The sequence below is a fragment of the Hippocampus zosterae genome, chromosome 11, assembly GCF_025434085.1.
Source record: "Hippocampus zosterae strain Florida chromosome 11, ASM2543408v3, whole genome shotgun sequence".
Classification (NCBI taxonomy): Eukaryota; Metazoa; Chordata; class Actinopteri; order Syngnathiformes; family Syngnathidae; genus Hippocampus; species Hippocampus zosterae.
The window spans coordinates 17367970-17439432 of NC_067461.1; positions in this window are offsets into that span (position 1 = coordinate 17367970).

Below are 71463 nucleotides of genomic sequence, written 5' to 3' on the forward strand. Positions count from 1 at the left end.
CAGCGCCTCATCCTCTGTTGCCCATTGTCTGAGACATTCTCTGAGTACGTCATCCGTTGGAGCCTTCTCCTTGATGTATTCATGGAGCTTGGATGTTTCATCCTGGACAGTGACTCTCACACTCACTAGTCCCCAGCCGCTTTCCTTGTTGCCAGTTCAAGGTTGCCATTGGCTTGTGGTACACCGAGGTACTTGTAGCTGTCCTCAATGTCTGCTATTGTTCCTTCGGGGAGTGAGACCCCTTCAGTCCGGACTACCGTTCCTCTCTTAGTCACCATCCGACTATCACATCCCGATGTCGCTGCTGTAGATCCTGGTTGTGTGGATCAGGGAGTCTATGTCCCTTTCACTCTTAGCATACAGCTTTATGTCATCCATGTAGAGGAGGTGACTGATCGTAGCTTCATTTCTGAGGCTGTATCCATAGCCTGTCTTGGTGATTACTTGGCTTGGGGAGTTCAGTCCTATGCAGAACAGCAATGGGGAGAGTGCATCACCTTGGTATATGCCACATTTGATGGACACTTGGGTAAGTGGCTTGCCATTGGCTTCAAGTGTGGTTTTCCACATCCTCATCAAGTTCGCAACGAAGGCTCTTAGGGTCCTGTTCACCTTATACACATCCAAGCATTCAGTGATCCATGTATGTGGCATCGAGTCATAGGCTTTCTTTTAATCAATCCAGGCTGTGCACAGGTTGGTACATCGGGACCTGCAGTCTTGTGCGACTGTTCTGTCAACCAGGAGCTGATGTTTGGCTCCCCTGGTATCTCTACCAATGCCCTTCCGTGCTTCGCTCATGTATTGATCCATGTGTGCACTTATCTTAGCCGCAACATGAGCTTCCAAAATTGTGGAGGGACAGGTTATTGGCCGATAGTTGGATGCGACTGCACCCTTTGAGGGATCTTTCATGATAAGGATCGTTCGCCCTTCGGTTAGCCATCCTGGGTGAGTCCCATCCCTAGGCAGCTGGTTCATTTGTGCTGCTGGGCGCTCATGGAGTGCTGTGAGTCTCTTTAGCCAGTAAGTGTGGACCATGTCCGGGCCTGGTGCTGTCCAGTTCTTCATATTTGAGACTATTTCCTTTATGTCTGCCACTGTTATGGTAATTGGGTTCTGTTCAGGGAGGTGTCTGTGCTCCTCTCTTTGGGTGACCAGCCATTGTGCACTGCTGTTATGTGCAACCTCCTTCTCCCATCTGCCTCCCCAGTACCTTTCAGTTTCCAGTCTTGGTGGATCAGCTCTGTTGTTAGGACCCTGCCACTGAGCGTACACTTTCGCAGGTTGTGTTGCAAACAGCCTGTTTATTCGTCTGGCCTCATTCTCTTTCGTGTACCGCTTTAGGCGGCTGGACAAGGCTTGGAGCCTTTGTTTCGAGTGCTTCATATATGGTCATCTGGATGTACCTCTCAGGATCGGCCTTTTCATCACACCTCTCTGGACCTCAGTCAATTGACTCACATCTTTCCGAGCCGCCTTGATCTTAGCCTCCAACCGTCTTTTCCATGGTCGGTAATGTATCTCATGGCTTCCATGGTTGCTCTTATAGCCAAGCATCTCAAGGATCACTGATGCTGAAGCGTATATCAGTTCATTTCCGTGATCGTTACGGTAAGGATCGCCCTCAGTGCTGAATTCACACTTTCCAAGAGACTTTCAGGTGGTACTTCACATAGCCGTTGTAATCGGATTCTAGGTTTCCCAGCTTTCATTCTTGCCATGATCTTAGCTTTCAGGTCAGTTGCTGCCTCGCTCAGCATTTCATTCATTGGGGCTGGCCTCCCAATCTCATCATCTGCATTCACTCTGGTATGAACTCCTCCTCTGATCTGGCAGCCTGGGGCCCCTCACCATGGAACCTGCGTTGTACCTCATCAATCTCAAGTTGTGACAGCAGTTGCCGTTTGTGGATGTTGGAACACTGAGTTACGAGTTGTTTCGTGGCCACCCGTGACTGTGGGTTTCGAAGTAACCATTTAGCCCACATTCTCTCCATGTAACCTCTCTGACTAGGCTTGCTTGAGTAGTAGTATTCCAACAGAGCCATGTTATTGCATCTTGCCCATCTCTGCTCCATTTTTCATCAAGGTGCTCTGGTTCCCCAGCACCTGACGCAGACCTTGTTTGGCCGGGCGACGTCTGAGCTGGCATGTCATTCATTTTATTGTCTCTCATCATTGTATGAGGTACGCATTAGCGTGAAGGCTCTTGCCCAAGGACCCACACTGGATGGTGTTATGTGCTCATTTTTTGCCCCAAGTGGGGAGCGGAGGGACGGGCGCTGGGGGGGGGACCATCGTGGTGGGGCGGGCCCCTACGCGGGATGTGCCACCGGACCGTGGCTGAGGTGGCTGATCTCAAGAAGTCCTATCGGTGGCTGGAGGGGACTGGCCTGGGGGACAGCGCAGGGGCGCTCATCCTGGCTGCTCAGGAGCGGGCCTTGGGCGCCGGAGCCGTCGAGGCCCGGATGTGCCGCGCCGGACAGGACCCGGGGTGTGGGTTGTGCGGGGAGGCGCCTGGGACGATCCGGCACGTGGCTGCGGGGTGTGGGATGCTGGCAGGGGGGGCCTGCGTGGAGCGCCATGGCCAGGTGGCTGGCGTGGTCTGCCGAGGCATCTGTGCGGAGTGTGGACTGGGGGCCCCGGGGTCGGAGTGGGGGGCACCTCCGAGGGTGGTGGAGGGTGGCGGAGCGGGGATCCTGTGGGACTTCCGGATCCAGACTGGCGGGATGGTGGTGGCGAGCCAGCCAGATGTCGTGGTCGTGGATGGGGGGCGGAGGAGGGCCGTTGTGGTGGATGTGGCGGTCCCAGGTGGTGGAGGCATCGGGAGGGGGGAGCATGGGGGGCTCGGGGGGTACCAGGGGCTCGGGGAGGGGCTGGGGAGGGCCTGGGGGGTGGGGGTGGCGGTCGTGCCTGTGGTGGTCGGGGCGCTCGGGGCAGTGACCCCCGGACTGGATGGGTGGTTGCGACAGATCCCGGGACCAGCGTCGGACATCTCGGTCCGGAGGTGTGCGGTGCTGGGAGCGGCGGGGGTACTGCGCGGGGCCCTCGGGCTTCCTGGCCTCTGGTGGAGGACCCGAGCTGAATGAGGGACGGACACCACCCGAGGACACCTCCTATTGGCTCCATGATAAGAGCTCCACCCAGCAAAGAATTAACCCTTTAAAACCTGATTCTGAGCTTTCACAATTATTTACCGCCATTTGCGTAATATCTACAGTATACAGAAGGAATCAAGCAATTTTTACCAATGTATCTGTAGGTGATGTTTATTTATTATGTACACAGAGATAAAGAGTAATGGCACAGCTCTGCAGTATCTTTCCACTTTTATATATGTATGCTATACTAAATAAAATGAATAGGGCACCATATAATGCAACAGTTATGCAACTCCCTAAATAATGATGTGAATTTTCAGTTGTTGCTAAATCAGTTAGGATGTTATAATTTGTGGTGTAGATGCGAATTTAGGAGAGCAGGACAATATATCGCATTGCAATTGGAGCAGCAGCTTGGTTGATGATGTCCCCAAACCGGCTCATCTATTATATTTGTCGTGCAATACAATGAAAATGAGCACAATTGCAAAACATAGGCTTCTTATATTTTAAAATAAAATAATCACATGTTTACCGTTCTGGGGTTTCTACAATCATGAATGGAGGCATTATTTACAGCAGGTTGATGTTGTTGTTGTTGTTGTCGACCCCACCCGTGCCCCGACATTGGGGGACCGGGCCCTCACTCCGTCTCCCGGATCCCCAGACCCCCCTCCGCCGCCCAGCGGGCGAGCAGGGCCGCCACTCCGCTTGGGTTTCGCCAGAGGTCCTCCGGAGTCAGTGTGGTGGGTATGTTTGTGCAGGTGAACAGGTGTTGTGTGTCGTGCACTTGCGTGCCGCATAGCGCACAGAGTGGTGTTGGGTGTGTGTCCGGTGTAATGTTGTGTAGGTAGGAGTGGAGGGCTGGTGATTTGTTGGTTCGGAGTTGTGCTAGGAGTTGTCTGGTTCTGTGTGGTAGGTCTTGCTCTGATGGGTCTATTTCTGGTGCTGGTGCATGTATTACTTTGTTGTGTTGTCTGGTGTCCAAGTGTGTTTGTACAAAGTGGGTGTGTATGTCTTTCATGTTCTGTTTTATGGTGTCGTTGTTGGTGTCCTGTGGTGCTGTGTCTTTGTTGTGTGTGTAGTTGTTGTTGTGGAAGATTGTTTGTTTCTTTTGTCTGGGTGGTGGTGGTTGTTGAGTGAGTGGGTGTAGTGGGTGGGTTGGGTGTTGGGCTTTTTGTCTGATTTGCGATGCGTGTAGTTTTAGATGGGTGTTCAGTGGGAGAGTTTTTGTTTCCTCATGCAAGTGTTGTATGTTTGTGTCTTGTGTGCATCCTGTTGCTATTCTGAGTGCTGTGTTCTGTGTGGTCTGGAGTTTTGTCTTGTTTGTGTCCGATAGTGTTGGTGACCATATAGTGTTTGCGTATTCGAGGCGTGTGAGTGTGGTTGCTTTGTATGTGGTGAGTATAGTTTCTTTGGATTTTCCCCAGTGAGTGGTTGTTAAGGCTTTAAGTATTTTGTTTGATTGCTTGGCGCGGGTTAGAGTGTGTTGTGTGTGTTTTGAGAAGGTGAGTTTGGGGTCCCATGTTAATCCCAGTATTTTGGGTTCACGGACTGTGGGTAGGGTGGTGTTATCTATTTGTAAAGTGAGCCTGTTGCTGTATTCTGCCGGATCCGGTGTGAACAGAGTGGTGGTGGTTTTGTCTGCGTTGAGTGTGAGTTGGTTCTGTTTTGTCCAGTTGTATATGTCGTGGAGATATTTTTGTACTTGTTGTTGTGCCTGTTGTGGTTTGACATGTGTGGATAGAATGGTGATGTCGTCTGCATATGTAACTGTGTGTACATTTGGAGGTGGTTGTGGTAAGTCTGCCATGTATATGTTGAATAGTGTTGGTGAAAGTACTCCCCCCTGTGGTACCCCCGTTTTCGTGTTTCTGTGTTCTGATGTTTCCCCCCGGTATTGAGTGTATTGTCTGCGTCCCCTTATGTAGTTGAAGATGTATTTGATGATGATGTTTGGGGTGTTAGTGTTGTTGAGTTTGTTTGTGAGTGTGTGTAGGTTTACCGTGTCAAAGGCTTTGGACATGTCTAGGGCTATGGCAACTGTTCGTTGTGGTGGTTTTTGTTGATTGAAACCTGTGGCTATGATGTTGTGTATGTGGTGTAGTGCTGTGGTTGTGGAGTGTTGTTTTCGGAAGCCGTGTTGGTGAGAGGGTAGTTGAGTGTTGTTGGTAATGAAGGGTAGTATTACCTTTTCCATTGTTTTGGCTATTGGGCTGAGTAGTGCTATTGGTCTGTAAGATGGGCCGAGTGCGTGGTTTTTGTTGGGTTTTGGTATTGGGATTATTTTTGCAGTCTTCCATATTGCGGGGATGGTGTTGGTGTTGAGTGATGTGTTGTAAGTGTGTGTGAGTAGTGTTATTGCTTTGGGGCCTAGGTGTTTCAGATGTCTGATGTTTATGTTGTCTGGGCCTGTGGAGTTGTTGCTTTTGGAGCGTTGTAGTGCTTGTTTGACTTGTTGTTCTGTGATGGTTATGGGCGTGGTGTTGAGTTTTCGTATTTTGCGTTGTAGTTGTCTGTATGTTCTGTTGGTTTTGTGTTGTATTATGTTGGTGAATTGTTTGTTGAATGCTCGTGCTTTCTGTTTGTTGGATATTGCCGTGTGTTGTCCGAACTGTATTGTGGTGTTTTCTGGTGCTTTTTGTTCTTTGTTTGATAGTCTTGTTACTGTGTTCCAGAGTATGTGTTGTTTGTGTCTGTGGTTCCATGCATCCGTTAAGTGTTCTTTCCATAGCTCTTGTTTGTGTTTTTGGATTTGTTTGTCTATTTCTTTGTTTAGGTCTGTGATGCGTGGGTCTTGGTGGTTTTGTTGTCTGATGTCGTTTCTTTGGCTGATGAGTGTTCTGATGTGTTGTGGTAGGAGAAGTGATTTGCTTTTTATTTTTCCGTGGGGTATGTGGTGTTTGTCTGCTGTAAGTATGAGGTTTGTGAGCATGGTGTTGGCTGTGTGGATGTTGTCAGGTATGGTTATGTTCTCCAGTGCTGATTCTATTTCAGAGGTGTATCCTTCCCAGTCTGCTTTCCTGTAATTTGTGTAAGTTTGAAGGTGTTGTTGTAGGCGGAAAGGAGCACGCGTGTTGTGTGTGATTTTGATAGGAAGGTGGTCTGAACTGAGTGCGTGTATTGTGGTCCATGTTGTTCTGTTTGTGATGCTGTTGCTGGCTGTTGTGATGTCCGGTGATGTTGGTTGTTGGTTGATGTTTGTAGGTTTTCTGGTAGGTGTGTTTGCGTTTAGAGTGATTTGTTGGGAGTTCTGTAGTATGTCTGCAATGAGGGTGCCTCTGTGGTCGTCGTAGGGAGAGTGCCATTGTGTTGAGTGAGCGTTGATGTCTGCGGTTAGAAAGGTGTTGTTCAGCGAGTTTATGTATTGGAAGGTGTTGGTGATGTCTGTGTCTTCTGTGGCGTGGTCTGGTCGGGTGGTATCTCTGTGGGGTATATACATGTTGCATATGTGTAGTCTTTTGTGGTTGGTTATGTGAATCTTTACGGTTTGAATTTCTGTAGTGTTGGTGTTAATGTTGTTGGGGATGTTCATGGCAGTGAATGTGACTGATTTGTGAATGTATGTGAGCAGTCCTCCTCCTCCCTTGTGTTCTCTGTCTTTCCTAATGCTGGTGTAGTTGGTGAGACGAGGTGTGTTGTGTTGTTTTTCTAGTTTGGTTTCTTGTATGGTGATGATGTCTGCGTGCTGTTGTGAGGCGAGTTCTTCTAGTTCTGTTTTCTTGTTTTGGATGCCGTTGATGTTTATTTGTAGTATGGTCAGTGTGTGTTTGTTGTTTTTGTTGGTGGGTGTTGTTCTTTGTGGGTTGTTCGGGGGTTGTGGTGTTGGGGTGTTTGTTGTTTGCGTGTGTGTTCTGCATGTCCACGTGTTTGTGTATTGGCGGGTGGTGATGCCGGAGCAATGTCTGTGTATCCAGTGTGGGTGTGTTGAGTTGCATCTGAGTGAGGTTTGTCTGCGTGTGATGATTCTATTGCAGCTATTGCAGGTCCAGGTTTGGGGGGGTGGTCTTGTGTTTGTTGTATCTCTGTTGGAGTTGTCTGTCCGTGTTGCGTTTGAGGGTAGTGTTGGTGAGGCGAGTGTGTTGTTTTGGTCTGTTTGTGCTCTGCTGCCTGTTGGTGTCCTACGATGTGTTGTTGTTCGTGGTGGTGTTTTGGGATGTAGTCTGCATTTCCATGTTATGTTGTATTGTCTAGTGTTTATGTTTGTGCAATGTTTGTGTACCCAGTGTGGTGTGTGGTGGTTGCATCTGAAGGATGTCTGTCTTCTTGTAATCTGTTGTGTGCAAATGTCGCATGTCCAGGTAGTTTGTTGTGTGTGTGTTTGTTGCGTGCGTGAGAGTGTCTGTGTGGGCCCCGGATTTGTCTCTATGTCCCCCGCCTGGAGCAAAAGGTCCGCCCGCCACCCTGCCAGGTTCAGGGGGCGGTTAGCCGAAAAAAAAAAAAAAAACGGCCGTAAGGGCACCCCGTTCGGGGTGCAGGGATTGGTTCCTTGATTTGTCCCCCCGTTCGGGGGGAACCCTCCAACCGCGAGTAAGCCAAGGAGTTTGGAGGTACAGCAGGTTGACAGCAGTGTGATCGAGCAGATTAGATAGAGTAGAATTTGAATGGGGCTTCACTGATTTATTTCATACAATTCATATCTAAAACACAGTTGAAAAATATTTGATTGTTAAAATATTTAAATACAAGAACTATATCAAGAAATTAACAAAACATAGTTTTTTTAGTTAGGAGAAAAGTCTAAAAACATATCACAAATGACAAACGTTGTGCCTCTCCTCCTCCTGTTCTTCAATGAAGCTGATCACCCTCCAGCTCCCGTTAGAAACATCGTGCTGCTGAAGGTGTGCCGGCAGAATGGTTGTGATACAGGAGGTGCTGTGGACTCTCCCAGAAACGAGGACCTAGTTTAGTTGTAGATCCAGTAAAACATAGTGCAAATGTGACATTATTTATAATGCACAGTTACAGTCTTGTGAATATTAAAAAATGTACTTCATGTAATGCAGGAAGCGAATATTTCAAACGAACTAAGGCAGCAAACAGTAAGAGCAAAATCGTGTTCCAAACATTAACTCTTTTTTTAAATGTCAATTAGCTTGTGAGTAATAAGACAAAATGTGACTGTCAGACAGAGAACTGTCAGAGCAAACGGCAGATTTTAGAAAGTCCTGCCGAAATAAATCTGCACCCGACTGCGACTGTCAGCGTTGAACTGCCGCCATTGCTGTCAAAGTCAGACACATCTCCAAAATTGTTGGAGCAAATTTTTAAGCAGGCTTCATCTTGATAAATTGACCACGTATTTGACATTTACACCATAACGTTACCGCCTAAAATAATCGTAAAACAAAATTTTGTGTAACAACAAGAGTAATATGTACCCCAAAAGCTTTCAAAGCGTCTGAAAGTTTTCTCCTCCGTTTTTGTTGGGGCTTGGCTCGAAATGCATCATGATTGGCCGCCCGAAGTCCACGTGTCTGTCGGACGTGCTCTCATTGGTCTACAATACCATCACGGATGAATAAATACTCAAAGGGCTTGCCAGGCAAGCCCTTTGAACCCTTTAAATACTCAATGGGCTTGCCTGGCAAGCCCTTTGAGTATTTATTCCATATTGCCCACTAGTTCACTAGTAAGGTCATTTTGACGCTTACTAGTGAACATGTAAGGCCATAAATGTGCCCACTAGTTCACTAGTAAGATCATTTTGAGGCTTACTAGTTGACATGTAAGCCACAAAACGCCCGCTAGTTCACTAGTAAGATAATTTTGAGGCTTCTAGTGAACATGTAAGCCACAGAACGCCCACTAGTTCACTAGTAAGATCATTTTGACGCTTACTAGTGAACATGTAAGCCACAAAACGCTCACTAGTTCACTAGTAAGGTCATTTTGACGCTTACTAGTGAACATGTAAGCCACAAAACGCTCACTGGTTCACTAGTAAGGTAATTTTGACGCTTACTAGTGAACATGTAAGCCACAAAACGCCCACTAGTTCCCTAGTAAGATCATTTTGACGCTTATTTATGAACATGTCAGCCACAAAACGCTCACTCGTTCACTAGTAAGATCATTTTGACACTTACTAGTGAACACGTAAGCCACAAAACGCCCACTAGTTCACTAGTAAGGTCATTTTGACGCTTACTAGTGAACATGTAAGCCACAAAACGCCCACTAGTTCACTAGTAAGATCATTTTGATGCTTACTAGTGAACATGTAAGGCCATAAATGTGCCCACTAGTTCACTAGTAAGTTCATTTTGAGGCTTACTAGTTGACATGTAAGCCACACATCGCCTACTAGTTCACTAGTAAGATCATTTTGAGGCTTACTAGTGAACATGTAAGCCACAAAACGCCCAATAGTTCACTAGTAAGATCATTTTGACGCTTACTAGTGAACATGTAAGCCACAAAACGCTCACTAGTTTACTAGTAAGGTCATTTTGACGCTTACTAGTGAACATGTAAGCCACAAAACGCTCACTAGTTCACTAGTAAGGTCATTTTGACGCTTACTAGTGAACATGTAAGCCGCAAAACGCCCACTAGTTCACTAATAAGATTATTTTGACGCTTACTACTGAACATTTAAGGCCATAAATGTGCCCACTAGTTCACTGGTAAGATGATTTTGACGCTTACTAGTGAACATGTAAGGCCATAAATGTGCCCACTTGTAGTGCTAGTGACATTACACTGTACTTGCATTAAATGCAAATAAATATGATTACGAAAACATGTAACGGTATCCTATTGGCTGTACGTTTCAAAATAGTGTCATCCCACCAGTCAGGGCTCATGATTTTGGAAATTCTGTGCCCACTTAGTTTTTTAAAACAACAATGGTGGACAGTGTCCTGAGACGTATTCGGCGAAGGTGCAGGGCAATAGAGAGTGCCTGTCATCAAGGGTCTGCCGGTGAAAGTGAAGCACGCGCGATAAACATTTCAATTGCTAATTTAAGAAGAGTTAGTGACCAGTTTAGCGCTGATACTATTCAAAGTTTGATTCAAAGTCCAATAGATCTCCGATCTGTCATCATTGCGGGACCCACTCCTAATGGTGGACGTGTTTGTTCCCATGTGGCACATCGTTTGCACACAGGTAAAATGGCTACCATTTTTTGTCATTGGTTTTTTGTATGTATTTTTATTCGAACTACACACGGGTTTTACTGACGACTTGCTGTGACTTACCTTCTATCACCCTGTCAAACGTCGTTTTATACCAGTGGTTTTCCTGCAAATCAGTAGACTATTAAGTAACGCGATGGCTGTACACTTTTAAGCAATAACTAGTGATCTTTTAGTTATTCAATTATAAGTTTGAATTATTTTTTTCTTGAGTAAAATGGTTAGAGAAAATAGCTGCTCGTGGTTTTGAAGCTGCATATACTTTTATGTACATCTGTGTCTATATGCCTTTACTGTATACAGTATATAAAAAACACGTAGTGATTCGTTTGCTTGAATTCCTTAATCCTTTTATTTCCATACTTTAGGTAGACGAGGAAGACCAGCACTTGACATTACAAGTGATCAAATTGAACTGCTCCCCACTCAGGGCTTTACAGTGAGAGCCATCACTGAGATGTTGTGTTGTTCCTCTTCATACCTGCATAAAAAAATGAAGTTTTTTTCAGATTTCAGCCAGAAATAGATTTACTCCCATTCATGATGTTGACCTGGAAGAGCATGTCAGAAGATTGCACAGCCAATTTCCCAGATCAGGCTCGGAAGCAAGTGTTCTGCTACATACTCTTGTCCCTTAATGTATATATCATTATATTCATTGTGAAAGTGTACTTTCTTTATTGTGTTGTTTTATGAACCTGTTGCAGATGATGAGGGCATACCTGCGTGCTGATGGTATTGTAGTACAAAGAAAAAGAGTTCGAGAAATCCTCAACCGTATTGAGCCAGCTGCTGCAGCCCAGAGATGGAGCCAGACTGTGGCTAGAAGAACATACTATGTGCCATTCCCCAATAGTTTATGGCACATAGATGGGCATATGCGTCTCATTCGGTAATAAGGGATCATCTTATATTTGTACTCGTGGGAGCATTAGAAAGCCATATTGTATGGACAGCACAGATTAAATTGAATTTTATCATTTGTATATCTAAGTTACACAAACTCCAAATTGCCTCCATGTAGTCTTAAGTGCACAGCAATACCTTCTCTACCGAGATGATATTTCAAACAAGATATGAAACTTGATTGTTTTCTTGTATTTAATCATTATTCTTTTCATGTTTGTTTTACAGGTGGGTGTTTGTGACACATGCCGGCATTGATGGGAATTCCAGGCTAATAACGTACCTTCAACTGGAGCACAGACAACACAGCTTTGACAGTGTTGAAATATTTTGTCCAAGCCACCTGCCTGTATGGGTTACCCTCCAGAGTAAGATCCGACCATGGTGGTGAAAACACTGGTTGCTCTTTTAATGAACCTACTGCAGGGACAAGACACCAAAATTATTTCTAGCTCCAGCCAACACCCCCTCACAATTTACTCACACCTCCCATGGCCTGATTATCCACCAACAGGGGCCCTTTTTGGATTATCATTTTGGCATAGGAACTTTCCTTTCCTATCCTAACCGAGTGAGATGAGCCGGTAGCACCTGGAGCAAAGATCGTCTAAATTTTAATAATGCTTAGGAAAGGTTCTGACCATCCTTTACGAAAGGAAAGGAGATATACAGTATTATGCAGCAGGAATATTTAAAGGGGAAGTCTTTTTTTATGTTGTTGTTGTTGTTGTTGTTGTCGACCCCACCCGTGCCCCGACATTGGGGGACCGGGCCCTCACTCCGTCTCCCGGATCCCCAGACCCCCCTCCTCCGCCCAGCGGGCGAGCAGGGCCGCCACTCCGCTTGGGTTTCGCCAGAGATCCTCCGGAGTCAGTGTGGTGGGTATGTTTGTGCAGGTGAACAGGTGTTGTGTGTCGTGCACTTGCGTGCCGCATAGCGCACAGAGTGGTGTTGGGTGTGTGTCCGGTGTAATGTTGTGTAGGTAGGAGTGGAGGGCTGGTGATTTGTTGGTTCGGAGTTGTGCTAGGAGTTGTCTGGTTCTGTGTGGTAGGTCTTGCTCTGATGGGTCTATTTCTGGTGCTGGTGCATGCATTACTTTGTTGTGTTGTCTGGTGTCCAAGTGTGTTTGTACAAAGTGGGTGTGTATGTCTTTCATGTTCTGTTTTATGGTGTCGTTGTTGGTGTCCTGTGGTGCTGTGTCTTTGTTGTGTGTGTAGTTGTTGTTGTGGAAGATTGTTTGTTTCTTTTGTCTGGGTGGTGGTGGTTGTTGAGTGAGTGGGTGTAGTGGGTGGGTTGGGTGTTGGGCTTTTTGTCTGATTTGCGATGCGTGTAGTTTTAGATGGGTGTTCAGTGGGAGAGTTTTTGTTTCCTCATGCAACTGTTGTATGTTTGTGTCTTGTGTGCATCCTGTTGCTATTCTGAGTGCTGTGTTATGTGTGGTCTGGGGTTTTGTTTTGTTTGTGTCCGATAGTGTTGGTGACCATATAGTGTTTGCGTATTCGAGGCGTATGAGTGTGGTTGCTTTGTATGTGGTGAGTATAGTTTCTTTGGATTTTCCCCAGTGAGTGGTTGTTAAGGCTTTAAGTATTTTGTTTGATTGCTTGGCGCGGGTTAGAGTGTGTTGTGTGTGTTTTGAGAAGGTGAGTTTGGGGTCCCATGTTAATCCCAGTATTTTGGGTTCGCGGACTGTGGGTAGGGTGGTGTTATCTATTTGTAAAGTGAGTCTGTTGCTGTATTCTGCCGGATCCGGTGTGAACAGAGTGGTGGTGGTTTTGTCTGCGTTGAGTGTGAGTTGGTTCTGTTTTGTCCAGTTGTATATGTCATGGAGATATTTTTGTACTTGTTGTTGTGCCTGTTGTGGTTTGACATGTGTGGATAGAATGGTGATGTCGTCTGCATATGTAACTGTGTGTACATTTGGAGGTGGTTGTGGTAAGTCTGCCATGTATATGTTGAATAGTGTTGGTGAAAGTACTCCCCCCTGTGGTACCCCCGTTTTCGTGTTTCTGTGTTCTGATGTTTCCCCCCGGTATTGAGTGTATTGTCTGCGTCCCCTTATGTAGTTGAAGATGTATTTGATGATGATGTTTGGGGTGTTAGTGTTGTTGAGTTTGTTTGTGAGTGTGTGTAGGTTTACCGTGTCAAAGGCTTTGGACATGTCTAGGGCTATGGCAACTGTTCGTTGTGGTGGTTTTTGTTGATTGAAACCTGTGGCTATGATGTTGTGTATGTGGTGTAGTGCTGTGGTTGTGGAGTGTTGTTTTCGGAAGCCGTGTTGGTGAGAGGGTAGTTGAGTGTTGTTGGTAATGAAGGGTAGTATTACCTTTTCCATTGTTTTGGCTATTGGGCTGAGTAGTGCTATTGGTCTGTAGGATGGGCCGAGTGCGTGGTTTTTGTTGGGTTTTGGTATTGGGATTATTTTTGCAGTCTTCCATATTGCGGGGATGGTGTTGGTGTTGAGTGATGTGTTGTAAGTGTGTGTGAGTAGTGTTATTGCTTTGGGGCCTAGGTGTTTCAGATGTCTGATGTTTATGTTGTCTGGGCCTGTGGAGTTGTTGCTTTTGGAGCGTTGTAGTGCTTGTTTGACTTGTTGTTCTGTGATGGTTATTGGCGTGGTGTTGAGTTTTCGTATTTTGCGTTGTAGTTGTCTGTATGTTCTGTTGGTTTTGTGTTGTATTATGTTGGTGAATTGTTTGTTGAATGCTCGTGCTTTCTGTTTGTTGGATATTGCCGTGTGTTGTCCGAACTGTATTGTGGTGTTTTCTGGTGCTTTTTGTTCTTTGTTAGATAGTCTTGTTACTGTGTTCCAGAGTATGTATTGTTTGTGTCTGTGGTTCCATGCATCCGTTAAGTGTTCTTTCCATAGCTCTTGTTTGTGTTTTTGGATTTGTTTGTCTATTTCTTTGTTTAGGTCTGTGATGCGTGGGTTTTGGTGGTTTTGTTGTCTGATGTCGTTTCTTTGGCTGATGAGTGTTCTGATGTGTTGTGGTAGGAGAAGTGATTTGCTTTTTATTTTTCCGTGGGGTATGTGGTGTTTGTCTGCTGTAAGTATGAGGTTTGTGAGCATGGTGTTGGCTGTGTGGATGTTGTCAGGTATGGTTAAGTTCTCCAGTGCTGATTCTATTTCAGAGGTGTATCCTTCCCAGTCTGCTTTCCTGTAATTTGTGTAAGTTTGAAGGTGTTGTTGTAGGCGGAAAGGAGCACGCGTGTTGTGTGTGATTTTGATAGGAAGGTGGTCTGAACTGAGTGCGTGTATTGTGGTCCATGTTGTTCTGTTTGTGATGCTGTTGCTGGCTGTTGTGATGTCCGGTGATGTTGGTTGTTGGTTGATGTTTGTAGGTTTTCTGGTAGGTGTGTTTGCGTTTAGAGTGATTTGTTGGGAGTTCTGTAGTATGTCTGCAATGAGGGTGCCTCTGTGGTCGTCGTAGGGAGAGTGCCATTGTGTTGAGTGAGCGTTGATGTCTGCGGTTAGAATGGTGTTGTTCAGCGAGTTTATGTATTGGAAGGTGTTGGTGATGTCTGTGTCTTCTGTGGCGTGGTCTGGTCGGGTGGTATCTCTGTGGGGTATATACATGTTGCATATGTGTAGTCTTTTGTGGTTGGTTATGTGAATCTTTACGGTTTGAATTTCTGTAGTGTTGGTGTTAATGTTGTTGGGGATGTTCATGGGAGTGAATGTGACTGATTTGTGAATGTATGTGAGCAGTCCTCCTCCTCCCTTGTGTTCTCTGTCTTTCCTAATGCTGGTGTAGTTGGTGAGACGAGGTGTGTTGTGTTGTTTTTCTAGTTTGGTTTCTTGTATGGTGATGATGTCTGCGTGCTGTTGTGAGGCGAGTTCTTCTAGTTCTGTTTTCTTGTTTTGGATGCCGTTGATGTTTATTTGTAGTATGGTCAGTGTGTGTTTGTTGTTTTTGTTGGTGGGTGTTGTTCTTTGTGGGTTGTTCGGGGGTTGTGGTGTTGGGGTGTTTGTTGTTTGCGTGTGTGTTCTGCATGTCCACGTGTTTGTGTATTGGCGGGTGGTGATGCCGGAGCAATGTCTGTGTATCCAGTGTGGGTGTGTTGAGTTGCATCTGAGTGAGGTTTGTCTGCGTGTGATGATTCTATTGCAGCTATTGCAGGTCCAGGTTTGGGGGGTATTTAAAATATTTAAATACAAGAACTATATCAAGAAATTAACAAAACATAGTTTTTTTAGTTAGGAGAAAAGTCTAAAAACATATCACAAATGACAAACGTTGTGCCTCTCCTCCTCCTGTTCTTCAATGAAGCTGATCACCCTCCAGCTCCCGTTAGAAACATCGTGCTGCTGAAGGTGTGCCGGCAGAATGGTTGTGATACAGGAGGTGCTGTGGACTCTCCCAGAAACGAGGACCTAGTTTAGTTGTAGATCCAGTAAAACATAGTGCAAATGTGACATTATTTATAATGCACAGTTACAGTCTTGTGAATATTAAAAAATGTACTTCATGTAATGCAGGAAGCGAATATTTCAAACGAACTAAGGCAGCAAACAGTAAGAGCAAAATCGTGTTCCAAACATTAACTCTTTTTTTAAATGTCAATTAGCTTGTGAGTAATAAGACAAAATGTGACTGTCAGACAGAGAACTGTCAGAGCAAACGGCAGATTTTAGAAAGTCCTGCCGAAATAAATCTGCACCCGACTGCGACTGTCAGCGTTGAACTGCCGCCATTGCTGTCAAAGTCAGACACATCTCCAAAATTGTTGGAGCAAATTTTTAAGCAGGCTTCATCTTGATAAATTGACCACGTATTTGACATTTACACCATAACGTTACCGCCTAAAATAATCGTAAAACAAAATTTTGTGTAACAACAAGAGTAATATGTACCCCAAAAGCTTTCAAAGCGTCTGAAAGTTTTCTCCTCCGTTTTTGTTGGGGCTTGGCTCGAAATGCATCATGATTGGCCGCCCGAAGTCCACGTGTCTGTCGGACGTGCTCTCATTGGTCTACAATACCATCACGGATGAATAAATACTCAAAGGGCTTGCCAGGCAAGCCCTTTGAACCCTTTAAATACTCAATGGGCTTGCCTGGCAAGCCCTTTGAGTATTTATTCCATATTGCCCACTAGTTCACTAGTAAGGTCATTTTGACGCTTACTAGTGAACATGTAAGGCCATAAATGTGCCCACTAGTTCACTAGTAAGATCATTTTGAGGCTTACTAGTTGACATGTAAGCCACAAAACGCCCGCTAGTTCACTAGTAAGATAATTTTGAGGCTTCTAGTGAACATGTAAGCCACAGAACGCCCACTAGTTCACTAGTAAGATCATTTTGACGCTTACTAGTGAACATGTAAGCCACAAAACGCTCACTAGTTCACTAGTAAGGTCATTTTGACGCTTACTAGTGAACATGTAAGCCACAAAACGCTCACTGGTTCACTAGTAAGGTAATTTTGACGCTTACTAGTGAACATGTAAGCCACAAAACGCCCACTAGTTCCCTAGTAAGATCATTTTGACGCTTATTTATGAACATGTCAGCCACAAAACGCTCACTCGTTCACTAGTAAGATCATTTTGACGCTTACTAGTGAACATGTAAGCCACAAAACGCCCACTAGTTCACTAGTAAGATCATTTTGACGCTTACTAGTGAACATGTAAGGCCATAAATGTGCCCACTAGTTCACTAGTAAGTTCATTTTGAGGCTTACTAGTTGACATGTAAGCCACACATCGCCTACTAGTTCACTAGTAAGATCATTTTGAGGCTTACTAGTGAACATGTAAGCCACAAAACGCCCAATAGTTCACTAGTAAGATCATTTTGACGCTTACTAGTGAACATGTAAGCCACAAAACGCTCAGTAGTTTACTAGTAAGGTCATTTTGACGCTTACTAGTGAACATGTAAGCCACAAAACGCTCACTAGTTCACTAGTAAGGTCATTTTGACGCTTACTAGTGAACATGTAAGCCGCAAAACGCCCACTAGTTCACTAATAAGATTATTTTGACGCTTACTACTGAACATTTAAGGCCATAAATGTGCCCACTAGTTCACTGGTAAGATGATTTTGACGCTTACTAGTGAACATGTAAGGCCATAAATGTGCCCACTTGTAGTGCTAGTGACATTACACTGTACTTGCATTAAATGCAAATAAGGATGATTACGAAAACATGTAACGGTATCCTATTGGCTGTACGTTTCAAAATAGTGTCATCCCACCAGTCAGGGCTCATGATTTTGGAAATTCTGTGCCCACTTAGTTTTTTAAAACAACAATGGCGGACAGTGTCCTGAGACGTATTCGGCGAAGGTGCAGGGCAATAGAGAGTGCCTGTCATCAAGGGTCTGCCGGTGAAAGTGAAGCACGCGCGATAAACATTTCAATTGCTAATTTAAGAAGAGTTAGTGACCAGTTTAGCGCTGATACTATTCAAAGTTTGATTCAAAGTCCAATAGATCTCCGATCTGTCATCATTGCGGGACCCACTCCTAATGGTGGACGTGTTTGTTCCCATGTGGCACATCGTTTGCACACAGGTAAAATGGCTACCATTTTTTGTCATTGGTTTTTCGTATGTATTTTTATTCAAACTACACACGGGTTTTACTGACGACTTGCTGTGACTTACCTTCTATCACCCTGTCAAACGTCGTTTTATACCAGTGGTTTTCCTGCAAATCAGTAGACTATTAAGTAACGCGATGGCTGTACACTTTTAAGCAATAACTAGTGATCTTTTAGTTATTCAATTATAAGTTTGAATTATTTTTTTCTTGAGTAAAATGGTTAGAGAAAATAGCTGCTCGTGGTTTTGAAGCTGCATATACTTTTATGTACATCTGTGTCTATATGCCTGTACTGTATACAGTATATAAAAAACACGTAGTGATTCGTTTGCTTGAATTCCTTAATCCTTTTATTTCCATACTTTAGGTAGACGAGGAAGACCAGCACTTGACATTACAAGTGATCAAATTGAACTGCTCCCCACTCAGGGCTTTACAGTGAGAGCCATCACTGAGATGTTGTGTTGTTCCTCTTCATACCTGCATAAAAAAATGAAGTTTTTTCAGATTTCAGCCAGAAATAGATTTACTCCCATTCATGATGTTGACCTGGAAGAGCATGTCAGAAGATTGCACAGCCAATTTCCCAGATCAGGCTCGGAAGCAAGTGTTCTGCTACATACTCTTGTCCCTTCATGTATATATCATTATATTCATTGTGAAAGTGTACTTTCTTTATTGTGTTGTTTTATGAACCTGTTGCAGATGATGAGGGCATACCTGCGTGCTGATGGTATTGTAGTACAAAGAAAAAGAGTTCGAGAAATCCTCAACCGTATTGAGCCAGCTGCTGCAGCCCAGAGATGGAGCCAGACTGTGGCTAGAAGAACATACTATGTGCCATTCCCCAATAGTTTATGGCACATAGATGGGCATATGCGTCTCATTCGGTAATAAGGGATCATCTTATATTTGTACTCGTGGGAGCATTAGAAAGCCATATTGTATGGACAGCACAGATTAAATTGAATTTTATCATTTGTATATCCAAGTTACACAAACTCCAAATTGCCTCCATGTAGTCTTAAGTGCACAGCAATACCTTCTCTACCGAGATGATATTTCAAACAAGATATGAAACTTGATTGTTTTCTTGTATTTAATCATTATTCTTTTCATGTTTGTTTTACAGGTGGGTGTTTGTGACACATGCCGGCATTGATGGGAATTCCAGGCTAATAACGTACCTTCAACTGGAGCACAGACAACACAGCTTTGACGGTGTTGAAATATTTTGTCCAAGCCACCTGCCTGTATGGGTTACCCTCCAGAGTAAGATCCGACCATGGTGGTGAAAACACTGGTTGCTCTTTTAATGAACCTACTGCAGGGACAAGACACCAAAATTATTTCTAGCTCCAGCCAACACCCCCTCACAATTTACTCACACCTCCCATGGCCTGATTATCCACCAACAGGGGCCCTTTTTGGATTATCATTTTGGCATAGGAACTTTCCTTTCCTATCCTAACCGAGTGAGATGAGCCGGTAGCACCTGGAGCAAAGATCGTCTAAATTTTAATAATGCTTAGGAAAGGTTCTGACCATCCTTTACGAAAGGAAAGGAGATATATTATGCAGCAGGAATATTTAAAGGGGAAGTCTTTTTTTATGTTGTTGTTGTTGTTGTTGTCGACCCCACCCGTGCCCCGACATTGGGGGACCGGGCCCTCACTCCGTCTCCCGGATCCCCAGACCCCCCTCCGCCGCCCAGCGGGCGAGCAGGGCCGCCACTCCGCTTGGGTTTCGCCAGAGGTCCTCCGGAGTCAGTGTGGTGGGTATGTTTGTGCAGGTGAACAGGTGTTGTGTGTCGTGCACTTGCGTGCCGCATAGCGCACAGAGTGGTGTTGGGTGTGTGTCCGGTGTAATGTTGTGTAGGTAGGAGTGGAGGGCTGGTGATTTGTTGGTTCGGAGTTGTGCTAGGAGTTGTCTGGTTCTGTGTGGTAGGTCTTGCTCTGATGGGTCTATTTCTGGTGCTGGTGCATGTATTACTTTGTTGTGTTGTCTGGTGTCCAAGTGTGTTTGTACAAAGTGGGTGTGTATGTCTTTCATGTTCTGTTTTATGGTGTCGTTGTTGGTGTCCTGTGGTGCTGTGTCTTTGTTGTGTGTGTAGTTGTTGTTGTGGAAGATTGTTTGTTTCTTTTGTCTGGGTGGTGGTGGTTGTTGAGTGAGTGGGTGTAGTGGGTGGGTTGGGTGTTGGGCTTTTTGTCTGATTTGCGATGCGTGTAGTTTTAGATGGGTGTTCAGTGGGAGAGTTTTTGTTTCCTCATGCAAGTGTTGTATGTTTGTGTCTTGTGTGCATCCTGTTGCTATTCTGAGTGCTGTGTTCTGTGTGGTCTGGAGTTTTGTCTTGTTTGTGTCCGATAGTGTTGGTGACCATATAGTGTTTGCGTATTCGAGGCGTGTGAGTGTGGTTGCTTTGTATGTGGTGAGTATAGTTTCTTTGGATTTTCCCCAGTGAGTGGTTGTTAAGTCTTTAAGTATTTTGTTTGATTGCTTGGCGCGGGTTAGAGTGTGTTGTGTGTGTTTTGAGAAGGTGAGTTTGGGGTCCCATGTTAATCCCAGTATTTTGGGTTCGCGGACTGTGGGTAGGGTGGTGTTATCTATTTGTAAAGTGAGTCTGTTGCTGTATTCTGCCGGATCCGGTGTGAACAGAGTGGTGGTGGTTTTGTCTGCGTTGAGTGTGAGTTGGTTCTGTTTTGTCCAGTTGTATATGTCGTGGAGATATTTTTGTACTTGTTGTTTTGCCTGTTGTGGTTTGACATGTGTGGATAGAATGGTGATGTCGTCTGCATATGTAACTGTGTGTACATTTGGAGGTGGTTGTGGTAAGTCTGCCATGTATATGTTGAATAGTGTTGGTGAAAGTACTCCCCCCTGTGGTACCCCCGTTTTCGTGTTTCTATGTTCTGATGTTTCCCCCCGGTATTGAGTGTATTGTCTGCGTCCCCTTATGTAGTTGAAGATGTATTTGATGATGATGTTTGGGGTGTTAGTGTTGTTGAGTTTGTTTGTGAGTGTGTGTAGGTTTACCGTGTCAAAGGCTTTGGACATGTCTAGGGCTATGGCAACTGTTCGTTGTGGTGGTTTTTGTTGATTGAAACCTGTGGCTATGATGTTGTGTATGTGGTGTAGTGCTGTGGTTGTGGAGTGTTGTTTTCGGAAGCCGTGTTGGTGAGAGGGTAGTTGAGTGTTGTTGGTAATGAAGGGTAGTATTACCTTTTCCATTGTTTTGGCTATTGGGCTGAGTAGTGCTATTGGTCTGTAAGATGGGCCGAGTGCGTGGTTTTTGTTGGGTTTTGGTATTGGGATTATTTTTGCAGTCTTCCATATTGCGGGGATGGTGTTGGTGTTGAGTGATGTGTTGTAAGTGTGTGTGAGTAGTGTTATTGCTTTGGGGCCTAGGTGTTTCAGATGTCTGATGTTTATGTTGTCTGGGCCTGTGGAGTTGTTGCTTTTGGAGCGTTGTAGTGCTTGTTTGACTTGTTGTTCTGTGATGGTTATGGGCGTGGTGTTGAGTTTTCGTATTTTGCGTTGTGGTTGTCTGTATGTTCTGTTGGTTTTGTGTTGTATTATGTTGGTGAATTGTTTGTTGAATGCTCGTGCTTTCTGTTTGTTGGATATTGCCGTGTGTTGTCCGAACTGTATTGTGGTGTTTTCTGGTGCTTTTTGTTCTTTGTTTGATAGTCTTGTTACTGTGTTCCAGAGTATGTGTTGTTTGTGTCTGTGGTTCCATGCATCCGTTAAGTGTTCTTTCCATAGCTCTTGTTTGTGTTTTTGGATTTGTGTGTCTATTTCTTTGTTTAGGTCTGTGATGCGTGGGTCTTGGTGGTTTTGTTGTCTGATGTCGTTTCTTTGGCTGATGAGTGTTCTGATGTGTTGTGGTAGGAGAAGTGATTTGCTTTTTATTTTTCCGTGGGGTATGTGGTGTTTGTCTGCTGTAAGTATGAGGTTTGTGAGCATGGTGTTGGCTGTGTGGATGTTGTCAGGTATGGTTATGTTCTCCAGTGCTGATTCTATTTCAGAGGTGTATCCTTCCCAGTCTGCTTTCCTGTAATTTGTGTAAGTTTGAAGGTGTTGTTGTAGGCGGAAAGGAGCACGCGTGTTGTGTGTGATTTTGATAGGAAGGTGGTCTGAACTGAGTGCGTGTATTGTGGTCCATGTTGTTCTGTTTGTGATGCTGTTGCTGGCTGTTGCGATGTCCGGTGATGTTGGTTGTTGGTTGATGTTTGTAGGTTTTCTGGTGGGTGTGTTTGCGTTTAGAGTGATTTGTTGGGAGTTTTGTAGTATGTCTGCAATGTGGGTGCCTCTGTGGTCGTCGTAGGGAGAGTGCCATTGTGTTGAGTGAGCGTTGATGTCTGCGGTTAGAATGGTGTTGTTCAGCGAGTTTATGTATTGGAAGGTGTTGGTGATGTCTGTGTCTTCTGTGGCGTGGTCTGGTCGCGTGGTATCTCTGGGGGGTATATACATGTTGCATATGTGTAGTCTTTTGTGGTTGGTTATGTGAATCTTTACGGTTTGAATTTCTGTAGTGTTGGTGTTAATGTTGTTGGGGATGTTCATGGGAGTGAATGTGTATCTACTGTATATCTATAAAAAAAAATCCTCGTCTCACCCCTCAGGTGGTGTCCATCCCTCATTCAGCTGGGGTCCTCTACCAGAGGCCAGGAAGCTTGAGGGTTCTGCGCAGTATCCTTGCCGTTCCCAGCACTGCACATTTCTGGACTGAGATGTCCGATGTTGTTCCCGGGATCTGTTGCAACCACTCATCATCTAGTTTGGGGGTCACTGCCCCGAGTGCTCCGACCACCACAGGCACGACTGTCCCCTTTACCTTCCAGGCTCTCTCCAGCTCCTCTCTGAGCCCTTGGGATTTCTCGAGTTTCTCGTGTTCCTTCTTTCTGATGTTTCCAGCACTTGGGACCGCTACATCCACTACAACGGCTTTCCTCTGCCCTTTATCTATCATCAGGATATCTGGTTGGTTCGCCATTACCATCTTGTCAGTCTGGATCTGGAAGTCCCATAGGATCTTCGCTCTGTCATTCTCCACCACCTTCGGAGGTGTTTCCCATTTTGACCTTGGGGTTTCCAGTCCGTACTCCGCACAGATGTTTCGGTAGACTATGCCAGCCACCTGGTTATGGCGTTCCATATAGGCTTTCCCTGCCAGCACCTTACACCCTGCAGTTATGTGTTAGATCGTCTCAGGTGCCTCTTTGCACAACCTACACCTTGGGTCTTGTCTGGTGTGGTATATCTGGGCCTCAATGGCTCTAGTGCTCAGGGCCTGCTCCTGAGCAGCCAGGATGAGTGCCTCTGTACTGTCCTTCAGGACAGCCATCTCTAGCCACTGATGGGAATTCTTGAGATCGGCCACTTCAGTTATGGTCCGGTGGTACATCCCGTGTAGGGGCTTGTCCTCCGATGATGGTCCCTCTTCCAGCGCCTCATTCTCTGTTGCCCATTGTCTGAGACATTCTCTGAGTACGTCATCCGTTGGAGCCTTCTCCTTGATGTATTCATGGAGCTTGGATGTTTCATCCTGGACAGTGACTCTCACACTCACTAGTCCCCAGCCGCTTTCCTTGTTGCCAGTTCAAGGTTGCCATTGGCTTGTGGTACACCGAGGTACTTGTAGCTGTCCTCAATGTCTGCTATTGTTCCTTCGGGGAGTGAGACCCCTTCAGTCCGGACTACCGTTCCTCTCTTAGTCACCATCCGACTATCACATCCCGATGTCGCTGCTGTAGATCCTGGTTGTGTGGATCAGGGAGTCTATGTCCCTTTCACTCTTAGCTTTATGTCATCCATGTAGAGGAGGTGACTGATCGTAGCTTCATTTCTGAGGCTGTATCCATAGCCTGTCTTGGTGATTACTTGGCTTGGGGAGTTCAGTCCTATGCAGAACAGCAATGGGGAGAGTGCATCACCTTGGTATATGCCACATTTGATGGACACTTGGGTAAGTGGCTTGCCATTGGCTTCAAGTGTGGTTTTCCACATCCTCATCAAGTTCGCAACGAAGGCTCTTAGGGTCCTGTTCACCTTATACACATCCAAGCATTCAGTGATCCATGTATGTGGCATCGAGTCATAGGCTTTCTTTTAATCAATCCAGGCTGTGCACAGGTTGGTACATCGGGACCTGCAGTCTTGTGCGACTGTTCTGTCAACCAGGAGCTGATGTTTGGCTCCCCTGGTATCTCTACCAATGCCCTTCCGTGCTTCGCTCATGTATTGATCCATGTGTGCACTTATCTTAGCCGCAACATGAGCTTCCAAAATTGTGGAGGGACAGGTTATTGGCCGATAGTTGGATGCGACTGCACCCTTTGAGGGATCTTTCATGATAAGGATCGTTCGCCCTTCGGTTAGCCATCCTGGGTGAGTCCCATCCCTAGGCAGCTGGTTCATTTGTGCTGCTGGGCGCTCATGGAGTGCTGTGAGTCTCTTTAGCCAGTAAGTGTGGACCATGTCCGGGCCTGGTGCTGTCCAGTTCTTCATATTTGAGACTATTTCCTTTATGTCTGCCACTGTTATGGTAATTGGGTTCTGTTCAGGGAGGTGTCTGTGCTCCTCTCTTTGGGTGACCAGCCATTGTGCACTGCTGTTATGTGCAACCTCCTTCTCCCATCTGCCTCCCCAGTACCTTTCAGTTTCCAGTCTTGGTGGATCAGCTCTGTTGTTAGGACCCTGCCACTGAGCGTACACTTTCGCAGGTTGTGTTGCAAACAGCCTGTTTATTCGTCTGGCCTCATTCTCTTTCGTGTACCGCTTTAGGCGGCTGGACAAGGCTTGGAGCCTTTGTTTCGAGTGCTTCATATATGGTCATCTGGATGTACCTCTCAGGATCGGCCTTTTCATCACACCTCTCTGGACCTCAGTCAATTGACTCACAACTTTCCGAGCCGCCTTGATCTTAGCCTCCAACCGTCTTTTCCATGGTCGGTAATGTATCTCATGGCTTCCATGGTTGCTCTTATAGCCAAGCATCTCAAGGATCACTGATGCTGAAGCGTATATCAGTTCATTTCCGTGATCGTTACGGTAAGGATCGCCCTCAGTGCTGAATTCACACTTTCCAAGAGACTTTCAGGTGGTACTTCACATAGCCGTTGTAATCGGATTCTAGGTTTCCCAGCTTTCATTCTTGCCATGATCTTAGCTTTCAGGTCAGTTGCTGCCTCGCTCAGCATTTCATTCATTGGGGCTGGCCTCCCAATCTCATCATCTGCATTCACTCTGGTATGAACTCCTCCTCTGATCTGGCAGCCTGGGGCCCCTCACCATGGAACCTGCGTTGTACCTCATCAATCTCAAGTTGTGACAGCAGTTGCCGTTTGTGGATGTTGGAACACTGAGTTACGAGTTGTTTCGTGGCCACCCGTGACTGTGGGTTTCGAAGTAACCATTTAGCCCACATTCTCTCCATGTAACCTCTCTGACTAGGCTTGCTTGAGTAGTAGCATTCCAACAGAGCCATGTTATTGCATCTTGCCCATCTCTGCTCCATTTTTCATCAAGGTGCTTTGGTTCCCCAGCACCTGACGCAGACCTTGTTTGGCCGGGCGACGTCTGAGCTGGCATGTCATTCATTTTATTGTCTCTAATCATTGTATGAGGTACGCATTAGCGTGAAGGCTCTTGCCCAAGGACCCACACTGGATGGTGTTATGTGCTCATTTTTTGCCCCAAGTGGGGAGCGGAGGGACGGGCGCTGGGGGGGGACCATCGTGGTGGGGCGGGCCCCTACGCGGGATGTGCCACCGGACCGTGGCTGAGGTGGCTGATCTCAAGAAGTCCTATCGGTGGCTGGAGGGGACTGGCCTGGGGGACAGCGCAGGGGCGCTCATCCTGGCTGCTCAGGAGCGGGCCTTGGGCGCCGGAGCCGTCGAGGCCCGGATGTGCCGCGCCGGACAGGACCCGGGGTGTGGGTTGTGCGGGGAGGCGCCTGGGACGATCCGGCACGTGGCTGCGGGGTGTGGGATGCTGGCAGGGGGGGCCTGCGTGGAGCGCCATGGCCAGGTGGCTGGCGTGGTCTGCCGAGGCATCTGTGCGGAGTGTGGACTGGGGGCCCCGGGGTCGGAGTGGGGGGCACCTCCGAGGGTGGTGGAGGGTGGCGGAGCGGGGATCCTGTGGGACTTCCGGATCCAGACTGGCGGGATGGTGGTGGCGAGCCAGCCAGATGTCGTGGTCGTGGATGGGGGGCGGAGGAGGGCCGTTGTGGTGGATGTGGCGGTCCCAGGTGGTGGAGGCATCGGGAGGGGGGAGCATGGGGGGCTCGGGGGGTACCAGGGGCTCGGGGAGGGGCTGGGGAGGGCCTGGGGGGTGGGGGTGGCGGTCGTGCCTGTGGTGGTCGGGGCGCTCGGGGCAGTGACCCCCGGACTGGATGGGTGGTTGCGACAGATCCCGGGACCAGCGTCGGACATCTCGGTCCGGAGGTGTGCGGTGCTGGGAGCGGCGGGGGTACTGCGCGGGGCCCTCGGGCTTCCTGGCCTCTGGTGGAGGACCCGAGCTGAATGAGGGACGGACACCACCCGAGGACACCTCCTATTGGCTCCATGATAAGAGCTCCACCCAGCAAAGAATTAACCCTTTAAAACCTGATTCTGAGCTTTCACAATTATTTACCGCCATTTGCGTAATATCTACAGTATACAGAAGGAATCAAGCAATTTTTACCAATGTATCTGTAGGTGATGTTTATTTATTATGTACACAGAGATAAAGAGTAATGGCACAGCTCTGCAGTATCTTTCCACTTTTATATATGTATGCTATACTAAATAAAATGAATAGGGCACCATATAATGCAACAGTTATGCAACTCCCTAAATAATGATGTGAATTTTCAGTTGTTGCTAAATCAGTTAGGATGTTATAATTTGTGGTGTAGATGCGAAATTAGGAGAGCAGGACAATATATCGCATTGCAATTGGAGCAGCAGCTTGGTTGATGATGTCCCCAAACCGGCTCATCTATTATATTTGTCGTGCAATACAATGAAAATGAGCACAATTGCAAAACATAGGCTTCTTATATTTTAAAATAAAATAATCACATGTTTACCGTTCTGGGGTTTCTACAATCATGAATGAGGCATTATTTACAGCAGGTTGATGTTGTTGTTGTTGTTGTCGACCCCACCCGTGCCCCGACATTGGGGGACCGGGCCCTCACTCCGTCTCCCGGATCCTCAGACCCCCCTCCGCCGCCCAGCGGGCGAGCAGGGCCGCCACTCCGCTTGGGTTTCGCCAGAGGTCCTCCGGAGTCAGTGTGGTGGGTATGTTTGTGCAGGTGAACAGGTGTTGTGTGTCGTGCACTTGCGTGCCGCATAGCGCACAGAGTGGTGTTGGGTGTGTGTCCGGTGTAATGTTGTGTAGGTAGGAGTGGAGGGCTGGTGATTTGTTGGTTCGGAGTTGTGCTAGGAGTTGTCTGGTTCTGTGTGGTAGGTCTTGCTCTGATGGGTCTATTTCTGGTGCTGGTGCATGTATTACTTTGTTGTGTTGTCTGGTGTCCAAGTGTGTTTGTACAAAGTGGGTGTGTATGTCTTTCATGTTCTGTTTTATGGTGTCGTTGTTGGTGTCCTGTGGTGCTGTGTCTTTGTTGTGTGTGTAGTTGTTGTGGAAGATTGTTTGTTTCTTTTGTCTGGGTGGTGGTGGTTGTTGAGTGAGTGGGTGTAGTGGGTGGGTTGGGTGTTGGGCTTTTTGTCTGATTTGCGATGCGTGTAGTTTTAGATGGGTGTTCAGTGGGAGAGTTTTTGTTTCCTCATGCAAGTGTTGTATGTTTGTGTCTTGTGTGCATCCTGTTGCTATTCTGAGTGCGGTGTTCTGTGTGGTCTGGAGTTTTGTCTTGTTTGTGTCCGATAGTGTTGGTGACCATATAGTGTTTGCGTATTCGAGGCGTGTGAGTGTGGTTGCTTTGTATGTGGTGAGTATAGTTTCTTTGGATTTTCCCCAGTGAGTGGTTGTTAAGGCTTTAAGTATTTTGTTTGATTGCTTGGCGCGGGTTAGAGTGTGTTGTGTGTGTTTTGAGAAGGTGAGTTTGGGGTCCCATGTTAATCCCAGTATTTTGCGTTCGCGGACTGTGGGTAGGGTGGTGTTATCTATTTGTAAAGTGAGTCTGTTGCTGTATTCTGCCGGATCCGGTGTGAACAGAGTGGTGGTGGTTTTGTCTGCGTTGAGTGTGAGTTGGTTCTGTTTTGTCCAGTTGTATATGTCGTGGAGATATTTTTGTACTTGTTGTTGTGCCTGTTGTGGTTTGACATGTGTGGATAGAATGGTGATGTCGTCTGCATATGTAACTGTGTGTACATTTGGAGGTGGTTGTGGTAAGTCTGCCATGTATATGTTGAATAGTGTTGGTGAAAGTACTCCCCCCTGTGGTACCCCCGTTTTCGTGTTTCTGTGTTCTGATGTTTCCCCCCGGTATTGAGTGTATTGTCTGCGTCCCCTTATGTAGTTGAAGATGTATTTGATGATGATGTTTGGGGTGTTAGTGTTGTTGAGTTTGTTTGTGAGTGTGTGTAGGTTTACCGTGTCAAAGGCTTTGGACATGTCTAGGGCTATGGCAACTGTTCGTTGTGGTGGTTTTTGTTGATTGAAACCTGTGGCTATGATGTTGTGTATGTGGTGTAGTGCTGTGGTTGTGGAGTGTTGTTTTCGGAAGCCGTGTTGGTGAGAGGGTAGTTGAGTGTTGTTGGTAATGAAGGGTAGTATTACCTTTTCCATTGTTTTGGCTATTGGGCTGAGTAGTGCTATTGGTCTGTAGGATGGGCCGAGTGCGTGGTTTTTGTTGGGTTTTGGTATTGGGATTATTTTTGCAGTCTTCCATATTGCGGGGATGGTGTTGGTGTTGAGTGATGTGTTGTAAGTGTGTGTGAGTAGTGTTATTGCTTTGGGGCCTAGGTGTTTCAGATGTCTGATGTTTATGTTGTCTGGGCCTGTGGAGTTGTTGTTTTTGGAGCGTTGTAGTGCTTGTTTGACTTGTTGTTCTGTGATGGTTATGGGCGTGGTGTTGAGTTTTCGTATTTTGCGTTGTAGTTGTCTGTATGTTCTGTTGGTTTTGTGTTGTATTATGTTGGTGAATTGTTTGTTGAATGCTCGTGCTTTCTGTTTGTTGGACATTGCCGTGTGTTGTCCGAACTGTATTGTGGTGTTTTCTGGTGCTTTTTGTTCTTTGTTAGATAGTCTTGTTACTGTGTTCCAGAGTATGTATTGTTTGTGTCGGTGGTTCCATGCATCCGTTAAGTGTTCTTTCCATAGCTCTTGTTTGTGTTTTTGGATTTGTTTGTCTATTTCTTTGTTTAGGTCTGTGATGCGTGGGTCTTGGTGGTTTTGTTGTCTGATGTCGTTTCTTTGGCTGATGAGTGTTCTGATGTGTTGTGGTAGGAGAAGTGATTTGCTTTTTATTTTTCCGTGGGGTATGTGGTGTTTGTCTGCTGTAAGTATGAGGTTTGTGAGCATGGTGTTGGCTGTGTGGATGTTGTCAGGTATGGTTAAGTTCTCCAGTGCTGATTCTATTTCAGAGGTGTATCCTTCCCAGTCTGCTTTCCTGTAATTTGTGTAAGTTTGAAGGTGTTGTTGTAGGCGGAAAGGAGCACGCGTGTTGTGTGTGATTTTGATAGGAAGGTGGTCTGAACTGAGTGCGTGTATTGTGGTCCATGTTGTTCTGTTTGTGATGCTGTTGCTGGCTGTTGTGATGTCCGGTGATGTTGGTTGTTGGTTGATGTTTGTAGGTTTTCTGGTAGGTGTGTTTGCGTTTAGAGTGATTTGTTGGGAGTTCTGTAGTATGTCTGCAATGAGGGTGCCTCTGTGGTCGTCGTAGGGAGAGTGCCATTGTGTTGAGTGAGCGTTGATGTCTGCGGTTAGAATGGTGTTGTTCAGCGAGTTTATGTATTGGAAGGTGTTGGTGATGTCTGTGTCTTCTGTGGCGTGGTCTGGTCGGGTGGTATCTCTGTGGGGTATATACATGTTGCATATGTGTAGTCTTTTGTGGTTGGTTATGTGAATCTTTACGGTTTGAATTTCTGTAGTGTTGGTGTTAATGTTGTTGGGGATGTTCATGGGAGTGAATGTGACTGATTTGTGAATGTATGTGAGCAGTCCTCCTCCTCCCTTGTGTTCTCTGTCTTTCCTAATGCTGGTGTAGTTGGTGAGACGAGGTGTGTTGTGTTGTTTTTCTAGTTTGGTTTCTTGTATGGTGATGATGTCTGCGTGCTGTTGTGAGGCGAGTTCTTCTAGTTCTGTTTTCTTGTTTTGGATGCCGTTGATGTTTATTTGTAGTATGGTCAGTGTGTGTTTGTTGTTTTTGTTGGTGGGTGTTGTTCTTTGTGGGTTGTTCGGGGGTTGTGGTGTTGGGGTGTTTGTTGTTTGCGTGTGTGTTCTGCATGTCCACGTGTTTGTGTATTGGCGGGTGGTGATGCCGGAGCAATGTCTGTGTATCCAGTGTGGGTGTGTTGAGTTGCATCTGAGTGAGGTTTGTCTGCGTGTGATGATTCTATTGCAGCTATTGCAGGTCCAGGTTTGGGGGGGTGGTCTTGTGTTTGTTGTATCTCTGTTGGAGTTGTCTGTCCGTGTTGCATTTGAGGGTAGTGTTGGTGAGGCGCGTGTGTTGTTTTGGTCTGTTTGTGCTCTGCTGCCTGTTGGTGTCCTACGAGGTGTTGTTGTTCGTGGTGGTGTTTTGGGATGTAGTCTGCATTTCCATGTTATGTTGTATTGTCTAGTTTTTATGTTTGTGCAATGTTTGTGTACCCAGTGTGGTGTGTGGTGGTTGCATCTGAAGGATGTCTGTCTTCTTGTAATCTGTTGTGTGCAAATGTTGCATGTCCAGGTAGTTTGTTGTGTGTGTGTTTGTTGCGTGCGTGAGAGTGTCTGTGTGGGCCCCGGATTTGTCTCTATGTCCCCCGCCTGGAGCAAAAGGTCCGCCCGCCACCCTGCCAGGTTCAGGGGGCGGTTAGCCGAAAAAAAAAAAAAACGTCCGTAAGGGCACCCCGTTCGGGGTGCAGGGATTGGTTCCTTGATTTGTCCCCCCGTTCGGGGGGAACCCTCCAACTGCGAGTAAGCCAAGGAGTTTGGAGGTACAGCAGGTTGACAGCAGTGTGATCGAGCAGATTAGATAGAGTAGAATTTGAATGGGGCTTCACTGATTTATTTCATACAATTCATATCTAAAACACAGTTGAAAAATATTTGATTGTTAAAATATTTAAATACAAGAACTATATCAAGAAATTAACAAAACATAGTTTTTTTAGTTAGGAGAAAAGTCTAAAAACATATCACAAATGACAAACGTTGTGCCTCTCCTCCTCCTGTTCTTCAATGAAGCTGATCACCCTCCAGCCCCCGTTAGAAACATCGTGCTGCTGAAGGTGTGCCGGCAGAATGGTTGTGATACAGGAGGTGCTGTGGACTCTCCCAGAAACGAGGACCTAGTTTAGTTGTAGATCCAGTAAAACATAGTGCAAATGTGACATTATTTATAATGCACAGTTACAGTCTTGTGAATATTAAAAAATGTACTTCATGTAATGCAGGAAGCGAATATTTCAAACGAACTAAGGCAGCAAACAGTAAGAGCAAAATCGTGTTCCAAACATTAACTCTTTTTTTAAATGTCAATTAGCTTGTGAGTAATAAGACAAAATGTGACTGTCAGACAGAGAACTGTCAGAGCAAACGGCAGATTTTAGAAAGTCCTGCCGAAATAAATCTGCACCCGACTGCGACTGTCAGCGTTGAACTGCCGCCATTGCTGTCAAAGTCAGACACATCTCCAAAATTGTTGGAGCAAATTTTTAAGCAGGCTTCATCTTGATAAATTGACCACGTATTTGACATTTACACCATAACGTTACCGCCTAAAATAATCGTAAAACAAAATTTTGTGTAACAACAAGAGTAATATGTACCCCAAAAGCTTTCAAAGCGTCTGAAAGTTTTCTCCTCCGTTTTTGTTGGGGCTTGGCTCGAAATGCATCATGATTGGCCGGCCGAAGTCCACGTGTCTGTCGGACGTGCTCTCATTGGTCTACAATACCATCACGGATGAATAAATACTCAAAGGGCTTCAGGCAAGCCCTTTGAACCCTTTAAATACTCAATGGGCTTGCCTGGCAAGCCCTTTGAGTATTTATTCCATATTGCCCACTAGTTCACTAGTAAGGTCATTTTGACGCTTACTAGTGAACATGTAAGGCCATAAATGTGCCCACTAGTTCACTAGTAAGATCATTTTGAGGCTTACTAGTTGACATGTAAGCCACAAAACGCCCGCTAGTTCACTAGTAAGATAATTTTGAGGCTTCTAGTGAACATGTAAGCCACAGAACGCCCACTAGTTCACTAGTAAGATCATTTTGACGCTTACTAGTGAACATGTAAGCCACAAAACGCTCACTAGTTCACTAGTAAGGTCATTTTGACGCTTACTAGTGAACATGTAAGCCACAAAACGCTCACTGGTTCACTAGTAAGGTAATTTTGACGCTTACTAGTGAACATGTAAGCCACAAAACGCCCACTAGTTCCCTAGTAAGATCATTTTGACGCTTATTTATGAACATGTCAGCCACAAAACGCTCACTCGTTCACTAGTAAGATCATTTTGACGCTTACTAGTGAACATGTAAGCCACAAAACGCCCACTAGTTCACTAGTAAGGTCATTTTGACGCTTACTAGTGAACATGTAAGCCACAAAATGCCCACTAGTTCACTAGTAAGATCATTTTGACGCTTACTAGTGAACATGTAAGGCCATAAATGTGCCCACTAGTTCACTAGTAAGTTCATTTTGAGGCTTACTAGTTGACATGTAAGCCACACATCGCCTACTAGTTCACTAGTAAGATCATTTTGAGGCTTACTAGTGAACATGTAAGCCACAAAACGCCCAATAGTTCACTAGTAAGATCATTTTGACGCTTACTAGTGAACATGTAAGCCACAAAACGCTCAGTAGTTTACTAGTAAGATCATTTTGACGCTTACTAGTGAACATGTAAGCCACAAAACGCTCACTAGTTCACTAGTAAGGTCATTTTGACGCTTACTAGTGAACATGTAAGCCGCAAAACGCCCACTAGTTCACTAATAAGATTATTTTGACGCTTACTACTGAACATTTAAGGCCATAAATGTGCCCACTAGTTCACTGGTAAGATGATTTTGACGCTTACTAGTGAACATGTAAGGCCATAAATGTGCCCACTTGTAGTGCTAGTGACATTACACTGTACTTGCATTAAATGCAAATAAGGATGATTACGAAAACATGTAACGGTATCCTATTGGCTGTACGTTTCAAAATAGTGTCATCCCACCAGTCAGGGCTCATGATTTTGGAAATTCTGTGCCCACTTAGTTTTTTAAAACAACAATGGCGGACAGTGTCCTGAGACGTATTCGGCGAAGGTGCAGGGCAATAGAGAGTGCCTGTCATCAAGGGTCTGCCGGTGAAAGTGAAGCACGCGCGATAAACATTTCAATTGCTAATTTAAGAAGAGTTAGTGACCAGTTTAGCGCTGATACTATTCAAAGTTTGATTCAAAGTCCAATAGATCTCCGATCTGTCATCATTGCGGGACCCACTCCTAATGGTGGACGTGTTTGTTCCCATGTGGCACATCGTTTGCACACAGGTAAAATGGCTACCATTTTTTGTCATTGGTTTTTCGTATGTATTTTTATTCGAACTACACACGGGTTTTACTGACGACTTGCTGTGACTTACCTTCTATCACCCTGTCAAACGTCGTTTTATACCAGTGGTTTTCCTGCAAATCAGTAGACTATTAAGTAACGCGATGGCTGTACACTTTTAAGCAATAACTAGTGATCTTTTAGTTATTCAATTATAAGTTTGAATTATTTTTTTCTTGAGTAAAATGGTTAGAGAAAATAGCTGCTCGTGGTTTTGAAGCTGCATATACTTTTATGTACATCTGTGTCTATATGCCTGTACTGTATACAGTATATAAAAAACACGTAGTGATTCGTTTGCTTGAATTCCTTAATCCTTTTATTTCCATACTTTAGGTAGACGAGGAAGACCAGCACTTGACATTACAAGGGATCAAATTGAACTGCTCCCCACTCAGGGCTTTACAGTGAGAGCCATCACTGAGATGTTGTGTTGTTCCTCTTCATACCTGCATAAAAAATGAAGTTTTTTTCAGATTTCAGCCAGAAATAGATTTACTCCCATTCATGATGTTGACCTGGAAGAGCATGTCAGAAGATTGCACAGCCAATTTCCCAGATCAGGCTCGGAAGCAAGTGTTCTGCTACATACTCTTGTCCCTTCATGTATATATCATTATATTCATTGTGAAAGTGTACTTTCTTTATTGTGTTGTTTTATGAATCTGTTGCAGATGATGAGGGCATACCTGCGTGCTGATGGTATTGTAGTACAAAGAAAAAGAGTTCGAGAAATCCTCAACCGTATTGAGCCAGCTGCTGCAGCCCAGAGATGGAGCCAGACTGTGGCTAGAAGAACATACTATGTGCCATTCCCCAATAGTTTATGGCACATAGATGGGCATATGCGTCTCATTCGGTAATAAGGGATCATCTTATATTTGTACTCGTGGGAGCATTAGAAAGCCATATTGTATGGACAGCACAGATTAAATTGAATTTTATCATTTGTATATCCAAGTTACACAAACTCCAAATTGCCTCCATGTAGTCTTAAGTGCACAGCAATACCTTCTCTACCGAGATGATATTTCAAACAGGATATGAAACTTGATTGTTTTCTTGTATTTAATCATTATTCTTTTCATGTTTGTTTTACAGGTGGGTGTTTGTGACACATGCCGGCATTGATGGGAATTCCAGGCTAATAACGTACCTTCAACTGGAGCACAGACAACACAGCTTTGACAGTGTTGAAATATTTTGTCCAAGCCACCTGCCTGTATGGGTTACCCTCCAGAGTAAGATCCGACCATGGTGGTGAAAACACTGGTTGCTCTTTTAATGAACCTACTGCAGGGACAAGACACCAAAATTATTTCTAGCTCCAGCCAACACCCCCTCACAATTTACTCACACCTCCCATGGCCTGATTATCCACCAACAGGGGCCCTTTTTGGATTATCATTTTGGCATAGGAACTTTCCTTTCCTATCCTAACCGAGTGAGATGAGCCGGTAGCACCTGGAGCAAAGATCGTCTAAATTTTAATAATGCTTAGGAAAGGTTCTGACCATCCTTTACGAAAGGAAATGAGATATATTATGCAGCAGGAATATTTAAAGGGGAAGTCTTTTTTTATGTTGTTGTTGTTGTTGTTGTCAACCCCACCCGTGCCCCGACATTGGGGGACCGGGCCCTCACTCCGTCTCCCGGATCCCCAGACCCCCCTCCGCCGCCCAGCGGGCGAGCAGGGCCGCCACTCCGCTTGGGTTTCGCCAGAGGTCCTCCGGAGTCAGTGTGGTGGGTATGTTTGTGCAGGTGAACAGGTGTTGTGTGTCGTGCACTTGCGTGCCGCATAGCGCACAGAGTGGTGTTGGGTGTGTGTCCGGTGTAATGTTGTGTAGGTAGGAGTGGAGGGCTGGTGATTTGTTGGTTCGGAGTTGTGCTAGGAGTTGTCTGGTTCTGTGTGGTAGGTCTTGCTCTGATGGGTCTATTTCTGGTGCTGGTGCATGTATTACTTTGTTGTGTTGTCTGGTGTCCAAGTGTGTTTGTACAAAGTGGGTGTGTATGTCTTTCATGTTCTGTTTTATGGTGTCGTTGTTGGTGTCCTGTGGTGCTGTGTCTTTGTTGTGTGTGTAGTTGTTGTTGTGGAAGATTGTTTGTTTCTTTTGTCTGGGTGGTGGTGGTTGTTGAGTGAGTGGGTGTAGTGGGTGGGTTGGGTGTTGGGCTTTTTGTCTGATTTGCGATGCGTGTAGTTTTAGATGGGTGTTCAGTGGGAGAGTTTTTGTTTCCTCATGCAAGTGTTGTATGTTTGTGTCTTGTGTGCATCCTTTTGCTATTCTGAGTGCTGTGTTCTGTGTGGTCTGGAGTTTTGTCTTGTTTGTGTCCGATAGTGTTGGTGACCATATAGTGTTTGCGTATTCGAGGCGTGTGAGTGTGGTTGCTTTGTATGTGGTGAGTATAGTTTCTTTGGATTTTCCCCAGTGAGTGGTTGTTAAGGCTTTAAGTATTTTGTTTGATTGCTTGGCGCGGGTTAGAGTGTGTTGTGTGTGTGTTTTGAGAAGGTGAGTTTGGGGTCCCATGTTAATCCCAGTATTTTGGGTTCGCGGACTGTGGGTAGGGTGGTGTTATCTATTTGTAAAGTGAGCCTGTTGCTGTATTCTGCCGGATCCGGTGTGAACAGAGTGATGGTGGTTTTGTCTGCGTTGAGTGTGAGTTGGTTCTGTTTTGTCCAGTTGTATATGTCGTGGAGATATTTTTGTACTTGTTGTTGTGCCTGTTGTGGTTTGACATGTGTGGATAGAATGGTGATGTCGTCTGCATATGTAACTGTGTGTACATTTGGAGGTGGTTGTGGTAAGTCTGCCATGTATATGTTGAATAGTGTTGGTGAAAGTACTCCCCCCTGTGGTACCCCCGTTTTCGTGTTTCTGTGTTCTGATGTTTCCCCCCGGTATTGAGTGTATTGTCTGCGTCCCCTTATGTAGTTGAAGATGTATTTGATGATGATGTTTGGGGTGTTAGTGTTGTTGAGTTTGTTTGTGAGTGTGTGTAGGTTTACCGTGTCAAAGGCTTTGGACATGTCTAGGGCTATGGCAACTGTTCGCTGTGGTGGTTTTTGTTGATTGAAACCTGTGGCTATGATGTTGTGTATGTGGTGTAGTGCTGTGGTTGTGGAGTGTTGTTTTCGGAAGCCGTGTTGGTGAGAGGGTAGTTGAGTGTTGTTGGTAATGAAGGGTAGTATTACCTTTTCCATTGTTTTGGCTATTGGGCTGAGTAGTGCTATTGGTCTGTAAGATGGGCCGAGTGCGTGGTTTTTGTTGGGTTTTGGTATTGGGATTATTTTTGCAGTCTTCCATATTGCGGGGATGGTGTTGGTGTTGAGTGATGTGTTGTAAGTGTGTGTGAGTAGTGTTATTGCTTTGGGGCCTAGGTGTTTCAGATGTCTGATGTTTATGTTGTCTGGGCCTGTGGAGTTGTTGCTTTTGGAGCGTTGTAGTGCTTGTTTGACTTGTTGTTCTGTGATGGTTATGGGCGTGGTGTTGAGTTTTCGTATTTTGCGTTGTAGTTGTCTGTATGTTCTGTTGGTTTTGTGTTGTATTATGTTGGTGAATTGTTTGTTGAATGCTCGTGCTTTCTGTTTGTTGGATATTGCCGTGTGTTGTCCGAACTGTATTGTGGTGTTTTCTGGTGCTTTTTGTTCTTTGTTTGATAGTCTTGTTACTGTGTTCCAGAGTATGTGTTGTTTGTGTCTGTGGTTCCATGCATCCGTTAAGTGTTCTTTCCATAGCTCTTGTTTGTGTTTTTGGATTTGTGTGTCTATTTCTTTGTTTAGGTCTGTGATGCGTGGGTCTTGGTGGTTTTGTTGTCTGATGTCGTTTCTTTGGCTGATGAGTGTTCTGATGTGTTGTGGTAGGAGAAGTGATTTGCTTTTTATTTTTCCGTGGGGTATGTGGTGTTTGTCTGCTGTAAGTATGAGGTTTGTGAGCATGGTGTTGGCTGTGTGGATGTTGTCAGGTATGGTTATGTTCTCCAGTGCTGATTCTATTTCAGAGGTGTATCCTTCCCAGTCTGCTTTCCTGTAATTTGTGTAAGTTTGAAGGTGTTGTTGTAGGCGGAAAGGAGCACGCGTGTTGTGTGTGATTTTGATAGGAAGGTGGTCTGAACTGAGTCTGTGTATTGTGGTCCATGTTGTTCTGTTTGTGATGCTGTTGCTGGCTGTTGTGATGTCCGGTGATGTTGGTTGTTGGTTGATGTTTGTAGGTTTTCTGGTGGGTGTGTTTGCGTTTAGAGTGATTTGTTGGGAGTTTTGTAGTATGTCTGCAATGTGGGTGCCTCTGTGGTCGTCGTAGGGAGAGTGCCATTGTGTTGAGTGAGCGTTGATGTCTGCGGTTAGAATGGTGTTGTTCAGCGAGTTTATGTATTGGAAGGTGTTGGTGATGTCTGTGTCTTCTGTGGCGTGGTCTGGTCGGGTGGTATCTCTGGGGGGTATATACATGTTGCATATGTGTAGTCTTTTGTGGTTGGTTATGTGAATCTTTACGGTTTGAATTTCTGTAGTGTTGGTGTTAATGTTGTTGGGGATGTTCATGGGAGTGAATGTGTATCTACTGTATATCTATAAAAAAAAATCCTCGTCTCACCCCTCAGGTGGTGTCCATCCCTCATTCAGCTGGGGTCCTCTACCAGAGGCCAGGAAGCTTGAGGGTTCTGCGCAGTATCCTTGCCGTTCCCAGCACTGCACATTTCTGGACTGAGATGTCCGATGTTGTTCCCGGGATCTGTTGCAACCACTCATCATCTAGTTTGGGGGTCACTGCCCCGAGTGCTCCGACCTCCACAGGCACGACTGTCCCCTTTACCTTCCAGGCTCTCTCCAGCTCCTCTCTGAGCCCTTGGGATTTCTCGAGTTTCTCGTGTTCCTTCTTTCTGATGTTTCCAGCACTTGGGACCGCTACATCCACTACAACGGCTTTCCTCTGCCCTTTATCTATCATCAGGATATCTGGTTGGTTCGCCATTACCATCTTGTCAGTCTGGATCTGGAAGTCCCATAGGATCTTCGCTCTGTCATTCTCCACCACCTTCGGAGGTGTTTCCCATTTTGACCTTGGGGTTTCCAGTCCGTACTCCGCACAGATGTTTCGGTAGACTATGCCAGCCACCTGGTTATGGCGTTCCATATAGGCTTTCCCTGCCAGCACCTTACACCCTGCAGTTATGTGTTAGATCGTCTCAGGTGCCTCTTTGCACAACCTACACCTTGGGTCTTGTCTGGTGTGGTATATCTGGGCCTCAATGGCTCTAGTGCTCAGGGCCTGCTCCTGAGCAGCCAGGATGAGTGCCTCTGTACTGTCCTTCAGGCCAGCCCTCTCTAGCCACTGATGGGAATTCTTGAGATCGGCCACTTCAGTTATGGTCCGGTGGTACATCCCGTGTAGGGGCTTGTCCTCCGATGATGGTCCCTCTTCCAGCGCCTCATCCTCTGTTGCCCATTGTCTGAGACATTCTCTGAGTACGTCATCCGTTGGAGCCTTCTCCTTGATGTATTCATGGAGCTTGGATGTTTCATCCTGGACAGTGACTCTCACACTCACTAGTCCCCAGCCGCTTTCCTTGTTGCCAGTTCAAGGTTGCCATTGGCTTGTGGTACACCGAGGTACTTGTAGCTGTCCTCAATGTCTGCTATTGTTCCTTCGGGGAGTGAGACCCCTTCAGTCCGGACTACCGTTCCTCTCTTAGTCACCATCCGACTATCACATCCCGATGTCGCTGCTGTAGATCCTGGTTGTGTGGATCAGGGAGTCTATGTCCCTTTCACTCTTAGCATACAGCTTTATGTCATCCATGTAGAGGAGGTGACTGATTGTAGCTTCATTTCTGAGGCTGTATCCATAGCCTGTCTTGGTGATTACTTGGCTTGGGGAGTTCAGTCCTATGCAGAACAGCAATGGGGAGAGTGCATCACCTTGGTATATGCCACATTTGATGGACACTTGGGTAAGTGGCTTGCCATTGGCTTCAAGTGTGGTTTTCCACATCCTCATCAAGTTCGCAACGAAGGCTCTTAGGGTCCTGTTCACCTTATACACATCCAAGCATTCAGTGATCCATGTATGTGGCATCGAGTCATAGGCTTTCTTTTAATCAATCCAGGCTGTGCACAAGTTGGTACATCGGGACCTGCAGTCTTGTGCGACTGTTCTGTCAACCAGGAGCTGATGTTTGGCTCCCCTGGTATCTCTACCAATGCCCTTCCGTGCTTCGCTCATGTATTGATCCATGTGTGCACTTATCTTAGCCGCAACATGAGCTTCCAAAATTGTGGAGGGACAGGTTATTGGCCGATAGTTGGATGCGACTGCACCCTTTGCGGGATCTTTCATGATAAGGATCGTTCGCCCTTCGGTTAGCCATCCTGGGTGAGTCCCATCCCTAGGCAGCTGGTTCATTTGTGCTGCTGGGCGCTCATGGAGTGCTGTGAGTCTCTTTAGCCAGTAAGTGTGGACCATGTCCGGGCCTGGTGCTGTCCAGTTCTTCATATTTGAGACTATTTCCTTTATGTCTGCCACTGTTATGGTAATTGGGTTCTGTTCAGGGAGGTGTCTGTGCTCCTCTCTTTGGGTGACCAGCCATTGTGCACTGCTGTTATGTGCAACCTCCTTCTCCCATCTGCCTCCCCAGTACCTTTCAGTTTCCAGTCTTGGTGGATCAGCTCTGTTGTTAGGACCCTGCCACTGAGCGTACACTTTCGCAGGTTGTGTTGCAAACAGCCTGTTTATTCGTCTGGCCTCATTCTCTTTCGTGTACCGCTTTAGGCGGCTGGACAAGGCTTGGAGCCTTTGTTTCGAGTGCTTCATATATGGTCATCTGGATGTACCTCTCAGGATCGGCCTTTTCATCACACCTCTCTGGACCTCAGTCAATTGACTCACATCTTTCCGAGCCGCCTTGATCTTAGCCTCCAACCGTCTTTTCCATGGTCGGTAATGTATCTCATGGCTTCCATGGTTGCTCTTATAGCCAAGCATCTCAAGGATCACTGATGCTGAAGCGTATATCAGTTCATTTCCGTGATCGTTACGGTAAGGATCGCCCTCAGTGCTGAATTCACACTTTCCAAGAGACTTTCAGGTGGTACTTCACATAGCCGTTGTAATCGGATTCTAGGTTTCCCAGCTTTCATTCTTGCCATGATCTTAGCTTTCAGGTCAGTTGCTGCCTCGCTCAGCATTTCATTCATTGGGGCTGGCCTCCCAATCTCATCATCTGCATTCACTCTGGTATGAACTCCTCCTCTGATCTGGCAGCCTGGGGCCCCTCACCATGGAACCTGCGTTGTACCTCATCAATCTCAAGTTGTGACAGCAGTTGCCGTTTGTGGATGTTGGAACACTGAGTTACGAGTTGTTTCGTGGCCACCCGTGACTGTGGGTTTCGAAGTAACCATTTAGCCCACATTCTCTCCATGTAACCTCTCTGACTAGGCTTGCTTGAGTAGTAGCATTCCAACAGAGCCATGTTATTGCATCTTGCCCATCTCTGCTCCATTTTTCATCAAGGTGCTCTGGTTCCCCAGCACCTGACGCAGACCTTGTTTGGCCGGGCGACGTCTGAGCTGGCATGTCATTCATTTTATTGTCTCTCATCATTGTATGAGGTACGCATTAGCGTGAAGGCTCTTGCCCAAGGACCCACACTGGATGGTGTTATGTGCTCATTTTTTGCCCCAAGTGGGGAGCGGAGGGACGGGCGCTGGGGGGGGGACCATCGTGGTGGGGCGGGCCCCTACGCGGGATGTGCCACCGGACCGTGGCTGAGGTGGCTGATCTCAAGAAGTCCTATCGGTGGCTGGAGGGGACTGGCCTGGGGGACAGCGCAGGGGCGCTCATCCTGGCTGCTCAGGAGCGGGCCTTGGGCGCCGGAGCCGTCGAGGCCCGGATGTGCCGCGCCGGACAGGACCCGGGGTGTGGGTTGTGCGGGGAGGCGCCTGGGACGATCCGGCACGTGGCTGCGGGGTGTGGGATGCTGGCAGGGGGGGCCTGCGTGGAGCGCCATGGCCAGGTGGCTGGCGTGGTCTGCCGAGGCATCTGTGCGGAGTGTGGACTGGGGGCCCCGGGGTCGGAGTGGGGGGCACCTCCGAGGGTGGTGGAGGGTGGCGGAGCGGGGATCCTGTGGGACTTCCGGATCCAGACTGGCGGGATGGTGGTGGCGAGCCAGCCAGATGTCGTGGTCGTGGATGGGGGGCGGAGGAGGGCCGTTGTGGTGGATGTGGCGGTCCCAGGTGGTGGAGGCATCGGGAGTGGGGAGCATGGGGGGCTCGGGGGGTACCAGGGGCTCGGGGAGGGGCTGGGGAGGGCCTGGGGGGTGGGGGTGGCGGTCGTGCCTGTGGTGGTCGGGGCGCTCGGGGCAGTGACCCCCGGACTGGATGGGTGGTTGCGACAGATCCCGGGACCAGCGTCGGACATCTCGGTCCGGAGGTGTGCGGTGCTGGGAGCGGCGGGGGTACTGCGCGGGGCCCTCGGGCTTCCTGGCCTCTGGTGGAGGACCCGAGCTGAATGAGGGACGGACACCACCCGAGGACACCTCCTATTGGCTCCATGATAAGAGCTCCACCCAGCAAAGAATTAACCCTTTAAAACCTGATTCTGAGCTTTCACAATTATTTACCGCCATTTGCGTAATATCTACAGTATACAGAAGGAATCAAGCAATTTTTACCAATGTATCTGTAGGTGATGTTTATTTATTATGTACACAGAGATAAAGAGTAATGGCACAGCTCTGCAGTATCTTTCCACTTTTATATATGTATGCTATACTAAATAAAATGAATAGGGCACCATATAATGCAACAGTTATGCAACTCCCTAAATAATGATGTGAATTTTCAGTTGTTGCTAAATCAGTTAGGATGTTATAATTTGTGGTGTAGATGCGAATTTAGGAGAGCAGGACAATATATCGCATTGCAATTGGAGCAGCAGCTTGGTTGATGATGTCCCCAAACCGGCTCATCTATTATATTTGTCGTGCAATACAATGAAAATGAGCACAATTGCAAAACATAGGCTTCTTATATTTTAAAATAAAATAATCACATGTTTACCGTTCTGGGGTTTCTACAATCATGAATGGAGGCATTATTTACAGCAGGTTGATGTTGTTGTTGTTGTTGTCGACCCCACCCGTGCCCCGACATTGGGGGACCGGGCCTTCACTCCGTCTCCCGGATCCCCAGACCCCCCTCCGCCGCCCAGCGGGCGAGCAGGGCCGCCACTCCGCTTGGGTTTCGCCAGAGGTCCTCCGGAGTCAGTGTGGTGGGTATGTTTGTGCAGGTGAACAGGTGTTGTGTGTCGTGCACTTGCGTGCCGCATAGCGCACAGAGTGGTGTTGGGTGTGTGTCCGGTGTAATGTTGTGTAGGTAGGAGTGGAGGGCTGGTGATTTGTTGGTTCGGAGTTGTGCTAGGAGTTGTCTGGTTCTGTGTGGTAGGTCTTGCTCTGATGGGTCTATTTCTGGTGCTGGTGCATGTATTACTTTGTTGTGTTGTCTGGTGTCCAAGTGTGTTTGTACAAAGTGGGTGTGTATGTCTTTCATGTTCTGTTTTATGGTGTCGTTGTTGGTGTCCTGTGGTGCTGTGTCTTTGTTGTGTGTGTAGTTGTTGTTGTGGAAGATTGTTTGTTTCTTTTGTCTGGGTGGTGGTGGTTGTTGAGTGAGTGGGTGTAGTGGGTGGGTTGGGTGTTGGGCTTTTTGTCTGATTTGCGATGCGTGTAGTTTTAGATGGGTGTTCAGTGGGAGAGTTTTTGTTTCCTCATGCAAGTGTTGTATGTTTGTGTCTTGTGTGCATCCTGTTGCTATTCTGAGTGCTGTGTTCTGTGTGGTCTGGAGTTTTGTCTTGTTTGTGTCCGATAGTGTTGGTGACCATATAGTGTTTGCGTATTCGAGGCGTGTGAGTGTGGTTGCTTTGTATGTGGTGAGTATAGTTTCTTTGGATTTTCCCCAGTGAGTGGTTGTTAAGGCTTTAAGTATTTTGTTTGATTGCTTGGCGCGGGTTAGAGTGTGTTGTGTGTGTTTTGAGAAGGTGAGTTTGGGGTCCCATGTTAATCCCAGTATTTTGGGTTCGCGGACTGTGGGTAGGGTGGTGTTATCTATTTGTAAAGTGAGTCTGTTGCTGTATTCTGCCGGATCCGGTGTGAACAGAGTGGTGGTGGTTTTGTCTGCGTTGAGTGTGAGTTGGTTCTGTTTTGTCCAGTTGTATATGTCGTGGAGATATTTTTGTACTTGTTGTTGTGCCTGTTGTGGTTTGACATGTGTGGATAGAATGGTGATGTCGTCTGCATATGTAACTGTGTGTACATTTGGAGGTGGTTGTGGTAAGTCTGCCATGTATATGTTGAATAGTGTTGGTGAAAGTACTCCCCCCTGTGGTACCCCCGTTTTCGTGTTTCTGTGTTCTGATGTTTCCCCCCGGTATTGAGTGTATTGTCTGCGTCCCCTTATGTAGTTGAAGATGTATTTGATGATGATGTTTGGGGTGTTAGTGTTGTTGAGTTTGTTTGTGAGTGTGTGTAGGTTTACCGTGTCAAAGGCTTTGGACATGTCTAGGGCTATGGCAACTGTTCGTTGTGGTGGTTTTTGTTGATTGAAACCTGTGGCTATGATGTTGTGTATGTGGTGTAGTGCTGTGGTTGTGGAGTGTTGTTTTCGGAAGCCGTGTTGGTGAGAGGGTAGTTGAGTGTTGTTGGTAATGAAGGGTAGTATTACCTTTTCCATTGTTTTGGCTATTGGGCTGAGTAGTGCTATTGGTCTGTAGGATGGGCCGAGTGCGTGGTTTTTGTTGGGTTTTGGTATTGGGATTATTTTTGCAGTCTTCCATATTGCGGGGATGGTGTTGGTGTTGAGTGATGTGTTGTAAGTGTGTGTGAGTAGTGTTATTGCTTTGGGGCCTAGGTGTTTCAGATGTCTGATGTTTATGTTGTCTGGGCCTGTGGAGTTGTTGCTTTTGGAGCGTTGTAGTGCTTGTTTGACTTGTTGTTCTGTGATGGTTATGGGCGTGGTGTTGAGTTTTCGTATTTTGCGTTGTAGTTGTCTGTATGTTCTGTTGGTTTTGTGTTGTATTATGTTGGTGAATTGTTTGTTGAATGCTCGTGCTTTCTGTTTGTTGGATATTGCCGTGTGTTGTCCGAACTGTATTGTGGTGTTTTCTGGTGCATTTTGTTCTTTGTTTGATAGTCTTGTTACTGTGTTCCAGAGTATGTGTTGTTTGTGTCTGTGGTTCCATGCATCCGTTAAGTGTTCTTTCCATAGCTCTTGTTTGTGTTTTTGGATTTGTGTGTCTATTTCTTTGTTTAGGTCTGTGATGCGTGGGTCTTGGTGGTTTTGTTGTCTGATGTCGTTTCTTTGGCTGATGAGTGTTCTGATGTGTTGTGGTAGGAGAAGTGATTTGCTTTTTATTTTTCCGTGGGGTATGTGGTGTTTGTCTGCTGTAAGTATGAGGTTTGTGAGCATGGTGTTGGCTGTGTGGATGTTGTCAGGTATGGTTAAGTTCTCCAGTGCTGATTCTATTTCAGAGGTGTATCCTTCCCAGTCTGCTTTCCTGTAATTTGTGTAAGTTTGAAGGTGCTGTTGTAGGCGGAAAGGAGCACGCGTGTTGTGTGTGATTTTGATAGGAAGGTGGTCTGAACTGAGTGCGTGTATTGTGGTCCATGTTGTTCTGTTTGTGATGCTGTTGCTGGCTGTTGTGATGTCCGGTGATGTTGGTTGTTGGTTGATGTTTGTAGGTTTTCTGGTAGGTGTGTTTGCGTTTAGAGTGATTTGTTGGGAGTTCTGTAGTATGTCTGCAATGAGGGTGCCTCTGTGGTCGTCGTAGGGAGAGTGCCATTGTGTTGAGTGAGCGTTGATGTCTGCGGTTAGAAAGGTGTTGTTCAGCGAGTTTATGTATTGGAAGGTGTTGGTGATGTCTGTGTCTTCTGTGGCGTGGTCTGGTCGGGTGGTATCTCTGTGGGGTATATACATGTTGCATATGTGTAGTCTTTTGTGGTTGGTTATGTGAATCTTTACGGTTTGAATTTCTGTAGTGTTGGTGTTAATGTTGTTGGGGATGTTCATGGGAGTGAATGTGACTGATTTGTGAATGTATGTGAGCAGTCCTCCTCCTCCCTTGTGTTCTCTGTCTTTCCTAATGCTGGTGTAGTTGGTGAGACGAGGTGTGTTGTGTTGTTTTTCTAGTTTGGTTTCTTGTATGGTGATGATGTCTGCGTGCTGTTGTGAGGCGAGTTCTTCTAGTTCTGTTTTCTTGTTTTGGATGCCGTTGATGTTTATTTGTAGTATGGTCAGTGTGTGTTTGTTGTTTTTGTTGGTGGGTGTTGTTCTTTGTGGGTTGTTCGGGGGTTGTGGTGTTGGGGTGTTTGTTGTTTGCGTGTGTGTTCTGCATGTCCACGTGTTTGTGTATTGGCGGTTGGTGATGCCGGAGCAATGTCTGTGTATCCAGTGTGGGTGTGTTGAGTTGCATCTGAGTGAGGTTTGTCTGCGTGTGATGATTCTATTGCAGCTATTGCAGGTCCAGGTTTGGGGGGGTGGTCTTGTGTTTGTTGTATCTCTGTTGGAGTTGTCTGTCCGTGTTGCGTTTGAGGGTAGTGTTGGTGAGGCGAGTGTGTTGTTTTGGTCTGTTTGTGCTCTGCTGCCTGTTGGTGTCCTACGATGTGTTGTTGTTCGTGGTGGTGTTTTGGGATGTAGTCTGCATTTCCATGTTATGTTGTATTGTCTAGTGTTTATGTTTGTGCAATGTTTGTGTACCCAGTGTGGTGTGTGGTGGTTGCATCTGAAGGATGTCTGTCTTCTTGTAATCTGTTGTGTGCAAATGTCGCATGTCCAGGTAGTTTGTTGTGTGTGTGTTTGTTGCGTGCGTGAGAGTGTCTGTGTGGGCCCCGGATTTGTCTCTATGTCCCCCGCCTGGAGCAAAAGGTCCGCCCGCCACCCTGCCAGGTTCAGGGGGCGGTTAGCCGAAAAAAAAAAAAAAACGGCCGTAAGGGCACCCCGTTCGGGGTGCAGGGATTGGTTCCTTGATTTGTCCCCCCGTTCGGGGGGAACCCTCCAACTGCGAGTAAGCCAAGGAGTTTGGAGGTACAGCAGGTTGACAGCAGTGTGATCGAGCAGATTAGATAGAGTAGAATTTGAATGGGGCTTCACTGATTTATTTCATACAATTCATATCTAAAACACAGTTGAAAAATATTTGATTGTTAAAATATTTAAATACAAGAACAATATCAAGAAATTAACAAAACATAGTTTTTTTAGTTAGGAGAAAAGTCTAAAAACATATCACAAATGACAAACGTTGTGCCTCTCCTCCTCCTGTTCTTCAATGAAGCTGATAACCCTCCAGCTCCCGTTAGAAACATCGTGCTGCTGAAGGTGTGCCGGCAGAATGGTTGTGATACAGGAGGTGCTGTGGACTCTCCCAGAAACGAGGACCTAGTTTAGTTGTAGATCCAGTAAAACATAGTGCAAATGTGACATTATTTATAATGCACAGTTACAGTCTTGTGAATATTAAAAAATGTACTTCATGTAATGCAGGAAGCGAATATTTCAAACGAACTAAGGCAGCAAACAGTAAGAGCAAAATCGTGTTCCAAACATTAACTCTTTTTTTAAATGTCAATTAGCTTGTGAGTAATAAGACAAAATGTGACTGTCAGACAGAGAACTGTCAGAGCAAACGGCAGATTTTAGAAAGTCCTGCCGAAATAAATCTGCACCCGACTGCGACTGTCAGCGTTGAACTGCCGCCATTGCTGTCAAAGTCAGACACATCTCCAAAATTGTTGGAGCAAATTTTTAAGCAGGCTTCATCTTGATAAATTGACCACGTATTTGACATTAACACCATAACGTTACCGCCTAAAATAATCGTAAAACAAAATTTTGTGTAACAGCAAGAGTAATATGTACCCCAAAAGCTTTCAAAGCGTCTGAAAGTTTTCTCCTCCGTTTTTGTTGGGGCTTGGCTCGAAATGCATCATGATTGGCCGCCCGAAGTCCACGTGTCTGTCGGACGTGCTCTCATTGGTCTACAATACCATCACGGATGAATAAATACTCAAAGGGCTTGCCAGGCAAGCCCTTTGAACCCTTTAAATACTCAATGGGCTTGCCTGGCAAGCCCTTTGAGTATTTATTCCATATTGCCCACTAGTTCACTAGTAAGGTCATTTTGACGCTTACTAGTGAACATGTAAGGCCATAAATGTGCCCACTAGTTCACTAGTAAGATCATTTTGAGGCTTACTAGTTGACATGTAAGCCACAAAACGCCCGCTAGTTCACTAGTAAGATAATTTTGAGGCTTCTAGTGAACATGTAAGCCACAGAACGCCCACTAGTTCACTAGTAAGATCATTTTGACGCTTACTAGTGAACATGTAAGCCACAAAACGCTCACTAGTTCACTAGTAAGGTCATTTTGACGCTTACTAGTGAACATGTAAACCACAAAACGCTCACTGGTTCACTAGTAAGGTAATTTTGACGCTTACTAGTGAACATGTAAGCCACAAAACGCCCACTAGTTCCCTAGTAAGATCATTTTGATGCTTATTTATGAACATGTCAGCCACAAAACGCTCACTCGTTCACTAGTAAGATCATTTTGACGCTTACTAGTGAACATGTAAGCCACAAAACGCCCACTAGTTCACTAGTAAGGTCATTCTGACGCTTACTAGTGAACATGTAAGCCACAAAACGCCCACTAGTTCACTAGTAAGATCATTTTGACGCTTACTAGTGAACATGTAAGGCCATAAATGTGCCCACTAGTTCACTAGTAAGTTCATTTTGAGGCTTACTAGTTGACATGTAAGCCACACATCGCCTACTAGTTCACTAGTAAGATCATTTTGAGGCTTACTAGTGAACATGTAAGCCACAAAACGCCCAATAGTTCACTAGTAAGATCATTTTGACGCTTACTAGTGAACATGTAAGCCACAAAACGCTCACTAGTTTACTAGTAAGGTCATTTTGACGCTTACTAGTGAACATGTAAGCCACAAAACGCTCACTAGTTCACTAGTAAGGTCATTTTGACGCTTACTAGTGAACATGTAAGCCGCAAAACGCCCACTAGTTCACTAATAAGATTATTTTGACGCTTACTACTGAACATTTAAGGCCATAAATGTGCCCACTAGTTCACTGGTAAGATGATTTTGACGCTTACTAGTGAACATGTAAGGCCATAAATGTGCCCACTTGTAGTGCTAGTGACATTACACTGTACTTGCATTAAATGCAAATAAGGATGATTACGAAAACATGTAACGGTATCCTATTGGCTGTACGTTTCAAAATAGTGTCATCCCACCAGTCAGGGCTCATGATTTTGGAAATTCTGTGCCCACTTAGTTTTTTAAAACAACAATGGCGGACAGTGTCCTGAGACGTATTCGGCGAAGGTGCAGGGCAATAGAGAGTGCCTGTCATCAAGGGTCTGCCGGTGAAAGTGAAGCACGCGCGATAAACATTTCAATTGCTAATTTAAGAAGAGTTAGTGACCAGTTTAGCGCTGATACTATTCAAAGTTTGATTCAAAGTCCAATAGATCTCCGATCTGTCATCATTGCGGGACCCACTCCTAATGGTGGACGTGTTTGTTCCCATGTGGCACATCGTTTGCACACAGGTAAAATGGCTACCATTTTTTGTCATTGGTTTTTCGTATGTATTTTTATTCAAACTACACACGGGTTTTACTGACGACTTGCTGTGACTTACCTTCTATCACCCTGTCAAACGTCGTTTTATACCAGTGGTTTTCCTGCAAATCAGTAGACTATTAAGTAACGCAATGGCTGTACACTTTTAAGCAATAACTAGTGATCTTTTAGTTATTCAATTATAAGTTTGAATTATTTTTTTCTTGAGTAAAATGGTTAGAGAAAATAGCTGCTCGTGGTTTTGAAGCTGCATATACTTTTATGTACATCTGTGTCTATATGCCTGTACTGTATACAGTATATAAAAAACACGTAGTGATTCGTTTGCTTGAATTCCTTAATCCTTTTATTTCCATACTTTAGGTAGACGAGGAAGACCAGCACTTGACATTACAAGTGATCAAATTGAACTGCTCCCCACTCAGGGCTTTACAGTGAGAGCCATCACTGAGATGTTGTGTTGTTCCTCTTCATACCTGCATAAAAAAATGAAGTTTTTTCAGATTTCAGCCAGAAATAGATTTACTCCCATTCATGATGTTGACCTGGAAGAGCATGTCAGAAGATTGCACAGCCAATTTCCCAGATCAGGCTCGGAAGCAAGTGTTCTGCTACATACTCTTGTCCCTTCATGTATATATCATTATATTCATTGTGAAAGTGTACTTTCTTTATTGTGTTGTTTTATGAACCTGTTGCAGATGATGAGGGCATACCTGCGTGCTGATGGTATTGTAGTACAAAGAAAAAGAGTTTGAGAAATCCTCAACCGTATTGAGCCAGCTGCTGCAGCCCAGAGATGGAGCCAGACTGTGGCTAGAAGAACATACTATGTGCCATTCCCCAATAGTTTATGGCACATAGATGGGCATATGCGTCTCATTCGGTAATAAGGGATCATCTTATATTTGTACTCGTGGGAGCATTAGAAAGCCATATTGTATGGACAGCACAGATTAAATTGAATTTTATCATTTGTATATCCAAGTTACACAAACTCCAAATTGCCTCCATGTAGTCTTAAGTGCACAGCAATACCTTCTCTACCGAGATGATATTTCAAACAAGATATGAAACTTGATTGTTTTCTTGTATTTAATCATTATTCTTTTCATGTTTGTTTTACAGGTGGGTGTTTGTGACACATGCCGGCATTGATGGGAATTCCAGGCTAATAACGTACCTTCAACTGGAGCACAGACAACACAGCTTTGACGGTGTTGAAATATTTTGTCCAAGCCACCTGCCTGTATGGGTTACCCTCCAGAGTAAGATCCGACCATGGTGGTGAAAACACTGGTTGCTCTTTTAATGAACCTACTGCAGGGACAAGACACCAAAATTATTTCTAGCTCCAGCCAACACCCCCTCACAATTTACTCACACCTCCCATGGCCTGATTATCCACCAACAGGGGCCCTTTTTGGATTATCATTTTGGCATAGGAACTTTCCTTTCCTATCCTAACCGAGTGAGATGAGCCGGTAGCACCTGGAGCAAAGATCGTCTAAATTTTAATAATGCTTAGGAAAGGTTCTGACCATCCTTTACGAAAGGAAAGGAGATATATTATGCAGCAGGAATATTTAAAGGGGAAGTCTTTTTTTATGTTGTTGTTGTTGTTGTTGTCGACCCCACCCGTGCCCCGACATTGGGGGACCGGGCCCTCACTCCGTCTCCCGGATCCCCAGACCCCCCTCCGCCGCCCAGCGGGCGAGCAGGGCCGCCACTCCGCTTGGGTTTCGCCAGAGGTCCTCCGGAGTCAGTGTGGTGGGTATGTTTGTGCAGGTGAACAGGTGTTGTGTGTCGTGCACTTGCGTGCCGCATAGCGCACAGAGTGGTGTTGGGTGTGTGTCCGGTGTAATGTTGTGTAGGTAGGAGTGGAGGGCTGGTGATTTGTTGGTTCGGAGTTGTGCTAGGAGTTGTCTGGTTCTGTGTGGTAGGTCTTGCTCTGATGGGTCTATTTCTGGTGCTGGTGCATGTATTACTTTGTTGTGTTGTCTGGTGTCCAAGTGTGTTTGTACAAAGTGGGTGTGTATGTCTTTCATGTTCTGTTTTATGGTGTCGTTGTTGGTGTCCTGTGGTGCTGTGTCTTTGTTGTGTGTCTAGTTGTTGTTGTGGAAGATTGTTTGTTTCTTTTGTCTGGGTGGTGGTGGTTGTTGAGTGAGTGGGTGTAGTGGGTGGGTTGGGTGTTGGGCTTTTTGTCTGATTTGCGATGCGTGTAGTTTTAGATGGGTGTTCAGTGGGAGAGTTTTTGTTTCCTCATGCAAGTGTTGTATGTTTGTGTCTTGTGTGCATCCTGTTGCTATTCTGAGTGCTGTGTTCTGTGTGGTCTGGAGTTTTGTCTTGTTTGTGTCCGATAGTGTTGGTGACCATATAGTGTTTGCGTATTCGAGGCGTGTGAGTGTGGTTGCTTTGTATGTGGTGAGTATAGTTTCTTTGGATTTTCCCCAGTGAGTGGTTGTTAAGGCTTTAAGTATTTTGTTTGATTGCTTGGCGCGGGTTAGAGTGTGTTGTGTGTGTTTTGAGAAGGTGAGTTTGGGGTCCCATGTTAATCCCAGTATTTTGGGTTCGCGGACTGTGGGTAGGGTGGTGTTATCTATTTTTTAAGTGAGTCTGTTGCTGTATTCTGCCGGATCCGGTGTGAACAGAGTGGTGGTGGTTTTGTCTGCGTTGAGTGTGAGTTGGTTCTGTTTTGTCCAGTTGTATATGTCGTGGAGATATTTTTGTACTTGTTGTTGTGCCTGTTGTGGTTTGACATGTGTGGATAGAATGGTGATGTCGTCTGCATATGTAACTGTGTGTACATTTGTAGGTGGTTGTGGTAAGTCTGCCATGTATATGTTGAATAGTGTTGGTGAAAGTACTCCCCCCTGTGGTACCCCCGTTTTCGTGTTTCTGTGTTCTGATGTTTCCCCCCGGTATTGAGTGTATTGTCTGCGTCCCCTTATGTAGTTGAAGATGTATTTGATGATGATGTTTGGGGTGTTAGTGTTGTTGAGTTTGTTTGTGAGTGTGTGTAGGTTTACCGTGTCAAAGGCTTTGGACATGTCTAGGGCTATGGCAACTGTTCGTTGTGGTGGTTTTTGTTGATTGAAACCTGTGGCTATGATGTTGTGTATGTGGTGTAGTGCTGTGGTTGTGGAGTGTTGTTTTCGGAAGCCGTGTTGGTGAGAGGGTAGTTGAGTGTTGTTGGTAATGAAGGGTAGTATTACCTTTTCCATTGTTTTGGCTATTGGGCTGAGTAGTGCTATTGGTCTGTAAGATGGGCCGAGTGCGTGGTTTTTGTTGGGTTTTGGTATTGGGATTATTTTTGCAGTCTTCCATATTGCGGGGATGGTGTTGGTGTTGAGTGATGTGTTGTAAGTGTGTGTGAGTAGTGTTATTGCTTTGGGGCCTAGGTGTTTCAGATGTCTGATGTTTATGTTGTCTGGGCTTGTGGAGTTGTTGCTTTTGGAGCGTTGTAGTGCTTGTTTGACTTGTTGTTCTGTGATGGTTATGGGCGTGGTGTTGAGTTTTCGTATTTTGCGTTGTAGTTGTCTGTATGTTCTGTTGGTTTTGTGTTGTATTATGTTGGTGAATTGTTTGTTGAATGCTCGTGCTTTCTGTTTGTTGGATATTGCCGTGTGTTGTCCGAACTGTATTGTGGTGTTTTCTGGTGCTTTTTGTTCTTTGTTTGATAGTCTTGTTACTGTGTTCCAGAGTATGTGTTGTTTGTGTCTGTGGTTCCATGCATCCGTTAAGTGTTCTTTCCATAACTCTTGTTTGTGTTTTTGGATTTGTGTGTCTATTTCTTTGTTTAGGTCTGTGATGCGTGGGTCTTGGTGGTTTTGTTGTCTGATGTCGTTTCTTTGGCTGATGAGTGTTCTGATGTGTTGTGGTAGGAGAAGTGATTTGCTTTTTATTTTTCCGTGGGGTATGTGGTGTTTGTCTGCTGTAAGTATGAGGTTTGTGAGCATGGTGTTGGCTGTGTGGATGTTGTCAGGTATGGTTAAGTTCTCCAGTGCTGATTCTATTTCAGAGGTGTATCCTTCCCAGTCTGCTTTCCTGTAATTTGTGTAAGTTTGAAGGTGCTGTTGTAGGCGGAAAGGAGCACGCGTGTTGTGTGTGATTTTGATAGGAAGGTGGTCTGAACTGAGTGCGTGTATTGTGGTCCATGTTGTTCTGTTTGTGATGCTGTTGCTGGCTGTTGTGATGTCCGGTGATGTTGGTTGTTGGTTGATGTTTGTAGGTTTTCTGGTAGGTGTGTTTGCGTTTAGAGTGATTTGTTGGGAGTTCTGTAGTATGTCTGCAATGAGGGTGCCTCTGTGGTCGTCGTAGGGAGAGTGCCATTGTGTTGAGTGAGCGTTGATGTCTGCGGTTAGAAAGGTGTTGTTCAGCGAGTTTATGTATTGGAAGGTGTTGGTGATGTCTGTGTCTTCTGTGGCGTGGTCTGGTCGGGTGGTATCTCTGTGGGGTATATACATGTTGCATATGTGTAGTCTTTTGTGGTTGGTTATGTGAATCTTTACGGTTTGAATTTCTGTAGTGTTGGTGTTAATGTTGTTGGGGATGTTCATGGGAGTGAATGTGACTGATTTGTGAATGTATGTGAGCAGTCCTCCTCCTCCCTTGTGTTCTCTGTCTTTCCTAATGCTGGTGTAGTTGGTGAGACGAGGTGTGTTGTGTTGTTTTTCTAGTTTGGTTTCTTGTATGGTGATGATGTCTGCGTGCTGTTGTGAGGCGAGTTCTTCTAGTTCTGTTTTCTTGTTTTGGATGCCGTTGATGTTTATTTGTAGTATGGTCAGTGTGTGTTTGTTGTTTTTGTTGGTGGGTGTTGTTCTTTGTGGGTTGTTCGGGGGTTGTGGTGTTGGGGTGTTTGTTGTTTGCGTGTGTGTTCTGCATGTCCACGTGTTTGTGTATTGGCGGGTGGTGATGCCGGAGCAATGTCTGTGTATCCAGTGTGGGTGTGTTGAGTTGCATCTGAGTGAGGTTTGTCTGCGTGTGATGATTCTATTGCAGCTATTGCAGGTCCAGGTTTGGGGGGGTGGTCTTGTGTTTGTTGTATCTCTGTTGGAGTTGTCTGTCCGTGTTGCGTTTGAGGGTAGTGTTGGTGAGGCGAGTGTGTTGTTTTGGTCTGTTTGTGCTCTGCTGCCTGTTGGTGTCCTACGATGTGTTGTTGTTCGTGGTGGTGTTTTGGGATGTAGTCTGCATTTCCATGTTATGTTGTATTGTCTAGTGTTTGTTTGTGCAATGTTTGTGTACCCAGTGTGGTGTGTGGTGGTTGCATCTGAAGGATGTCTGTCTTCTTGTAATCTGTTGTGTGCAAATGTCGCATGTCCAGGTAGTTTGTTGTGTGTGTGTTTGTTGCGTGCGTGAGAGTGTCTGTGTGGGCCCCGGATTTGTCTCTATGTCCCCCGCCTGGAGCAAAAGGTCCGCCCGCCACCCTGCCAGGTTCAGGGGGCGGTTAGCCGAAAAAAAAAAAAAAACGGCCGTAAGGGCACCCCGTTCGGGGTGCAGGGATTGGTTCCTTGATTTGTCCCCCCGTTCGGGGGGAACCCTCCAACCGCGAGTAAGCCAAGGAGTTTGGAGGTACAGCAGGTTGACAGCAGTGTGATCGAGCAGATTAGATAGAGTAGAATTTGAATGGGGCTTCACTGATTTATTTCATACAATTCATATCTAAAACACAGTTGAAAAATATTTGATTGTTAAAATATTTAAATACAAGAACTATATCAAGAAATTAACAAAACATAGTTTTTTTAGTTAGGAGAAAAGTCTAAAAACATATCACAAATGACAAACGTTGTGCCTCTCCTCCTCCTGTTCTTCAATGAAGCTGATCACCCTCCAGCTCCCGTTAGAAACATCGTGCTGCTGAAGGTGTGCCGGCAGAATGGTTGTGATACAGGAGGTGCTGTGGACTCTCCCAGAAACGAGGACCTAGTTTAGTTGTAGATCCAGTAAAACATAGTGCAAATGTGACATTATTTATAATGCACAGTTACAGTCTTGTGAATATTAAAAAATGTACTTCATGTAATGCAGGAAGCGAATATTTCAAACGAACTAAGGCAGCAAACAGTAAGAGCAAAATCGTGTTCCAAACATTAACTCTTTTTTTAAATGTCAATTAGCTTGTGAGTAATAAGACAAAATGTGACTGTCAGACAGAGAACTGTCAGAGCAAACGGCAGATTTTAGAAAGTCCTGCCGAAATAAATCTGCACCCGACTGCGACTGTCAGCGTTGAACTGCCGCCATTGCTGTCAAAGTCAGACACATCTCCAAAATTGTTGGAGCAAATTTTTAAGCAGGCTTCATCTTGATAAATTGACCACGTATTTGACATTTACACCATAACGTTACCGCCTAAAATAATCGTAAAACAAAATTTTGTGTAACAACAAGAGTAATATGTACCCCAAAAGCTTTCAAAGCGTCTGAAAGTTTTCTCCTCCGTTTTTGTTGGGGCTTGGCTCGAAATGCATCATGATTGGCCGCCCGAAGTCCACGTGTCTGTCGGACGTGCTCTCATTGGTCTACAATACCATCACGGATGAATAAATACTCAAAGGGCTTGCCAGGCAAGCCCTTTGAACCCTTTAAATACTCAATGGGCTTGCCTGGCAAGCCCTTTGAGTATTTATTCCATATTGCCCACTAGTTCACTAGTAAGGTCATTTTGACGCTTACTAGTGAACATGTAAGGCCATAAATGTGCCCACTAGTTCACTAGTAAGATCATTTTGAGGCTTACTAGTTGACATGTAAGCCACAAAACGCCCGCTAGTTCACTAGTAAGATAATTTTGAGGCTTCTAGTGAACATGTAAGCCACAGAACGCCCACTAGTTCACTAGTAAGATCATTTTGACGCTTACTAGTGAACATGTAAGCCACAAAACGCTCACTAGTTCACTAGTAAGGTCATTTTGACGCTTACTAGTGAACATGTAAGCCACAAAACGCTCACTGGTTCACTAGTAAGGTAATTTTGACGCTTACTAGTGAACATGTAAGCCACAAAACGCCCACTAGTTCCCTAGTAAGATCATTTTGACGCTTATTTATGAACATGTCAGCCACAAAACGCTCACTCGTTCACTAGTAAGATCATTTTGACACTTACTAGTGAACATGTAAGCCACAAAACGCCCACTAGTTCACTAGTAAGGTCATTTTGACGCTTACTAGTGCACATGTAAGCCACAAAACGCCCACTAGTTCACTAGTAAGATCATTTTGACGCTTACTAGTGAACATGTAAGGCCATAAATGTGCCCACTAGTTCACTAGTAAGTTCATTTTGAGGCTTACTAGTTGACATGTAAGCCACACATCGCCTACTAGTTCACTAGTAAGATCATTTTGAGGCTTACTAGTGAACATGTAAGCCACAAAACGCCCAATAGTTCACTAGTAAGATCATTTTGACGCTTACTAGTGAACATGTAAGCCACAAAACGCTCACTAGTTTACTAGTAAGGTCATTTTGACGCTTACTAGTGAACATGTAAGCCACAAAACGCTCACTAGTTCACTAGTAAGGTCATTTTGACGCTTACTAGTGAACATGTAAGCCGCAAAACGCCCACTAGTTCACTAATAAGATTATTTTGACGCTTACTACTGAACATTTAAGGCCATAAATGTGCCCACTAGTTCACTGGTAAGATGATTTTGACGCTTACTAGTGAACATGTAAGGCCATAAATGTGCCCACTTGTAGTGCTAGTGACATTACACTGTACTTGCATTAAATGCAAATAAGGATGATTACGAAAACATGTAACGGTATCCTATTGGCTGTACGTTTCAAAATAGTGTCATCCCACCAGTCAGGGCTCATGATTTTGGAAATTCTGTGCCCACTTAGTTTTTTAAAACAACAATGGCGGACAGTGTCCTGAGACGTATTCGGCGAAGGTGCAGGGCAATAGAGAGTGCCTGTCATCAAGGGTCTGCCGGTGAAAGTGAAGCACGCGCGATAAACATTTCAATTGCTAATTTAAGAAGAGTTAGTGACCAGTTTAGCGCTGATACTATTCAAAGTTTGATTCAAAGTCCAATAGATCTCCGATCTGTCATCATTGCGGGACCCACTCCTAATGGTGGACGTGTTTGTTCCCATGTGGCACATCGTTTGCACACAGGTAAAATGGCTACCATTTTTTGTCATTGGTTTTTCGTATGTATTTTTATTCAAACTACACACGGGTTTTACTGACGACTTGCTGTGACTTACCTTCTATCACCCTGTCAAACGTCGTTTTATACCAGTGGTTTTCCTGCAAATCAGTAGACTATTAAGTAACGCGATGGCTGTACACTTTTAAGCAATAACTAGTGATCTTTTAGTTATTCAATTATAAGTTTGAATTATTTTTTTCTTGAGTAAAATGGTTAGAGAAAATAGCTGCTCGTGGTTTTGAAGCTGCATATACTTTTATGTACATCTGTGTCTATATGCCTGTACTGTATACAGTATATAAAAAACACGTAGTGATTCGTTTGCTTGAATTCCTTAATCCTTTTATTTCCATACTTTAGGTAGACGAGGAAGACCAGCACTTGACATTACAAGTGATCAAATTGAACTGCTCCCCACTCAGGGCTTTACAGTGAGAGCCATCACTGAGATGTTGTGTTGTTCCTCTTCATACCTGCATAAAAAAATGAAGTTTTTTTCAGATTTCAGCCAGAAATAGATTTACTCCCATTCATGATGTTGACCTGGAAGAGCATGTCAGAAGATTGCACAGCCAATTTCCCAGATCAGGCTCGGAAGCAAGTGTTCTGCTACATACTCTTGTCCCTTCATGTATATATCATTATATTCATTGTGAAAGTGTACTTTCTTTATTGTGTTGTTTTATGAACCTGTTGCAGATGATGAGGGCATACCTGCGTGCTGATGGTATTGTAGTACAAAGAAAAAGAGTTTGAGAAATCCTCAACCGTATTGAGCCAGCTGCTGCAGCCCAGAGATGGAGCCAGACTGTGGCTAGAAGAACATACTATGTGCCATTCCCCAATAGTTTATGGCACATAGATGGGCATATGCGTCTCATTCGGTAATAAGGGATCATCTTATATTTGTACTCGTGGGAGCATTAGAAAGCCATATTGTATGGACAGCACAGATTAAATTGAATTTTATCATTTGTATATCCAAGTTACACAAACTCCAAATTGCCTCCATGTAGTCTTAAGTGCACAGCAATACCTTCTCTACCGAGATGATATTTCAAACAAGATATGAAACTTGATTGTTTTCTTGTATTTAATCATTATTCTTTTCATGTTTGTTTTACAGGTGGGTGTTTGTGACACATGCCGGCATTGATGGGAATTCCAGGCTAATAACGTACCTTCAACTGGAGCACAGACAACACAGCTTTGACGGTGTTGAAATATTTTGTCCAAGCCACCTGCCTGTATGGGTTACCCTCCAGAGTAAGATCCGACCATGGTGGTGAAAACACTGGTTGCTCTTTTAATGAACCTACTGCAGGGACAAGACACCAAAATTATTTCTAGCTCCAGCCAACACCCCCTCACAATTTACTCACACCTCCCATGGCCTGATTATCCACCAACAGGGGCCCTTTTTGGATTATCATTTTGGCATAGGAACTTTCCTTTCCTATCCTAACCGAGTGAGATGAGCCGGTAGCACCTGGAGCAAAGATCGTCTAAATTTTAATAATGCTTAGGAAAGGTTCTGACCATCCTTTACGAAAGGAAAGGAGATATATTATGCAGCAGGAATATTTAAAGGGGAAGTCTTTTTTTATGTTGTTGTTGTTGTTGTTGTCGACCCCACCCGTGCCCCGACATTGGGGGACCGGGCCCTCACTCCGTCTCCCGGATCCCCAGACCCCGCTCCTCCGCCCAGCGGGCGAGCAGGGCCGCCACTCCGCTTGGGTTTCGCCAGAGGTCCTCCGGAGTCAGTGTGGTGGGTATGTTTGTGCAGGTGAACAGGTGTTGTGTGTCGTGCACTTGCGTGCCGCATAGCGCACAGAGTGGTGTTGGGTGTGTGTCCGGTGTAATGTTGTGTAGGTAGGAGTGGAGGGCTGGTGATTTGTTGGTTCGGAGTTGTGCTAGGAGTTGTCTGGTTCTGTGTGGTAGGTCTTGCTCTGATGGGTCTATTTCTGGTGCTGGTGCATGTATTACTTTGTTGTGTTGTCTGGTGTCCAAGTGTGTTTGTACAAAGTGGGTGTGTATGTCTTTCATGTTCTGTTTTATGGTGTCGTTGTTGGTGTCCTGTGGTGCTGTGTCTTTGTTGTGTGTGTAGTTGTTGTTGTGGAAGATTGTTTGTTTCTTTTGTCTGGGTGGTGGTGGTTGTTGAGTGAGTGGGTGTAGTGGGTGGGTTGGGTGTTGGGCTTTTTGTCTGATTTGCGATGCGTGTAGTTTTAGATGGGTGTTCAGTGGGAGAGTTTTTGTTTCCTCATGCAAGTGTTGTATGTTTGTGTCTTGTGTGCATCCTGTTGCTATTCTGAGTGCGGTGTTCTGTGTGGTCTGGAGTTTTGTCTTGTTTGTGTCCGATAGTGTTGGTGACCATATAGTGTTTGCGTATTCGAGGCGTGTGAGTGTGGTTGCTTTGTATGTGGTGAGTATAGTTTCTTTGGATTTTCCCCAGTGAGTGGTTGTTAAGGCTTTAAGTATTTTGTTTGATTGCTTGGCGCGGGTTAGAGTGTGTTGTGTGTGTTTTGAGAAGGTGAGTTTGGGGTCCCATGTTAATCCCAGTATTTTGCGTTCGCGGACTGTGGGTAGGGTGGTGTTATCTATTTGTAAAGTGAGCCTGTTGCTGTATTCTGCCGGATCCGGTGTGAACAGAGTGGTGGTGGTTTTGTCTGCGTTGAGTGTGAGTTGGTTCTGTTTTGTCCAGTTGTATATGTCGTGGAGATATTTTTGTACTTGTTGTTGTGCCTGTTGTGGTTTGACATGTGTGGATAGAATGGTGATGTCGTCTGCATATGTAACTCTGTGTACATTTGGAGGTGGTTGTGGTAAGTCTGCCATGTATATGTTGAATAGTGTTGGTGAAAGTACTCCCCCCTGTGGTACCCCCGTTTTCGTGTTTCTGTGTTCTGATGTTTCCCCCCGGTATTGAGTGTATTGTCTGCGTCCCCTTATGTAGTTGAAGATGTATTTGATGATGATGTTTGGGGTGTTAGTGTTGTTGAGTTTGTTTGTGAGTGTGTGTAGGTTTACCGTGTCAAAGGCTTTGGACATGTCTAGGGCTATGGCAACTGTTCGTTGTGGTGGTTTTTGTTGATTGAAACCTGTGGCTATGATGTTGTGTATGTGGTGTAGTGCTGTGGTTGTGGAGTGTTGTTTTCGGAAGCCGTGTTGGTGAGAGGGTAGTTGAGTGTTGTTGGTAATGAAGGGTAGTATTACCTTTTCCATTGTTTTGGCTATTGGGCTGAGTAGTGCTATTGGTCTGTAGGATGGGCCGAGTGCGTGGTTTTTGTTGGGTTTTGGTATTGGGATTATTTTTGCAGTCTTCCATATTGCGGGGATGGTGTTGGTGTTGAGTGATGTGTTGTAAGTGTGTGTGAGTAGTGTTATTGCTTTGGGGCCTAGGTGTTTCAGATGTCTGATGTTTATGTTGTCTGGGCCTGTGGAGTTGTTGCTTTTGGAGCGTTGTAGTGCTTGTTTGACTTGTTGTTCTGTGATGGTTATGGGCGTGGTGTTGAGTTTTCGTATTTTGCGTTGTAGTTGTCTGTATGTTCTGTTGGTTTTGTGTTGTATTATGTTGGTGAATTGTTTGTTGAATGCTCGTGCTTTCTGTTTGTTGGATATTGCCGTGTGTTGTCCGAACTGTATTGTGGTGTTTTCTGGTGCTTTTTGTTCTTTGTTAGATAGTCTTGTTACTGTGTTCCAGAGTATGTATTGTTTGTGTCTGTGGTTCCATGCATCCGTTAAGTGTTCTTTCCATAGCTCTTGTTTGTGTTTTTGGATTTGTTTGTCTATTTCTTTGTTTAGGTCTGTGATGCGTGGGTCTTGGTGGTTTTGTTGTCTGATGTCGTTTCTTTGGCTGATGAGTGTTCTGATGTGTTGTGGTAGGAGAAGTGATTTGCTTTTTATTTTTCCGTGGGGTATGTGGTGTTTGTCTGCTGTAAGTATGAGGTTTGTGAGCATGGTGTTGGCTGTGTGGATGTTGTCAGGTATGGTTAAGTTCTCCAGTGCTGATTCTATTTCAGAGGTGTATCCTTCCCAGTCTGCTTTCCTGTAATTTGTGTAAGTTTGAAGGTGTTGTTGTAGGCGGAAAGGAGCACGCGTGTTGTGTGTGATTTTGATAGGAAGGTGGTCTGAACTGAGTGCGTGTATTGTGGTCCATGTTGTTCTGTTTGTGATGCTGTTGCTGGCTGTTGTGATGTCCGGTGATGTTGGTTGTTGGTTGATGTTTGTAGGTTTTCTGGTAGGTGTGTTTGCGTTTAGAGTGATTTGTTGGGAGTTCTGTAGTATGTCTTCACTAGTAAGATCATTTTGAGGCTTACTAGTGAACATGTAAGCCACAAAACGCCCACTAGTTCCCTAGTAAGATCATTTTGACGCTTATTTATGAACATGTCAGCCACAAAACGCTCACTCGTTCACTAGTAAGATCATTTTGACGCTTACTAGTGAACATGTAAGCCACAAAACGCCCACTAGTTCACTAGTAAGGTCATTTTGACGCTTACTAGTGAACATGTAAGCCACAAAACGCCCACTAGTTCACTAGTAAGATCATTTTGACGCTTACTAGTGAACATGTAAGGCCATAAATGTGCCCACTAGTTCACTAGTAAGTTCATTTTGAGGCTTACTAGTTGACATGTAAGCCACACATCGCCTACTAGTTCACTAGTAAGATCATTTTGAGGCTTACTAGTGAACATGTAAGCCACAAAACTCCCAATAGTTCACTAGTAAGATCATTTTGACGCTTACTAGTGAACATGTAAGCCACAAAACGCTCAGTAGTTTACTAGTAAGGTCATTTTGACGCTTACTAGTGAACATGTAAGCCACAAAACGCTCACTAGTTCACTAGTAAGGTCATTTTGACGCTTACTAGTGAACATGTAAGCCGCAAAACGCCCACTAGTTCACTAATAAGATTATTTTGACGCTTACTACTGAACATTTAAGGCCATAAATGTGCCCACTAGTTCACTGGTAAGATGATTTTGACGCTTACTAGTGAACATGTAAGGCCATAAATGTGCCCACTTGTAGTGCTAGTGACATTACACTGTACTTGCATTAAATGCAAATAAGGATGATTACGAAAACATGTAACGGTATCCTATTGGCTGTACGTTTCAAAATAGTGTCATCCCACCAGTCAGGGCTCATGATTTTGGAAATTCTGTGCCCACTTAGTTTTTTAAAACAACAATGGCGGACAGTGTCCTGAGACGTATTCGGCGAAGGTGCAGGGCAATAGAGAGTGCCTGTCATCAAGGGTCTGCCGGTCAAAGTGAAGCACGCGCGATAAACATTTCAATTGCTAATTTAAGAAGAGTTAGTGACCAGTTTAGCGCTGATACTATTCAAAGTTTGATTCAAAGTCCAATAGATCTCCGATCTGTCATCATTGCGGGACCCACTCCTAATGGTGGACGTGTTTGTTCCCATGTGGCACATCGTTTGCACACAGGTAAAATGGCTACCATTTTTTGTCATTGGTTTTTCGTATGTATTTTTATTCAAACTACAGACGGGTTTTACTGACGACTTGCTGTGACTTACCTTCTATCACCCTGTCAAACGTCGTTTTATACCAGTGGTTTTCCTGCAAATCAGTAGACTATTAAGTAACGCGATGGCTGTACACTTTTAAGCAATAACTAGTGATCTTTTAGTTATTCAATTATAAGTTTGAATTATTTTTTTCTTGAGTAAAATGGTTAGAGAAAATAGCTGCTCGTGGTTTTGAAGCTGCATATACTTTTATGTACATCTGTGTCTATATGCCTGTACTGTATACAGTATATAAAAAACACGTAGTGATTCGTTTGCTTGAATTCCTTAATCCTTTTATTTCCATACTTTAGGTAGACGAGGAAGACCAGCACTTGACATTACAAGTGATCAAATTGAACTGCTCCCCACTCAGGGCTTTACAGTGAGAGCCATCACTGAGATGTTGTGTTGTTCCTCTTCATACCTGCATAAAAAAAATGAAGTTTTTTCAGATTTCAGCCAGAAATAGATTTACTCCCATTCATGATGTTGACCTGGAAGAGCATGTCAGAAGATTGCACAGCCAATTTCCCAGATCAGGCTCGGAAGCAAGTGTTCTGCTACATACTCTTGTCCCTTAATGTATATATCATTATATTCATTGTGAAAGTGTACTTTCTTTATTGTGTTGTTTTATGAACCTGTTGCAGATGATGAGGGCATACCTGCGTGCTGATGGTATTGTAGTACAAAGAAAAAGAGTTTGAGAAATCCTCAACCGTATTGAGCCAGCTGCTGCAGCCCAGAGATGGAGCCAGACTGTGGCTAGAAGAACATACTATGTGCCATTCCCCAATAGTTTATGGCACATAGATGGGCATATGCGTCTCATTCGGTAATAAGGGATCATCTTATATTTGTACTCGTGGGAGCATTAGAAAGCCATATTGTATGGACAGCACAGATTAAATTGAATTTTATCATTTGTATATCCAAGTTACACAAACTCCAAATTGCCTCCATGTAGTCTTAAGTGCACAGCAATACCTTCTCTACCGAGATGATATTTCAAACAAGATATGAAACTTGATTGTTTTCTTGTATTTAATCATTATTCTTTTCATGTTTGTTTTACAGGTGGGTGTTTGTGACACATGCCGGCATTGATGGGAATTCCAGGCTAATAACGTACCTTCAACTGGAGCACAGACAACACAGCTTTGACGGTGTTGAAATATTTTGTCCAAGCCACCTGCCTGTATGGGTTACCCTCCAGAGTAAGATCCGACCATGGTGGTGAAAACACTGGTTGCTCTTTTAATGAACCTACTGCAGGGACAAGACACCAAAATTATTTCTAGCTCCAGCCAACACCCCCTCACAATTTACTCACACCTCCCATGGCCTGATTATCCACCAACAGGGGCCCTTTTTGGATTATCATTTTGGCATAGGAACTTTCCTTTCCTATCCTAACCGAGTGAGATGAGCCGGTAGCACCTGGAGCAAAGATCGTCTAAATTTTAATAATGCTTAGGAAAGGTTCTGACCATCCTTTACGAAAGGAAAGGAGATATATTATGCAGCAGGAATATTTAAAAGGGGAAGTCTTTTTTTATGTTGTTGTTGTTGTTGTTGTCGACCCCACCCGTGCCCCGACATTGGGGGACCGGGCCCTCACTCCGTCTCCCGGATCCCCAGACCCCCCTCCGCCGCCCAGCGGGCGAGCAGGGCCGCCACTCCGCTTGGGTTTCGCCAGAGGTCCTCCGGAGTCAGTGTGGTGGGTATGTTTGTGCAGGTGAACAGGTGTTGTGTGTCGTGCACTTGCGTGCCGCATAGCGCACAGAGTGGTGTTGGGTGTGTGTCCGGTGTAATGTTGTGTAGGTAGGAGTGGAGGGCTGGTGATTTGTTGGTTTGGAGTTGTGCTAGGAGTTGTCTGGTTCTGTGTGGTAGGTCTTGCTCTGATGGGTCTATTTCTGGTGCTGGTGCATGTATTACTTTGTTGTGTTGTCTGGTGTCCAAGTGTGTTTGTACAAAGTGGGTGTGTATGTCTTTCATGTTCTGTTTTATGGTGTCGTTGTTGGTGTCCTGTGGTGCTGTGTCTTTGTTGTGTGTGTAGTTGTTGTTGTGGAAGATTGTTTGTTTCTTTTGTCTGGGTGGTGGTGGTTGTTGAGTGAGTGGGTGTAGTGGGTGGGTTGGGTGTTGGGCTTTTTGTCTGATTTGCGATGCGTGTAGTTTTAGATGGGTGTTCAGTGGGAGAGTTTTTGTTTCCTCATGCAAGTGTTGTATGTTTGTGTCTTGTGTGCATCCTGTTGCTATTCTGAGTGCGGTGTTCTGTGTGGTCTGGAGTTTTGTCTTGTTTGTGTCCGATAGTGTTGGTGACCATATAGTGTTTGCGTATTCGAGGCGTGTGAGTGTGGTTGCTTTGTATGTGGTGAGTATAGTTTCTTTGGATTTTCCCCAGTGAGTGGTTGTTAAGGCTTTAAGTATTTTGTTTGATTGCTTGGCGCGGGTTAGAGTGTGTTGTGTGTGTTTTGAGAAGGTGAGTTTGGGGTCCCATGTTAATCCCAGTATTTTGCGTTCGCGGACTGTGGGTAGGGTGGTGTTATCTATTTGTAAAGTGAGCCTGTTGCTGTATTCTGCCGGATCCGGTGTGAACAGAGTGGTGGTGGTTTTGTCTGCGTTGAGTGTGAGTTGGTTCTGTTTTGTCCAGTTGTATATGTCGTGGAGATATTTTTGTACTTGTTGTTGTGCCTGTTGTGGTTTGACATGTGTGGATAGAATGGTGATGTCGTCTGCATATGTAACTGTGTGTACATTTGGAGGTGGTTGTGGTAAGTCTGCCATGTATATGTTGAATAGTGTTGGTGAAAGTACTCCCCCCTGTGGTACCCCCGTTTTCGTGTTTCTGTGTTCTGATGTTTCCCCCCGGTATTGAGTGTATTGTCTGCGTCCCCTTATGTAGTTGAAGATGTATTTGATGATGATGTTTGGGGTGTTAGTGTTGTTGAGTTTGTTTGTGAGTGTGTGTAGGTTTACCGTGTCAAAGGCTTTGGACATGTCTAGGGCTATGGCAACTGTTCGTTGTGGTGGTTTTTGTTGATTGAAACCTGTGGCTATGATGTTGTGTATGTGGTGTAGTGCTGTGGTTGTGGAGTGTTGTTTTCGGAAGCCGTGTTGGTGAGAGGGTAGTTGAGTGTTGTTGGTAATGAAGGGTAGTATTACCTTTTCCATTGTTTTGGCTATTGGGCTGAGTAGTGCTATTGGTCTGTAAGATGGGCCGAGTGCGTGGTTTTTGTTGGGTTTTGGTATTGGGATTATTTTTGCAGTCTTCCATATTGCGGGGATGGTGTTGGTGTTGAGTGATGTGTTGTAAGTGTGTGTGAGTAGTGTTATTGCTTTGGGGCCTAGGTGTTTCAGATGTCTGATGTTTATGTTGTCTGGGCCTGTGGAGTTGTTGCTTTTGGAGCGTTGTAGTGCTTGTTTGACTTGTTGTTCTGTGATGGTTATGGGCGTGGTGTTGAGTTTTCGTATTTTGCGTTGTAGTTGTCTGTATGTTCTGTTGGTTTTGTGTTGTATTATGTTGGTGAATTGTTTGTTGAATGCTCGTGCTTTCTGTTTGTTGGATATTGCCGTGTGTTGTCCGAACTGTATTGTGGTGTTTTCTGGTGCTTTTTGTTCTTTGTTTGATAGTCTTGTTACTGTGTTCCAGAGTATGTGTTGTTTGTGTCTGTGGTTCCATGCATCCGTTAAGTGTTCTTTCCATAGCTCTTGTTTGTGTTTTTGGATTTGTGTGTCTATTTCTTTGTTTAGGTCTGTGATGCGTGGGTCTTGGTGGTTTTGTTGTCTGATGTCGTTTCTTTGGCTGATGAGTGTTCTGATGTGTTGTGGTAGGAGAAGTGATTTGCTTTTTATTTTTCCGTGGGGTATGTGGTGTTTGTCTGCTGTAAGTATGAGGTTTGTGAGCATGGTGTTGGCTGTGTGGATGTTGTCAGGTATGGTTATGTTCTCCAGTGCTGATTCTATTTCAGAGGTGTATCCTTCCCAGTCTGCTTTCCTGTAATTTGTGTAAGTTTGAAGGTGTTGTTGTAGGCGGAAAGGAGCACGCGTGTTGTGTGTGATTTTGATAGGAAGGTGGTCTGAACTGAGTCTGTGTATTGTGGTCCATGTTGTTCTGTTTGTGATGCTGTTGCTGGCTGTTGTGATGTCCGGTGATGTTGGTTGTTGGTTGATGTTTGTAGGTTTTCTGGTGGGTGTGTTTGCGTTTAGAGTGATTTGTTGGGAGTTTTGTAGTATGTCTGCAATGTGGGTGCCTCTGTGGTCGTCGTAGGGAGAGTGCCATTGTGTTGAGTGAGCGTTGATGTCTGCGGTTAGAATGGTGTTGTTCAGCGAGTTTATGTATTGGAAGGTGTTGGTGATGTCTGTGTCTTCTGTGGCGTGGTCTGGTCGGGTGGTATCTCTGGGGGGTATATACATGTTGCATATGTGTAGTCTTTTGTGGTTGGTTATGTGAATCTTTACGGTTTGAATTTCTGTAGTGTTGGTGTTAATGTTGTTGGGGATGTTCATGGGAGTGAATGTGTATCTACTGTATATCTATAAAAAAAAATCCTCGTCTCACCCCTCAGGTGGTGTCCATCCCTCATTCAGCTGGGGTCCTCTACCAGAGGCCAGGAAGCTTGAGGGTTCTGCGCAGTATCCTTGCCGTTCCCAGCACTGCACATTTCTGGACTGAGATGTCCGATGTTGTTCCCGGGATCTGTTGCAACCACTCATCATCTAGTTTGGGGGTCACTGCCCCGAGTGCTCCGACCTCCACAGGCACGACTGTCCCCTTTACCTTCCAGGCTCTCTCCAGCTCCTCTCTGAGCCCTTGGGATTTCTCGAGTTTCTCGTGTTCCTTCTTTCTGATGTTTCCAGCACTTGGGACCGCTACATCCACTACAACGGCTTTCCTCTGCCCTTTATCTATCATCAGGATATCTGGTTGGTTCGCCATTACCATCTTGTCAGTCTGGATCTGGAAGTCCCATAGGATCTTCGCTCTGTCATTCTCCACCACCTTCGGAGGTGTTTCCCATTTTGACCTTGGGGTTTCCAGTCCGTACTCCGCACAGATGTTTCGGTAGACTATGCCAGCCACCTGGTTATGGCGTTCCATATAGGCTTTCCCTGCCAGCACCTTACACCCTGCAGTTATGTGTTAGATCGTCTCAGGTGCCTCTTTGCACAACCTACACCTTGGGTCTTGTCTGGTGTGGTATATCTGGGCCTCAATGGCTCTAGTGCTCAGGGCCTGCTCCTGAGCAGCCAGGATGAGTGCCTCTGTACTGTCCTTCAGGCCAGCCCTCTCTAGCCACTGATGGGAATTCTTGAGATCGGCCACTTCAGTTATGGTCCCGTGGTACATCCCGTGTAGGGGCTTGTCCTCCGATGATGGTCCCTCTTCCAGCGCCTCATCCTCTGTTGCCCATTGTCTGAGACATTCTCTGAGTACGTCATCCGTTGGAGCCTTCTCCTTGATGTATTCATGGAGCTTGGATGTTTCATCCTGGACAGTGACTCTCACACTCACTAGTCCCCAGCCGCTTTCCTTGTTGCCAGTTCAAGGTTGCCATTGGCTTGTGGTACACCGAGGTACTTGTAGCTGTCCTCAATGTCTGCTATTGTTCCTTCGGGGAGTGAGACCCCTTCAGTCCGGACTACCGTTCCTCTCTTAGTCACCATCCGACTATCACATCCCGATGTCGCTGCTGTAGATCCTGGTTGTGTGGATCAGGGAGTCTATGTCCCTTTCACTCTTAGCATACAGCTTTATGTCATCCATGTAGAGGAGGTGATTGATCGTAGCTTCATTTCTGAGGCTGTATCCATAGCCTGTCTTGGTGATTACTTGGCTTGGGGAGTTCAGTCCTATGCAGAACAGCAATGGGGAGAGTGCATCACCTTGGTATATGCCACATTTGATGGACACTTGGGTAAGTGGCTTGCCATTGGCTTCAAGTGTGGTTTTCCACATCCTCATCAAGTTCGCAACGAAGGCTCTTAGGGTCCTGTTCACCTTATACACATCCAAGCATTCAGTGATCCATGTATGTGGCATCGAGTCATAGGCTTTCTTTTAATCAATCCAGGCTGTGCACAGGTTGGTACATCGGGACCTGCAGTCTTGTGCGACTGTTCTGTCAACCAGGAGCTGATGTTTGGCTCCCCTGGTATCTCTACCAATGCCCTTCCGTGCTTCGCTCATGTATTGATCCATGTGTGCACTTATCTTAGCCGCAACATGAGCTTCCAAAATTGTGGAGGGACAGGTTATTGGCCGATAGTTGGATGCGACTGCACCCTTTGAGGGATCTTTCATGATAAGGATCGTTCGCCCTTCGGTTAGCCATCCTGGGTGAGTCCCATCCCTAGGCAGCTGGTTCATTTGTGCTGCTGGGCGCTCATGGAGTGCTGTGAGTCTCTTTAGCCAGTAAGTGTGGACCATGTCCGGGCCTGGTGCTGTCCAGTTCTTCATATTTGAGACTATTTCCTTTATGTCTGCCACTGTTATGGTAATTGGGTTCTGTTCAGGGAGGTGTCTGTGCTCCTCTCTTTGGGTGACCAGCCATTGTGCACTGCTGTTATGTGCAACCTCCTTCTCCCATCTGCCTCCCCAGTACCTTTCAGTTTCCAGTCTTGGTGGATCAGCTCTGTTGTTAGGACCCTGCCACTGAGCGTACACTTTCGCAGGTTGTGTTGCAAACAGCCTGTTTATTCGTCTGGCCTCATTCTCTTTCGTGTACCGCTTTAGGCGGCTGGACAAGGCTTGGAGCCTTTGTTTCGAGTGCTTCATATATGGTCATCTGGATGTACCTCTCAGGATCGGCCTTTTCATCACACCTCTCTGGACCTCAGTCAATTGACTCACATCTTTCCGAGCCGCCTTGATCTTAGCCTCCAACCGTCTTTTCCATGGTTGGTAATGTATCTCATGGCTTCCATGGTTGCTCTTATAGCCAAGCATCTCAAGGATCACTGATGCTGAAGCGTATATCAGTTCATTTCCGTGATCGTTACGGTAAGGATCGCCCTCAGTGCTGAATTCACACTTTCCAAGAGACTTTCAGGTGGTACTTCACATAGCCGTTGTAATCGGATTCTAGGTTTCCCAGCTTTCATTCTTGCCATGATCTTAGCTTTCAGGTCAGTTGCTGCCTCGCTCAGCATTTCATTCATTGGGGCTGGCCTCCCAATCTCATCATCTGCATTCACTCTGGTATGAACTCCTCCTCTGATCTGGCAGCCTGGGGCCCCTCACCATGGAACCTGCGTTGTACCTCATCAATCTCAAGTTGTGACAGCAGTTGCCGTTTGTGGATGTTGGAACACTGAGTTACGAGTTGTTTCGTGGCCACCCGTGACTGTGGGTTTCGAAGTAACCATTTAGCCCACATTCTCTCCATGTAACCTCTCTGACTAGGCTTGCTTGAGTAGTAGCATTCCAACAGAGCCATGTTATTGCATCTTGCCCATCTCTGCTCCATTTTTCATCAAGGTGCTCTGGTTCCCCAGCACCTGACGCAGACCTTGTTTGGCCGGGCGACGTCTGAGCTGGCATGTCATTCATTTTATTGTCTCTCATCATTGTATGAGGTACGCATTAGCGTGAAGGCTCTTGCCCAAGGACCCACACTGGATGGTGTTATGTGCTCATTTTTTGCCCCAAGTGGGGAGCGGAGGGACGGGCGCTGGGGGGGGGACCATCGTGGTGGGGCGGGCCCCTACGCGGGATGTGCCACCGGACCGTGGCTGAGGTGGCTGATCTCAAGAAGTCCTATCGGTGGCTGGAGGGGACTGGCCTGGGGGACAGCGCAGGGGCGCTCATCCTGGCTGCTCAGGAGCGGGCCTTGGGCGCCGGAGCCGTCGAGGCCCGGATGTGCCGCGCCGGACAGGACCCGGGGTGTGGGTTGTGCGGGGAGGCGCCTGGGACGATCCGGCACGTGGCTGCGGGGTGTGGGATGCTGGCAGGGGGGGCCTGCGTGGAGCGCCATGGCCAGGTGGCTGGCGTGGTCTGCCGAGGCATCTGTGCGGAGTGTGGACTGGGGGCCCCGGGGTCGGAGTGGGGGGCACCTCCGAGGGTGGTGGAGGGTGGCGGAGCGGGGATCCTGTGGGACTTCCGGATCCAGACTGGCGGGATGGTGGTGGCGAGCCAGCCAGATGTCGTGGTCGTGGATGGGGGGCGGAGGAGGGCCGTTGTGGTGGATGTGGCGGTCCCAGGTGGTGGAGGCATCGGGAGTGGGGAGCATGGGGGGCTCGGGGGGTACCAGGGGCTCGGGGAGGGGCTGGGGAGGGCCTGGGGGGTGGGGGTGGCGGTCGTGCCTGTGGTGGTCGGGGCGCTCGGGGCAGTGACCCCCGGACTGGATGGGTGGTTGCGACAGATCCCGGGACCAGCGTCGGACATCTCGGTCCGGAGGTGTGCGGTGCTGGGAGCGGCGGGGGTACTGCGCGGGGCCCTCGGGCTTCCTGGCCTCTGGTGGAGGACCCGAGCTGAATGAGGGACGGACACCACCCGAGGACACCTCCTATTGGCTCCATGATAAGAGCTCCACCCAGCAAAGAATTAACCCTTTAAAACCTGATTCTGAGCTTTCACAATTATTTACCGCCATTTGCGTAATATCTACAGTATACAGAAGGAATCAAGCAATTTTTACCAATGTATCTGTAGGTGATGT